We start from the raw sequence: 72,089 nt of genomic DNA, 5'->3' as shown, positions 1-72,089 counted from the left end.
GTCAAGGGGATGAATTATATGAAAACTATATCCGCATGGGTTCTAAGGATGTTGTTCTACACATTCGACCTATCCGGTCGTCGGGTACCATTGCTAGATGGTCACTTCGATTGGTATAGAATTTGTTCCTATACTACCGGCTTAGGTTCGGACCTATGAAGTCACACACATTAGAGTTCATGATCCGATCGGATGGTTGATCAACGATTAAGAATCGTTCTAGGGTTAAATGATCAATACGATTGACATTTAACCCAATGCAAGTGTTGCAGGAGGATCTATTAGCAATTCGATTGCTGATTGGCTTAATTTGATTAAGCCAATGGGCTGAGATTAAGTTTAATTAAATATGATTTAATTAGATTTGGTTTGGACTTGATTGGATCAAGTCCAATTGGTTTATTGGATAAGCCAAGTGCAAGAAAAACTAGTCCTAGTTCAACTAGGACTTGGGTCAATCTAATTTCTAATTTGATTAGAAAATTAAATCAGATTTAAATTTAATTTAATCTGATTAAATTAGGTTCTTAATTGGGTTAAGACCTATTTTAATTGGGTTGATCTAATTTTGATTTGATTTGGTTTGGAAAACCAAATTAAAACAAGTCATAAGATAGAATCCTAGTAAGACTAGGATTCCACCTTGCGCCACATAAGCCTTCTCCACGCCCTCTCTCTTATTCAACGCCAATCTCCACTTATTTTGTGTGATAAAAGCCTCTTCCAAATCTCTCCCATGTTCACAAAAGGTCTCCTCTCTTCTTTCTTACATGAAAGGTGGTTTGGATCAAATCAAAAAGGAATAAGTTTGGATTTCGAATTCTATGAGATAGAGTTTTAGAAATCCAAAACTCTTTCAATTTTGCACCGAATTTATCCAAATTTTTTTTAAATTTTTATGACTTTTAGGTATACATTGTGCACCCTTTTCTGATGATCCATGCATGAAAATATGAAGGAGGTGCTCAAGAGTTGGGCGTCCCTTAACTTGCCATGTTTGGATAAGCCTTGACTAGGTGTTTGACCTAGACAAAGACTATCATATCTCTCTATATAAGATGAGTTTCTTCATGAAATTTTAGATAAGTTAGAATTTGAGAGATATTTGTGCCATCCAAAAATCAGAGAGAAATACCTTTGGGTCATGAGATATAAAAGATGCAAGTTTGGATGTCTAGAGAGAAAAACGTGAAGAAGAAGAGGATCTTTTCTAGGATTTTTTTTTCATATCTTTCCTCCCTCCATCTTGAGTTTCCTGAGAGTTCTCAGATCTGAAACTCCTCCTTCTACTTTCATCTTTGAAGAGTCCAAATCAAGAAGAAGAGGCACCTGATCAACCATCAAAGAAGGATCAGCGCAGTACTAGCATACTGTGTTGATTTCCTGAAGCAGGACTTCTGATCGAGATTCGTGGGCTCGTGTGGATGACTCCTAGAGGTCGGACGCATGTGCAGCTTGCAATATCATCCTCAAGCCCAGATCAACAAGGTTAGAACATCTAACTTGCAAGGTAATAGATCTGATCTATTGTTTAATACATACATTAGATGTAGTATAGAAACATGTTGATATGATCAACATGTAGTTCATACTATATTTATATATTTTAATTTTTAATTTAATGCTATGTAATAATCATATAATAAGATCTTAGATCTAGGGATTTTTTGATTTTAGAAAATAAATTTTGATTTATTTTAGTCTTCCGCTGTATGATCTTGAAAAAGTTTCAAGATCTAACCCTGAAACCCTAGATAATGTTCCTACACATATAAATCTCTCGACTCATCTCGAACAAAAGTACCATCCTGATGAGTATGAGTCATCCGATAAAACTCCACTTATCCGGGTTCCTCCCATGCTCATCCACCTACACAAATAATTTAATTTTAAGCAAACAGTTATAATAATTTAAAAAAATATATGATATCATGATACAGAATGGTCCACGATACATAATGATATTAGTTATATAAATATTTCAACATAAAAATTAAAAGTTAATTATGAAAGTTTAAGGAACATACAAACTCCTGTCGGAGTCGTGCATAACTCTTCGACCCCGATGTATGAGGAACAGGCTGAGCTGCTCGTGCAGCTCTACCAATAGCAGAATAAGTCTGTAAAATAAAGTAAAGAACTTGTTATATATATAATATATAATAAAAATCAATATTTTTATAAAATATTTAAAAAAAAGATAATAAGCAGATAATATACCTGTGCCCTCTCGGAGAACAATAATGAACCAACTCCATCCACTGATGAGGGGGTACATCAGGAGGACAATTCCTAGCAACCTCCTCCTCTGTCATACCCTGTCTCATATAGTCCTTCTTCAATTTGCTCTATATTCTTTTCATTTGAGTTGAGAGACTTCATTACAAAATCATGAGTGGATGGAGGGAGAACAAACTTGCTCTATAAAAAAAAAAGTTAAATGAAATAAATTATATAAATGATTAACAATTAATATACAGTATGAACATCAATTCATTACCTCTATAACTGGAGGAGCTCAACTTTATACGTTGGAAGCATGTCATTCCATTTTGCATAGCCAACGGACATAGCTGAGGCCTCCGAGCAACAGTCCCCAAAAATGAAGTCAATAAGCAGGCAGCTTTCTTAATTGGCTGACCTAGCTGATTGCACTCCACAACAATCCTCTCGCCCTCATGCATCTGCCACACATCTCGTACTACTGTGGTCGCATCTGGGGCGTACTCTCCCGGATCCTCTGCAAAAAATATATAAAAGTAACTATATCATAAATATACATAAAATGAAATAAAAATAAAATTACATGAAAGACAATATATATCCTGCACGTGTATCTCATCATCTGGCTGATGAACAGGAGGATCGTGCTGTGCTGATGATGAAGGACAGGGCTCAGAATGCTGTGCAGCTGAACTGGCCTCAGGCTGCTGTGCTGAAGAAAACGTACCGACTTCTGTCTGTGAAAACTGGAACTGCACACCAGCATATCGTCCCCTGCGACGCATGATGTCACCTAGCATTTATATAAATAAAAGGTAGAATCAGTTAATATATGGAGTAAAATAACACAATAATTAATGTAAAATATATACATCATAAATAATTATTACCAGTAACAATCAAGCAGTAGTGTTTCCTTCAAATTTGTTCTAACCAACGTCGTCGTAGCATTTAAATCATCAGCTGGCACAAAATTGTAGGGCATACATTGTGTATAAGTGTCATCATCATTATCCTCCACTTGGTTTCCCATATCATATAAGTCTCCAGGTTTTGTTTTGATGACAGTAAACCAATCTTTATCTTTTGCGTCTTGTACATAAAATACTTGACGAGCTTGAGATGAAAAAATGAATGGGTCATCCTTCAATAACACACCAGTGTGTATCAACCTTGAAAAATTTATAAGTGTAAATCCATTTGTATCTTGTTTCAAACTCCTTGGTGAGTTTATGTCTATCCAATCACATCTAAACAGTACTACTTTAAATTTTCATAATAATCCAACTCATAGATATCTTTAAGTGCACCATAATAGGATTTTCCATCCGCTTCCACCATAACACCGCTATTCTGTTTTTTTCTAAATTTCTCCCGTTCTCTAGTATGAAATTTAAAGCCATTAATTATGAAACCGTTATATCTATTCACAATCTTGTTAGGTCCTCGAGCAAGAGCTATTAGTTCATCTGAATTATTTATCTCCATCATCTTTGATACCTAAAAAAAAATGATATGACAAAGTACTGTTGAGTTATCTGATATTAAATATGTATCAAAAATTAATATATCTCATAATTAAATATAAATCACACCTGATTCGAAAGCCACATAGGGAATAACTCGACCAACCATCGCTGTTCAATCCTTGCATTAGGACGAATGTTATGATTGGCTCGTCTCTGATAAATTAAAAATTCACTGCATAAAATATAAATATATCATTTAGAACATTATATCTAATATAAAATTTAAATTTTGATGTCATTCCTTAAATATACTAACCTGCGATGGTCAGATATTATGTCACTATGAAGTAACACATAATGATGTGCTTGTGCTAAGGATTTTTGATCAAGTACAATACTTTCAGCTCTTCCAAGAATTTTTCAGCAGTTAAGAACTTATACAGTTCTACATTCTCCACAAAGTCATTATACCGTTGAGGTCGACTAAAAATAGTCTCTACACCTTGAAGATATCTTGAACAAAATGTCAAACATTCATTCGCAATATATGCTTCAGCAATCGAGCCTTCGGGATAGGCTCTATTTCGCACATAATCTTTAAGACGCATAAGATACCTTCAAGAATTAAATATTTATTAAAATATCAGTATGCTATTATTTCTAAAAAATTATCAAAAGATTTAAGGTTTGCAATAATACCTCTCAATAGGATACATCCATCTATAATGTACCGGTCCACTAACTTTAACTTCTGAAGCTAGGTGAATGAGCAGATGTACCATAATAGTGAAAAATCCAGGAGAAAAAATCTTTTCCATCTGGTAAAGTGTAATTGCAATATCGGATTCTAACTGATCAAGTTCCGAGGATCAATAACTTTGGAACATAATGCCTTAAAGAATGACGATAATCGAAGTACAATTGTAACAACTTGTTTCGACAATGACGATCTTAAAGCTATTGAAAAAATATCTTGCATCAATATGTGACCATCATGACTTTTAAGATTTGAAAGTTTTCGATCTTTAGATGTACACATCGTGAAATATTTGATGCATATCCATCGGGTACCTTGATACTTTTCAAAACTCCCAAAAAATTATCCTTTTCTCGAGCAGACATTGTGTAACATGCATGAGGCACATAAATTCTATCATTAGCAAGCATTTTAGGATGAAGTTCCTGTCAGATACCCATTTCTTTTAAATCAAGACGTGCCTTCATGTTATCTTTGCTCTTTCCATCAAGGTTTAAAAATGTTCCAAGTAAATTATCGCAAATATTCTTCTCTATATGCATGACATCAAGATTGTGCCGAATAAGATTATGTTTCCAATAAGGTAAGTCAAAAAAGATACTTCATTTTTTTCATAAATGTTTACTAGGCTGTTGTGTAGATGCTATCTGTGTGTCTTCCTCATTTTCATCCTCGAAATAATTGTCTGGATCTTGAAACACCTCTGCATCTATAGTACTGATACTGACTTCCTCTGGTAACCCTTCGTGCACTGAGCTTTCAACATCATCCCTTCCTCTTTTTTTAGAGAACTTTGAGTGCTTACCATAGCTGTAATTGATGCCATCCATTTGTTTATGAACATCAGTTCCAGAAGGTGGAATAGGGGCACATCCCAATTTTATAGTACCATCAAATAAATTTTTTTGAAATCGAAACGGATGATTTGCTTCCAACCATCGACGATGTCCCATGTAACAAAATTTACCTCCATGTTTTAACTAAATTGAATGTGTTGAATCTCCATAACAAGGACATGCGACCCGTCCCTTTGTACTCCAGCCAGATAAATTGGCATATGCTGGAAAATCATTAATAGTCCATAACAAAGCTGCCCGTAGTTTAAATGTTTGGTCGTTGGAAGCATCAAATGCATCAACACCCTTCCACAACTGTTTCAATTCCTCTATTAAAGGCTGTAGAAAAATATCAATATCATTGTCTGGACCCTTATCTCCTGGAATAACCATTGACAAGATAAGTGATGATTGTTTCATGCACATCCACGGTGGCAAATTGTAAGGTATCAAAACGACTGGCCAAGTGCTGTAGGTAGAACTCAGGGTCCGAAATGGATTGAAGCCATCAGAAGCTAAGCCAAACCTAACACTGCGAACATCAGAGGCAAAATCAGGATGCCTATCATCAAATACTTTCCATTGAAGACTATCTGCTGGATGTCTCAACATTCCATCCTTTGTACGTCCTTCATCATGCCATCTCATTGATGATGCTGTTTTTGATGATGCATAAATCCTTTTCAATCTAGGTATAAGAGGAAAGTAACGCAATACCTTGGCCGATTTCTTTTTACTCCGCGTTGCATCCAATTCATTCAGTACATCATCTCGATCTTCTTTTTGTGTTATCCATCTTGAAGATCCACATACATTGCATTACTCTTGATTAGCATTTTCACCCCGATATAACATACAATCTTTCGGACAACTATGAATCTTTTCGTATCCAAGATCCAATTCCTTTACTACTTTCTTGGCTTCATAATACGATGGTGGTAAACGAGTGCTTTTTGAAAATGCATCCTTTAATAACTTGAGCAGCATGGTAAAACTCTTTTCAGACCATCCATTCAAATATTTTATATGAAATAAATGTACAAGAAAAGAAATCTTAGAAAATTTCGTACAACCCGGATATAATTCTTTGTCTGCATCTTTCATTAAGGTGTGATAACGAGCTGTCTCATCATTAGATGTATGTATAGGCTCCTCAACATGCATACGTTCCGTATGCGTACATCCATCAAACATCCCAAATGTTTCTTGTATACTACTGGATTCTCCTAAATTTTGAACATCAAATCTAAAAGCATCTGTGATCAAACCCCTTATATCATCATCTCTTGCAGAATTGTCTTGTAGGCTAGTGGATCCAAAATGAGTCAGGGGTTGGTTACATGATGATGGCAACATAGATTCTCCATGAAAAATCCAGTCGGTATAACCTCTTAAAAAACCATTCCATACCAAATGTTCTTCAACATTTTGTGGATCTAAAGAAGAACTATTTACACATTTCCGACATGAACATAAAATCTTTCCATTCAAACTACTTTTCTCCATACCAAATTTAATGAAGTCATGAACTCCATCTAAATATTCTTTACTATTCTTTGATTTATTTATCCAACTTTTGTCCATTGTAGGATAAAAATGATCGAACTTGCAATTTATCTAAAAATAAAAAAAAATTATACAATCTATATTAATGCAATGAGTAAAAAATATCAGTCATTTCATAATATCCAAAAAAATAACAGCTAGATAAAGTTTACATAGTAAATGCTTGCTATCATCAATTAATAGGTAAAGAAGGTCCTATCCCATTCAGAAAATGCATTAATTCTATAGGTCAATTACAGAAATCAAATGATATGCAACAAGAGCCGAAAAAAATTTCGGCAGTATTTCCCTTAGTTCTTTCGTATAGGAAGAACAAAAGAAAAATACCATCCGAAATTTTTTTCGAACCCTCAACATACCATTTGATTATGGTAATGACCTATAGAATTACTCACATTTTCTAAACTGTCCATACTGGACAATCAATTGATCAATGTACATAATTCTTTTACTCGTACAAAAATAAATAAATATACGGATACAATAGAATATGTACATTAATCAAAAGATGGGTCTATGTTTCTATGCAATGTAATTTTTTTTAAAATTAATTCATAATTAACTTGATTTAATACCTGATATTAACTTGGAGAGTAGTGGACAAAGAAACTTGGCCCAGCTTAATCTAGATGCTTAGTCTTCATCAGTCATGAAGATAAGGATAACGTAGGCCACACGATATCAGGGTCCAGCCACATAACGAGCGCCACATGTCAGATAAGCAATCAATCAGGATTCATGAAACTATGAAATTATCCATTCATCAACCATGTATCACAACCTTAATTAATTGTACTATATATTTTTGGGTGAACCTCATAGAGAGATACTAAGAGGGTGTGGTTGTAAATTGATCTAGCTCTATATCATTTATTTTATGCTATACATGTTTACCATATTTGATAATTTAGGAGAGGTGTGGATGAAGATGATCATGACTTATACGTTCGCTCCACAAGTACATATGAACCAACCATCATTCGATATTAGATTTTTTATTTGTTTGTCATTATCTTTAAAAAATCTCAATATTATTCTGGTTATGTGCTATCATGTGCTGGTTTTCTGTTCTTTTTCACCCCTCTTTTTAGATCATGAAAAACTTATTACACCAACCAAATAGTGACCTACTCAGTGTTTTATGTAGTTAAGCCAATTTTTATAATTAATTTTCCAAATCATGTCATTTTATCCTCTATCTAGGCCAAATAAAATTGAAATCTAATTAGCATATATTTAATTGGTGCTAGTTTTCTATATGTATATGATTAATTCTATCATCAAGAGCTATAATATATTAGCTTTGCTGGTTGGCACCACTCCTGTGTGTAATATTTTTTTTATTTTTATATTTTTGGTAAGAGCTAGGTTGAAGTTCAAGTCCTGATGGTGGTGGCATATCTTCAAAAACTGATTCCTCCTTTGAACAATCTACTATTTTCACTAAATTATAAATATTTTATCACTGCACAAAAATGATCATTACCACCGTCAACATGATCAGAAATAACAAATAATGGCGACATCATATACAGCTAATTTATCAAAAACAAAATGCAGTTAATTACATATAACACTATTTCTAAAAGTCAGAATAATAACTCAAAATAATATTGAATTTGATAGAGAATGATGATGTATCTAGAATTCTAATCAAACATATGAAACCGAATATTTTATACCGTCAACATACAGGAGACACCATAAAGCATGAAGAAAGTTGTTTTCTTTTTGCCCAAAAAGAAGGCCTTTCTACTTGAGGTTAAAGGCCTTGGGGAAAGACTTTGGGAAAAACCATTTGAGATTAAATCTAAGCTGGAAATCATTTCCTATGGATAACACCTAGTCAGCTGCAACAAAGTCCACGTTGGGAACTTTTAAAACCCACAAGAAAAGATGGAAAACTGACACCCCAAAAAATGAAAAAATAATTCATAACACGTAGAAATTATTAGATGGATATCCCCAGTGGACCGATTCAAAGCCTGGGGCAAATGTATGGTGGATAACAGGATGAATTGTCATCCTTGTTTTAATCTTAAAGAGTATACACACAAGAAGTAATATTATGGTGAGTGACAATTAGATTGGTCCACCGGACCTGATCATTCTAATAATTCCTCCAAATACGTATAATATCGAAATCAAAATCAGCCATTTACATTTCCAAACCTAGGAAGTTCATGTTCCAAACCCTCTACACCAGCTGATCTCCAGCAAGTATATAATAACCCAAGAATCGAGAATATGGAAAGATCAGAAGCATTCCATGAATTCAACCCAAATCATCAGTCCAATAGGGGCAGTTGAAGTAAGCAAGCTCATGCGCATACAAGTCGACAATAACATTAGGTCTCTATCCCTGTAGCTTATAGGCTCCAGGGTGATCCATGCTAAATCTACCGGCTCTACGACAATCAAAGCTGCTAACAATTTCAAGCTTGCATCCCAAAAATCCAACAAAAACCCGTTATTATATAATTAAGCTATTGTGCTGAGCTACTCACACAGAATGCATCAATTGCTCGTCCATTCTCTCTTGCATGGCCTAGTGCACATATGCAGAGGAAAGAAAGTGTGCAAGCAAATTTAATATGAAGATGGCCTGTGTGAGCAACTGAAACTATTCGAACTTCACCGACATGTTGGGCAAGTTAGACAAGGGAAAGCCAAATGCATATGTAGGAAAGAGCTGCCCTTATCATCTATAGTATCAATACTCTTTCAGTTAAAATATAGAGAAAACAAAAGTTTGCCCATACCTCGAAAATGTGTGAAAAAAATCAATAGGAAGCACCAAACCAATGTATTACAGTCTGATCTAGATGAGAAACAGAGTGCAATCTCTGCAATAAGGACCTTCATTGGTGGTCAGTCAAAGGCACATAGATGACAGGCAGAGAAGGCCTTCTCAGTCGAAGGGCAAATTTTAAAAGAAAATGCATTATTGATAATACAACAATTTTTTTCAACTGCCAGTCAACCAGAACAAGAAAATTTCTTCATAGGATCAGCGTGTCGCAAGGTGCCATCGCTATCAAGCTTAATTAGCTTGCAAACAATGCGCGGAAAAACCAGCCACCACATTTTGAATAATTCAAGGACCGGACAGAACATAAACTATTATGATGCATGTCAGCTGGCAATGAGCTGAAGGATCAAACAGATAAACACTTCAAGCTAAAGCCTGCAAATTTCTACCAAAATCCAGTGAAATTAACCTCTTCAATGCTTCATTTCAGAAGTAAGATAACTATACTTGATGATCACAAAAATAAACTCTTCTATAAGCTTGATCCTTTGAAATAATAGAAAGCTAAACAAATGCCAGTTACTCACAAAAATTATTAAAAAAACAAAAGAACGATCTCAAAACTAGATAGACAAATGCGCTGCTCGCTCCGAAACCTTTGCAAGCCAGAAAGAGATCCGATGCAATTACCGGTCATGACACCCTTCACTTTGTAAGAGGAGGATTCGGCTCATATGATCCAAAATCCAACCAAAATAACCCTCGGAGAGGGGGGAAACATGAGAGAAAAGATAAAAAGTGAGGGAAGGAGGAGGGAGAGAGAGAGAGAGATCGAACCTTTGGGCCAAATTTAATCGGTGGAACACGAATCAATCCGCGCCAAACAAAATCCAAGAAAAAGTGCACGGCAATCGAAGGGAATCGTGATGGGAAGATGGCCGTCGGGAGGGGGGAGGGGAGGAGGGCCGGTCGGGTGGCTGCTTCCAGGAGGGTGGACGGCGTATGGCTTGGACGCCGGGAGCGGCGTCGACGGATGCGGCAGCAGTGGGGAGCGACGGACGGAGGTGAGGCTGGATGGCGGGTGCGCGTGGACAGCGGGTGCGGTGCCGCGGCGGAGATGGGCGGGGTCGTGGAGGAATGGGTGGAAATTAAAGGGCGGCGGTAGATAGATTAGGGCACGGGAGGAGGGGGTATTAAATAAACCTAACGATGCTTTTTAGCATCGTTAAATAATGACGTAACAAAGCATCGGTATTTTTTTATTTAACGACGCTTTTGCTAAAAGCGTCGGCGTTGACAGTGCTCAAATGTTACGATGCTTTTAAGCGTCGTTAACAAACGACGCTTTTTAAAAGCGTCGGCAGGTCAGCGCAACCTGCCGACGCTTTCCAAAAGTGTCGGCAAAAAAAAATCGATAATTTATATTTTCTTGTAGTGAAAATAGTAATTTTGAAAAAGTTTTAAAATTATCATTTTGCCCCTGCACTGAATTTTCACTTCAAATAGTATCAGAGCATGGTTCTAGAATATGATATACATATGCATGTGTAGATTAAGGCGTAATCTATAAGTTCAAATTTGAAATTTGAAATTTAAATTTTAAAATTTGAAATTTAAAATTTGAAATTTAAAATTTAAATTTGAAATTTGTTTGAAATTTCAAATTTGAAATTTAAATTTAAAATTCAAAATTCAAAATTTAAAATTCAAAGATTGAAAATTCGAAATTTGAAATTTGGTTGAAATCTCAAATTTAAAATTTGAAATTTAAAATTCAAAATTTAAAATTTAAAATTTAAAATTTAAAATTCAAAGATTGGAAATTCAAAATTTAAAATTTGATTGAAATCTCAAATTTAAAATTTGAAATTTAAAATTTGAAATTCAAAATTTAAATTTTAAAATTGTATATTTAGATATACTTGATCCAAGTAGCAAGTAATCTAATTGGGTTGGTTGCCATGGTCGTCCGTCATAGGAGAAAAGTAGGGTTTAAAGGCCCTCTCTTCCCATTCGATGGGGTCTCCTATGGCGGTAGGGGTGCCGATGCAATTATATCCCATGCCGATGAAGCAGCGAAAAGACTTAATTATAAAATTTATCATGAATGTGTTAGATTAGATCTAAAAAAAAATTCATAATTTATTTTGAGTTATTTTCTGTTATAAAATGAGCAATAGGATTGCTGTTTATGAATTGTGCTGACCCGTTTGTGAAATAAGTCAACACATTTGGTGAACAGAAAATAAAATCTTTTAAAATTTAAAATTATTTTTGAAATACCAAACCTGACTCATCAGCCAAGTACTTAATTAAAAGAATTAAGTGTTGTCTAGTAGGTCTAGAATTATGAATTAAGACCTAAGATAATTGCATAAACTTGTGGGTCAATGGGTTAGAAGAATTCGGTCCATAATTGGGTTAGACCTAAGTTAGCTTAAAAATGGACTAAATAGAGTAATTGGTCAAATCTAATCAAAAGTTGAATTAGATTAGGTCAAGGATACTCTAGACTCAACTTCAATAGTTGTAGTTGAATAGGTCCATGTCGTTAACTAGACCAAGATGGACTTAATTTATGGCTACGCGATGGAGCCCTATTACTAAGTTGATCAAAATTAAAACTAATGAACCGGTTAGTGTCTAAGGTAAGTTCGGCAGTTTTGACCAGTGGTTCTTAAGCAGGAGCTACTCGCATTGATTCGATCATTGACGAGTTAATGGCAAATCCCCACCACTGATCTCACTTACCTGGCCAATCTGGTAAGTTAGATTTTGATTAGATCACTTGGTGATTAGAGCTCACCCATGTCATTAGGTAAATCAGTGTGACTGATTTAGGTGCTCCTAATGCCAGCTTTAATTAAATCTTTTTTAATCTGACTTGGTGAAGTCAGTAGGAGGATTGAAATTGGCTGGATGATTTCTTCTCTACTATCCTTTAATAAAATCCTCAAAAATTATTAGGTCCTAAAATGATTAAGTTATAATGATAACTAAGTCAATGCCTCTCATTAAGTGAGTGATAATGAGTCCATTAGTTCAATGATCATTGGAGGCCCAAAGGCCTGGTGCTCATTGGCTAATGGAATTATCATTCATAATATGATAATTTGGTTGAGTCTTTCTGATGGTGGTTAGGTTGGCCGACCAAAGTCGGGTCTGATCATTTATTGATCTGATTCACCAAATTAAGTCATGTTAATGGTTGGACCGAACCAGATCTTTTCAGTGGAGGCCAAAGCCTACTGATTAGGTTCTAGGGCAAAATCAATTACTAGAAGTTGTTTAGAGAAACAACTGGTTAAGAACTACCCATAGACGCACATGGATTGACCAACCAAAGTTGGCTCATGTGTAGTCTGTGTGGATTCTAGTACCCATTAAGGAATTAAAGTAATTCCTCGAATTAGAGGTTGAGGCTACCAGTTCGTAAAAATATTGAGAAAAACTTTAGACTAAAGTCCAAGTCTTTAGTATTAATTTATGTACTAATAGAGGTCTGATTTTTTTTATATAGCTATGGCCACTATCCTGTTGCTCCGGTCATTATTAGATAATGACAAGCTCATGAGATCTAATTTTGATAGTTAGTATCAAAAATTGAAAATCATCCTTGAGCATGAGCGGATCCTTTATGTAGTAACGGATCCAGCACCTGAGGAGCCAGCTCCGAATGCTAGTAAGGCGATTGAGACACTTATCAGAAGTGGCTCAATGACCGCACCACCGTCCGATGTATTATGCTGGCAGCAATGAATAACGAGTTCAGCCGCAGGTTTGAGAACGCCCAGCCACAAGAGATGCTTCAAATGTTGAACGACTCCTTTGGCACGCCTGACGATGTTGAAAGGCACAAAACTAGTTGTGCCATTCTCAATGCTCGGATGAGGGATGGGGCCTCAGTCACTGATATGTACTGTACATGATCGAGATGATTGAGCGCCTAAGCAAATTGGGTTTTCCTCTGCACGAGCAGCTCGGTAAGGATGCGATCCTTAATTCCTTGTCAAGTCCTTCCTCCCATTCCTTACTCATTTTCGAATGACAAAGCCTGCAGTAAACTACCACGGGTTGTTGGGGTTGCTAATGGAACACAACCGTCAACAAGCTGACGATTGCTTAGGGACACTTTCCCAACAGGTTGTGCTCCTTTTGTATTAGTACATGAATTATAAATAAATAAAATTATTTTGATATTTTTTCATCATAAATATTTCATGTTCTAATGAACTCCTGTGTTGTGGTGAAGTCCTTAGGACTATTTAGACTCAACAAAGGAGGATTTGTCGCTTAGTCCTTAACCTGTTCGCGACCAAATGATACGTTGTTACTAAGGATGACAACGTTTATCAAGCATAGGTCGTTGTGTGCCATATGGTTGGTTGTCCTCCTAACCAAAGAGTGTGGAGACACTGGTATGGCATACAGGTGAGATGTAATGATACATCTGCACTGAACGTGACCGACTCCGGAGCTATTTCTGCTGTCAAGATTTGCTCCGATGGGATATGGGTATAAATGTCCCTCCGACCTGAGACCGCCACGGTGACTTACAAGAACTCACTGCACTTAGGTACTGGACTACCTGAATTTTAATTCAGTGATGGAAGGCTGCTGGGTGTAGTCAAGTACTTGACTTGTCGGTGCGTGTGTCAAGATGGGATTGACCACTCCAGTTTAGGAGTTGTGTACAGTCGTGTTTCAATTTAGTAAAATCTTGGCCAGGGTAGTCCTAGTGAGGAGTCACAGGACTAATTGAGTTGAGCACGATTCGGATGATCTCATCAGGGTTGACAGTTTAACCCTGAGTCGTCCTAAACACAGGAGTCAAAAGGGATGAATTATACGGTAACCATATTCACGTAGGTTCTGAATGTTGCGATTACGAGTATTCGATATATCCGATCATTGGGTACCATTGCTAGATGGTCACTTCGATTAGTACAGGAATTGGTTCCTGTGCTACCGGCTTAGGTTCGAACCTGCGGGGTCACACACATTAGAGGTTCCTTTCTGATCTGATGGCTGATTATGAGTCTTATGTGTTTGGGACTCTATGATTGAGAATTAGGATTCTTTGATCATGAGTTCCACACATTTTGGGTACCGGGGTTAAAATTTTGAATTTCAAATTTTGAATTTAAAGTTTGAACTCTTCGATCAAGGTTTCATATTGATGGACTTTGATACCCGATTGCCCATCGGATTTAGACTCAATAATTATGAGAGATTTTATTAGTGATTTGATCATTAATTAACTCAATTTGATTGAGTAATTATTTTTGGATCGAGTCCAATTGAATTGGATTCAGTTGGGTTTGACCCGATTAGGTTAAGAGTTGACCTAATCGTCGAGATGTTTGGTCCTTGATTTGATCAGGGGTTGGGCTTAGTCAATTTCTGATTTGATTAGATTTTATTGAGCTAATTAAGCCTAATTAAGTTGATTTAATTTAGTCTAATTGTGCTTAACCTATTTTGATTAGGTTGGTTCAATTAAGATCAAACCACCATTTGAATTTGAATCCCTGCACCACCTTAAATCTCTATGCCCATTTGAATTCACGAGAAGAAACTTCTCGTGAATTTTTTCTCACGCAAAGTCCTTCTCATGCCCACTCTTGTGCGTCAATATTTGGATAAAGATGATTAGTTAGCCATTCAAATTCAAAGCATGTTTGAATTTGAATAGATAACTTATCTCTTGCACATACATGACATTATCCACTTTAGCGCCCCACATCTCACACGAGAAAGAATTTCTCATGAAACCTTTCCACGGACAAAGCAAACTCGCACCTTCTCTTCTCACGCCTAAGTGGATAGGGATGAGTTGGTTTTAGTTTGAATTCAAATTTGATTTGAATTCAAATGTGTAACCACTTGTCTTTATCCTCTCACGCGGATAAGACACGTTTTGAACTGTTTTAAAAGAGATAGGGAGCTGGGCGTGCGTAAAAAAAATTCTGAGAAAGAAAGTGGGGCGTGAGGAAGCCTTGTGCGTGAGGTGAAGGTCCAAAACCTTCCGAGAGAAAAAGAAAGAAAAGAAAGAAAATTGGGTGCAGGTTTTTGGTGTGTACCCTAGGGTTTCTTCCTAGGGTTCGGGAAGTGAGATTGGTGTGCCACGAGTGTCGTGAGTCCATCAAATTTCAGGAGAGATCCATCAACCTCTCAACCAATCGTGCAGATGATCCGAAGCATCCAAGGAGTCGGCACACATCGATTGAAGGAGTTCGATCAACATCAGCCATCAAAAGGGTAAATCACGAACTAGCATTCGTGAGGAGTCGATCAGACGGGAGCTTCGTGTGGACGATCCACAGAGGTCAGACACTAGTGTGGCTACGATGTGACGATTAGAGCTCTCCGACGGTGATCGACTACCCGCAAAAGGTGATGTGTTCTGAACACAGTGGAGTAAAAAGTTTACTGTTTCAAATTTGAATTTCAAATTTAAATGTATGCTGTTGTATCATATTTAGATCTATTGTAGGGTTAATTATATTAATTAATGAGATTAATTAATAATTTTACTGTAAAATAATAATTTCAAAAAAATTTTAAAATTATCATTTTACCCCTGCACTGAATTTTCGCTTAAAAGTGACATGATCCCAAAATTTCTAGGAGATGTATCCAGGAACCATGCTTGGCTAAGATGCAGTTTGAGGGGAGTACTGAGATTCTTACATAATTTTTTTGTATTTATTTTCTATTCTCTGCAATTAATAAAATGCTTTCAAGTTCTATTTAATTTCTTTTATGCTTGATTCCTGAATAAGTTAGCTATAGGTGGGATGGATTATGATCGTGACAGGATATAGTCCATGCTCGGCAATGATAATTGATATTTACATAACCAATTAGGATCTATACAAATCTATTTGTTTGATAGCCTATATTTGTGGGACGGGCCATGATCTTGACAGGATATGGTTCGTACTCGGCAAGATAGTCTATGCTTGGGATTTATTTGCGAGACTCCTAATCGATTATGAATTTAATTACTTTGAAAAAAGATAAATATTAAAATTTATATTTGTGATTATCTAAAAACTTGAAGATACATTTTTCGTTATCTATCTCTCAATTTTATCTTTGATTTAAATTAATTAATTTTAATTAAAATATCATCAATTTTTAAGAATCAAATTTTTTCTTTTGCTTGGTTAATTGCATCTCAGCCTTCTGATCTCTGTGACATGATTCCGATTCATCTTAGTGAGTTAGATTTATTTTTGACTGCTTATGACAGTAATCAATTTACTTAAAATTTAACAACTTCTTTAGTTTGCTCTTTGGGAGATTTTTGTTGGAGATGTTTAACTTTTATCCAATTTATGCTATAATAAATTTTAATTAGGATTGAAATTTGAGAAAAAATCCTATCCAAGACTTAAATTTACTATACTATTGTATAAGTTTAGGAGTGATTTGGAAGAGTAATTTTGATTGATTTCTATTGACAAAATCATCTGGATGCGATTGTAAATCCAGATAAAATAATCATGCTATAATTTTGAAGAGATTATAATAAAATTTTTAAAAAAATCTTAAAAAATGGATATAGATGCTGGGTTTGGTTTTGAATCACTATAAAATATTATATTTATATATGTTTTTATTAATTTTTTTTATAAATTTTTTTGTTTCTGCATGCTTATAGTTTTAATTCATTATTTTCACTATATATTTATTTTATATATTTTAAATTAAATATATATTTATTTTAATTTTTAAAAAAATTAATTCACCTTCTCGTTGCCCCCGCAACAGCAATAGAAGCTCATATTTTTTTATCTTATTGCTAATATTTTTGTTAGTGAGTGTTGACCATAAAATTTCAATAATTTTAAATATTTTAAATATTAAATATTAAATATTTAATTTTTTATTATCATCAATTATATTATATTTTATTTTTTTATGCATGAGTATCATTTTTGTTTCTTGATTATAAAAGCTTTGCTATCAAAATTGCCGAGCAAATGAACGTAAAATTACCCCTAGGTACACCTAACCTTTGATTGACATTTCTTTTCAAAACCAGTGATAGAATAACAATAAGAAATATGTACGTTTTCCACCCCACACCACGACCAAAAAAAAAAAAAAAAAAACTGCAGGAGACAACGATGAAGTTGCCCTCTCCCCTCTTGCTCAATTCCCTTCAGATATTATTTTAAACATTTTCAAATAAGAAATATGTAGGAAAAGAAATAAATACTCGCCGCTCACGAGACCGGCGCGAGGAGCTCTGCCACGTAAGGAGTTTGGCTTTGTCCGACAGCCGCGGTGGGAAGACAAAGATCGCCTGCCAAAAAATTAACCAATCTTCGAAGGAATCCTCTCTCTCCTTTCTCGTCGGTGGCCGGTCTTTGTTGGTGCTCGGAAGCCGAAGAGTTCTGCTGTTAGGGTTTGTATCGTTTTTATACTTTTTTCTTGGGTTTGATTTGTTCTGTTGTTCGCTATCATCCCTTGTTAGTTTAATTTTCTTTGAATATTTTGGTAGTTTTCGTAGGATTTTGTTCTTGGTTTAGGAATTTTGTCAGATTTCCTCTTTGATTTTTTTTTTTAATGGCGGTGGAGCAGTGAAATAGTTCGGTGGATCAGAACCCTAGGAACAGCAAGCCTATTTGTTAACAATCCAACTGAAAAGAACAATCGGAATTCCCCAAACCATGATATTTGAACTAAAACATTTCACTGATTGTGATCCTCTTTCTTCCCTTTCTGGCTAAAATCGAAAGAAATAACTCGAGAGAGTATGTTGTGATGGTTTTCGACGAATTTAGGTACGGAGAAATGAAGTATTTCGAACATTTCTGGGTAGTTTTCGATGAAGGCATCATTTTTATTGCTTTGTTCTTTCTCCTGTTCTAGTTCTTTTCCTTCTTATTTTATTTTTATGGCTCTGAGAAGTGGTCCACTGTGATAGCTAGTCTTTTCTGCCCAACTATGGAATTAACTCGACCAAGATATTTTTGCCGTGGTCCTGGTGCAGGTATAGCATGTCGATGAACAGAGCTGATGAGGTTGACTACATGACTGATGAGAGTGAGATGGGAAATGCCATGGATGATGAGATGGAAGGGGACTTCTTTGATGCAGATAGAGGTCGAGGTGAAGCTGATGATGAGTATGATCTGGTTGGTTTCCTTTTCAGTGTATTCTTGCCATTTGGATGTGACAATTTCAATGAATAATTTGTAGCTTGTTTGAATGGTGTAGTAATATATACTACTTTATGTCTTCAACTTAAAGTTCCTTATATTCTAGCATAAAATATACCCATTTCTAGTATATGGTATTTAAATAGAAAGTGCTTATCCTGACAAACCTCCATGAATTGAGGGCAGCTCACCAGAGTGACTGACACATCTTCGGCTCAAGCCAGGAGTGGGAGGGACATCCAAGGCATCCCATGGGACAGGCTACAAATAACAAGGCAGAATTACAGACAGACTCGTATACAGCAGTACAAGAATTATGAGAATATTCCTTCATCTGGCGACCGTATGAACAAGGTTTCTGCTAATCACCATTTTGTATTGGGTGTAACTACAGGTAGATTGTGCCACTGTGTTTACAGTTTGCTTACTCAAGATTTTCCATTTTGTCTAGAAATGCAAGCAAGTGGAGAAAGGTGGCAATTATTATGAGTTTCAGTATAATACGAGATTGGTCAAGCCCACAATTCTTCATTTTCAGGTCTGTGAATGTTTTCTTTTGTCTGTGGTAGCTAAGAATTTAAATACTTTATCCCATTCGTCTGTGTTTCTTGTTTTCTTTGAACCTGTCCTATTTATGTGTATATCTTTCCTTTTGCTTTTTATGCATTCATCCTGATAGATGAATCAATGCATGGGGCATTGACTTTAGGTATTAGAGTTGGTTGATGGACAATTTACGAGACTTATCAAGACATTTGTGACTTCTATCTTGCAATTTATTCTATCTCGGGAACATATCATGAAGAGATTGTGTGGTCCTTTTCTTCATCTCTTTCCATGTGTCCATTTCGGCCTTGTTGGACCTCCATAATTGCAGAATTTGGACCCCAATCTAAGCCAGTTTTCTTATTGAGTTGGCTTCAGAGTTCTACATTGCAATGGCCAAATACTAAATCACATGCTCCAGATATCAAATCCCTATTGGATGAGTTAGCATGTGACATGAAAGTCACACATGTGAAACTATTGTATCGTTCTAGATCCATGTGTAGTTTGAGAGTTTCTTTAACACTTGATGATTCCTTTACTACCAGATTTAGGTATTAAAAGGAAGATTAGATCCATTTGTTTTGGAGGTAAATCAATCAAGATGTGTTCTTAGATTTTACATGATTAGGTTCATACTGGTTTTGGAAGTAATCGCCATGATGTTGCATTGGGTTCTTGTCTAAGATCATGGCATATTTGGTTATAAATGAGTTATTTAGCTTTGATGTTTTGAAGATTTTGTATTTTGTGTTCTTTACATTTGGAAGATAGTGTAGAAATAATGGCATAGGAACCGAAGTTTTTTTTTTTTTAAATTTTTGCAATGTAGAAAGTAGTGATAGAGGGTGGGCCTTGGTGCAATTGTAAGGTTGTTCCATTGTGACCTATGTGTCATAGGTTTGAAACAGGAAAACAGCCTCTGCATGTGGGGGTAAGGCTCCCCATTGGACCCTTCCTAGATCCCGTAGTGGTGGGAGCCTTTTTCACTGGGATGGCTTTTTTAGGAATCAATGATAGTTCAGATGGTGCAATATTAGAATGCAAATTCTTGAAATTCACATTCCTTTTCATCTGATACATTATAATTGAAACTTTTGGGATTTCAGCTTTTTCCCTAGTTCTATTCTCCACTTTTTTCTTGGGGCTTACCGGCGATCTGTCAACAACATCCCTTCTCTTGTCAAAAAAATTCTCTTAGGGATTGGAACTTTCTATGTATCCTTATGTTATCTTGGTCACATCCATAGCATGTGAAGTATTCTAGTTTGGTATATTGTTGAGCTATTAAAGGATCATGGCCTTGGGTGATGGTGTCAGAATTTTGCTTACCGGCTTACTTTGTTCTATAGAAATTAAATAAATGTGGATTTGCTTAGAGATTTGCTTATGGCTAGACACTTTCTAAGTATATAGGGACTTTTGTAGGTTGTTCCTTGATATCATGAGCTTAAACTACATAAGCATAAAACTGTGAAAGTTGACTTGCCAACAGGCCCTCTAGGTTTAATTATATACCTTAACAAGTGAATGAGGATGATGTTTGTAGACCTATGTGGGGAAGTGGATCTCTCTCTCTCCTACTGGCTACCTTTCAGCCAGGCAATCTTTCTCCAGTTCAGTCTTTTAAGCATTGAGTTGAAGGCCTTGTTCTGGGAATGGAATGATTATAAAGGTTTCTGTTTGTGATGGCTCCAAAGCAACTTCTCAAATCAATTAGTGTTTTTCTAAAGCTTAACAAAACAAACAAGGCGCAACATGGCCTATATGTGACCTATATATGAAGATCTGTTTTTCTTGCGTGCTTGATTTGATACAAATATCTGGCGATTGCTGGTTGTGAGACTTTTATTATATCTTATTCTTCAACTTTTACTGTTCTATAATTCCCTTTAAAAACTTATTCAGAGAATGCTTGTTAACATTTATTTAAGATGTTTATTGCATCTCTTCATTGTTTGATGTCTTTAAAATTTTGCAACTGTTTCATGTCTTTCTACCCTGGATGACAACTGAATGAGCTTTTTGTCTGCAGCTGAGGAACTTGGTCTGGGCGACTTCCAAACATGATGTCTACTTTATGTCAAATTCTTCAGTCATGCATTGGTCATCAATATGTAGCAGTTTGTCAGAGGTCCTGGATTTCTCCGGACATGTGGCTCCTGGGGAGGTTTTCCCTATAGTTCTTTGCTTATCACTCATTAGCGTAACACTATCTTGCAAATTATGAAAGATTTATGGATTGTTTCATTCATTTCTTTTGGATCTTACTTTTTTTTTTGCTGATTAATTTACCTTAATGGACACCTTATTAGATATGTCTCTTGAACAGTTGAAGAATATCCTGCTTGTTGGTTTTCAGAAATACCCTGGAAGTTTGCTAGATGGATTCACACGAACTCAAATCAGTACACTTGCAGTAAAAGATGGTTTGATGGTTGCAGGAGGTTTCCAAGGAGAACTAACTTGTAAGGTAAGTTTATAACTGCTTCCAATAAATTGCAGAACTCCTTGGGTTTTCTTTTTAATAAATTCTTGCCCATATAAGCATGAATCTAATTTTATATGCTGCACTTTGCATAACATCAAACTATACTATATAATTTACTTATTTTCAGAACATTTAATCTAGACCATGTCAGAAGTCTGCAATTAAACTCCCTATTGAACTTTAGTCACATAAGTGTTTATTATTGTGAACATATACATCACAATGTGAAAAAGGTATGAAAATGTAGCTATATTGAGAGCTATACATTGTATGTGCAGGATAAATCTTTTAGGTTTCCATCTGCATTTTCTACTTCTTAAATTCTCTCATATTATTGGAAATATGATTCTGGGTTTTGTAGAGTGATGATGCTTCTTATGTTAAGAAATTTGTATCTCCAAATCACTGAATGCTTGATTCAGAAGGTAATATTTTCGCTTCCTGAAATGTGGTTCAAAGTGGTTCTCTTTGAACATATATACCAGCCTTTTTCATTGATTGGTATTATCATGGCAGATTTCATTGATGAATGATTATTAGTCACACTGTTGGTACAATGTATGCTGCTGATTCATAAGTGTATTAATTTTATTTTGTTTCGACAATTATAAAAAACCCATATGTAAAAATACTTGCATAGTCGCTTTGAGCTCAGGACTCTATTTTTTCTCTATGTTTTACTGCATATGAGAATGTTGCTTGTGAATAATGAAAGATGGTGTTACTCAGACAGGGCACTTTTCAAACTTTTTGCTGTGCCTTGACATGGACAGGACATGACGTGACTGTATTACATATGGGATATGCAGTAGACATGACTGGGTCACAATTACTATGTTCTGCCCTAGCCATGATGGGGAAAAAGGAACAGAAGACTGATCAAATGTCAAAAAGATAAGAAGAAAAACCACAATTTGGATTCCTTGATTTAGTATCTTGCCCTAGCCAAGAAGGAAAAAAGAAATCAAAAGGAATGAAAAAAAGGGGATGGGTTCTATTTGACCTAGCCAAGGAAGGAAATGTAGAGAAGGAAAAAGAAGGAAATGTTAGGGCTTACCAAACCTCTAACCTGCCCAAGATCCAAGGAGAAAAGTGGGGAAAAAGAAGAAGAAAGAAAGTAGAAGAAAGAGATGTGGCTTGACTACCTCCTTCCCATCGACTATGAAGCCTTCCTTCTTGATGTCTTTCCTCTTCTTTCCCACTATTTTTCATTCTCCTCCATTCCTTGCTGAACTTCTCAAGGTTCTTTAAGGAGAACAACCCTTCCCTCTCTAACTCTCTCTCATAAGAGACATATAACACCCACAAATAAATCTGTGTTTATACACACTTGTACATATTAACACAAAAAATCTATGAGACCTGTCTGCATGTCTTAGTTTTCTGTGATTGCCTATGTGTCATTTTTTTGGCGATTGCTGCATTGGGTTCTTCAAGACACTTGAACACTCGAAACCTACATCCAGTGTTTGAGTGACATTGATAGACAATAAGATGTGAAATCGATAAGGATTATGACATTTTAGACTTCAGGATGATGGAATAGAAGATTTATTTTAATACTTAAGGTACTTGATGAGAATGGGATAACTATTATGAAGACCTACCTTTGTGGTTTGCTATAAGAAAAGCCATTTGAAAGGAGTGGAAAGGAATTAAAGTGTAAAAGATGAAGATCTTAATATAAGCGATGCTACAAAGAGTCATGAATGGTGGCCATCTTGGAAAGCAATGTTGAACTATGTATTGTTGTGTGCAAGGTTCACTGTGTTGATGCTAGAGCCCAAATTGGTTGGCCGATGGTATGGTTTGGTATACCTTCGTGTCGTTTCATACTGGGCATGAACCAACATAGAGAGAGGTGGAGGGAGAATTGGAGAGGAAGAGAGAGAGGGGGGAGAGAGAGAGTCTCTTGAAGGCAGCTGTGCTTCCTGCACCGCCGTCGAGCTTGTTGGAAGCCAGATAGGGTGGAGAGAGGGAAGGAGAGGGAGAGGAGGCTGTCGGAGGCCTTCGGAGGGCCGGCGAGGTTGCCGCATTGTCGTCGAGGCTAGTGAAGGTCGGAGGAGGGGCTCCACCTTCTTCTTGATTGAAACAAGGGCTTTGACCTGATTGAAACAGGGGCTTCAATCCTTGTGTCCTATTTTTTTTTTAGATTTATTAGATGAAGTCGGCAACTGTGTTCCTCACTTCAATGTTTTTTTCTTGTTTTGGGATTTTCAATGGAAGTGGGCAACTGATTGCTGACTTCAACTAAAAATCCTAAAAAAAGAAAAAATATTGCCGACTTCACTTGATAAATCACAAAAAAATGAAACATTGGGAGGAGGGTGGACCCCTTTGATCTTCATCAGCCTCGGTGGTGGTGTGGCAGCCTTGCATGCCTTTCCGATGGCCTTGGGCAGTCTTTGATGGTCTTCTCTGCCCTCCTTTCCCTCTTCTTCCCTCCCTCTACCCTCCTTCGACTTCCACTGTGTGCAGCGAGCTCGGTTGCCCTCTCTCAGCCTTCGGAGGCCCTCTTTCCCTCTCCCTCTCTCTCTCTCCCCCCTCTCTTCCTCTCTTTCCTTTTCCCTCTCCACCTCCTTTTCGGTATCTTGTTTCAAATGCCAGAACCATCTTGATCGGCTGTCGGTATAGTTTGGTATGTCCTGAATTTTGCGGTTCGATAAACCATAGTTATATGTATAACTATTAAAAAGAAATGATTGGCATTATCTAATAAGATTCTAGGAAATCAGGGAAAATGGATGACCATGGAACATGATGCAATTTGTGAAGGCCCTTTGGTGAGCACCTGAAAGGATTTTGAGCACAAGATCGACAAAGGCAAATGCAATCAAAAAGAGCTTTGATGCGTAACTCGAAGAGTTTGGGTTAGGTCCGATGTTCATGAGACCACTTGATGGTCTGAGGAAGTTAGGTTGTTGAATCAAACGTTGAAACTTTAAGATGCACAAAATGCATTTGATGAAATTAGCTTGCTCTTACTCAAGCCCGTTGTCGGGTAAACACATCAAAGAAACTTTGATGCCCACCACGTCATCTTCCACTGGTGCAATGTTGTTGCATTGTGGTGCATCGTTGTTGTTGCCTAGTCCACCTCCACTGTTTGCTAGCTGATCCTAGTTGTTGATTGCTGCTAACACCTCTTGCCCGTCCCTTCCCCACACTTGCAAGCATGTGTATTAAGGTTTGCCACACAGGTTGGTATCGTATCGTGTTGAACTGATTTTGAATTGCTTTGTAATCTGGTATCATATCGACACTCGGTACGTCTTGCCGTCTTGTACCATACTGCATACCAACGCTATAATATGATGGTATTTGTACCGGCTTCGGTACTATGTGAATCTTGATGTGTATCGCATCTTTGTCCTCCCTTTTGCCACTATCCCTGTCAGCCGCAACACCACTTGCCTCTTACGCGCAAATTGCCTCTAGGAGCAGCATGAGAAGCACCTTTATTGCCTTCTAACAACCAGTTTGTGGAGGAAGTTCACTGCCTTAGCCTTCACGGCTAGAGGACAAGACCTGCCCCCCATGGGGAGAATCCATAACAAGGGAATGTTCTAGTAATTGAAGGGTGGGAAGATGGATGCCTCATCCAAAGCCAAACTCCACCATGGGAAGTTGATTGAGGGACCAGTGACTTCTGGTGGTTAGATTTCTTGCTTGGAGTCAGATCAGAGGTCAATGGCAGATGGTGGAGGAAGTGGTGGTGGAGAAGCAGTCATCATAGCGGGTAGGGGGCAGCACTCTTGTTCGACTACGAGAACTTAGTAGAAATATTTGTTAGTGATTTATTTTGGAAGTGGATTTGGTTAAGGATATTTTTCTGTCAATCTAGTATTGCACTAATCATAAAGCTTTGAGCCCGATTTGGCAGTTGATGACATTGGACCATCATGTGGTTCAGTGGTTATTGGGCCTAAGCTGAACCTCAACTCTAATAGACAAGGCTCCATGCATGGTTATGTTTGCCTGCTTGACTTATGTTATAAGGTGTTCTTATTTGGTTGTTCGGTTGGGTTGGTTTCTTTTTTTTTTTTTTTGGTTGTTTGTTGGGGGGGGGGGGATATAAACATACATACATATGCGAACATGTACACTCACACAACATACAGAGAGGTATGAATAGACCAATGAAAACTAAATTGTATGCAGACCTGATGGTAGTAGCTTGTCTTTCTATCTTGTGAAACACCAACTCCTATACTGGAAGCGAGGGTGGCAGCCGGTTAGGGTCAGGTTGGTCTTGTGTCAAGCTGGGAAAACATATGAAACCTGTCCCAGCTCTCTCTTCAAGCCATTCTGAACCATGAGTCCACCTAATGGCCTAACTTGACTACTTTGACCATACCTTTATTCTACATGATGCAGCCTAGATTCACCTAACCTGGGTTGTAATCAAACCCTTACAATTCCCAGTGATTGAATTCTAAGATGAATTGAACAATTAATACTAAGAAGGTAGTGCCACTCTTGAAATCCTTGTTCAAGGTTATGACCCTTGATGCATCCTAACTTAAACCAAAATAGAACTCTATCCTCATGGCATGAATTGACTCAAATCGTTGACTCAGCCGACTTGTTTAAAAGTCTAGGTGGAAAAATTGGAATTGCACATGATTGAAACTTGAAAATTGTTGACCCAAAGGTTAGATTGAGTTCTTTGGTCAGGTTAGCTTTTTTCCTCCTCTTCTCGAATGAAACTAAACATAGATGGGTTCAGCACCAAAGGTTATGATGAGTTCTTGATTTGACCCAAAAAACATTGAAGCCACAATCTTAATGGGAGGATACCAGCTCATTTCTCTTCTTGAACAAATTGAATGAAGGTAGTAAGGGTCCTAGAATAATGCAAGTATGCAGTGAGTTAAAAACGAAGGGCTGATTATCTTAGATGGAAATAAATGAATTTTTTAGTTTAGGAGTAGACGAGTACCAAAGCACTTCAATATAATCAGGATAGTTACCAAGATTAATTAGTTTTTGGTGGTAAATAAATGTTTTCCCAATCCAAAAAAATGATTTTGCTATGATAAGTATTAACAATTACTTGTTTCGGTGCCCTATTAGTAATATGTGAGAGCTAGTGTTGTCAAAATTGATGCCTTGGAATGGAGATAGTCTGCTTAGATGCTTAAGGGCCTTTTTGGATTATTAGACTGAAAATCCTAAGAATTCATGGATTGGGCCAGTGTAACTGAGGTCTTTTTTTCTCTATATAGGATTCGGGTTGGCCCACTCCAAAGCTATTCCTAAGTGGTTATTAATGTTGGCCTAGCCCAGCTTGTAATCCTGTGATCTTGCTTGTTGTAGTGGCTTAATTTATGAATCCTATAGGATGTTCAGCCAAATCATTCAAACATATCCTAAGGGCCTGTTTGAATGGTTGGGACCAAAATTCTATGGGATTCGTGGCCCAACCATCAAAAATACAGAATTATGGACTGGGCTTGGCCTATTTGACAATTGGCTAGAACCGCCTTTTGGGGCTGGCTTGAATCTCATGGGGAGAAAAAAATGATCCATTGTACGAGTGGACCAAAGCGGTGGATTGCTAATCCGTTGTACGAGTTATTCGTACCGAGGATTTGAATCCCTCTCTCTCTGCTTCTTATTATTACTTGAGACTTTTAACTTCAAAGGAATTTTGATCCCTTGATTTTATCGTAGGTAAATGCATGGATTGCAATAGATAAAATTACAAGAAAAAAATTTAGAAAAAGTAGGAAAAACTAAAAATATGTTTTTTTTATTCTTCACGTCTAGGATTATGCCTTGGATCATTAGATAAAAATTCGAAGATGAAGAGAGAAATAAGGAATATCACTACTATGTAAACGAATAGTTTGAGAGCAAGCATTATACAATCTTTAAGATCTTTTTTTTTTGGTGAAAGGGAATAGGTCACTTATTTTTTACCACACACTATTTTGTTTCGACATGACAGCCCCAAAAAATGAAGTGTTTTTTTTTTTTGAAAAGAAAGTCATTTTCATGAATTTCTTTGGAATAAGATTTTGATTCCTTCGTTACCAAAAATTTCTTATCATATGAATAATTAGGTATTGTAGGCAACCTAATAGAGTCTTTGCTCGCTGGAGGTTAGAACGAGGAAATAAGTTGATTAAAATTCATCATCGCAGTTATTCCATATACAAGAATTTCAATTTTTGAATCGAGGATTCATAATGCAAGATGTATATAGTCTTATCAATTTTTCAAAATTATGAATTTAGCAGAGTATTAAATCATCAAAAACTTATAGCGGCTTGCCAAATAAAAGAAAAGAGAAAAAAAAGTACCGGTATGATAGGCATAACATCTATGATTGGATTTAAAAAGGCATAAGCTTTGGGCAATTTGGTGAAGAAAAAAGTATTCGAATCAAATATAGAATTAAGACAAATGTAAATTGAGCTAAAGATGTTAAGCATAACAAAATTTCGTTCTTGTAGATTAGATAAATTTATTCTGATTGACCTTTTTTTTCTATAAGAGAAATAATTCAAGTCATTTTTTCTTCCTGTGGGATTAGGCCAGCCCACTCAAAAGGTGGTCCTATATAGTTGTAAAATAGGCCAAACCCAGCCTATAATTCTGTATTTTTGGTGGTTGGACCATGAATCCCATAGGATTTTAGGGCCAACCATTCAAACAGGCCCTAAGGAGGCCAGACTTCCTAGGAATTGGTTGCATATATACACATGTATGTTATCCCTCTCGCCCCCAAATTTTTGTTATTTTCTACTTCCTTTGTGATGTTCATTCTAGTGACTAAACTTATTTTAAATGAATGGGGATTGAAAGTAACAAAATATGTGATCACTAAAGGTAGAAAATGTGATCATAATCAATTTGGTTTATTTGCCCCTCTTTTTTGCCATATTATCTTGGGCAGGCCATTGCGCAATGGTAAGGTTGCTCGATTGTGATTGGGTTTCAAGGGTTCAAAATACGAAAAGTCTCTCTGCATGCAGGGGTAAAGATACATATATTTGACCCTCCTCAAACGTCATAGTGGTGGGAGCCTTATGCATTGGGACACCTTTTTTTTTTGGTTTGCCATATTATCCCCTAAATCACATCTGAATGATCCACTCAAAAGAGGCAAGAGATCAAGAGACTGGAGGTAGATTTGTTCTAACAGAAATGGCATATTTTTGTATCCCATATGATGGAAATGCCTTATTTTCTTCCTATTATAGCCAAATGAGAATCTAGTAGCATTTTAGCCATGGAAAAATGGTAGATTTTTGGTATGCTTTACAAAAGATACCGCTATATGACTATTCAACTATTACCATGTAACTTGTGTGTTGCATTGGGTGTTCTAGGCATTCTTCTTGAGTTGCGCCAAGCTTTGGGTTTTGATTATGGCTTCATATGATGTGTCTTAGCGCTTGCATTATCATGTCTCTCATCTCACTATCCTTTTGCTTGACCTTAGAAATTCCTTCTCAGAAGCTTGAGCAAAAAGCAACCCACATGGCCAGTCACTTACCATTCCACTCATGCATCTCCAATCTGAGACCCTTTGGTAGTTGTCCACCCATTGTAGCCCTCTGATAGCTTGTTGGCAACCATCCAATTGGTCAAAGGTCTCAAAAGTCTATTTTATTTCATTTGGATTTATTTTGATTTTCTTGTACTTCCACTTCTACCCTTTCTTCTCCCATTTTTCTTCCTCTTTTCTTCTCTTCCTCCTTTTCTCCCCTTCTCTTTTGAAATATCTTTCTTTTGCTTCCTCTTAGTTCATATTATCTGCTTTCTTTTGTCATATGGAAAATCCATGACTTCTCCTTTTCTTCCTATTCTTCTTCCCATTTTCTCCTTTTTGTCATCTTCTTTAATGTATTTTCTCTTTTAACTTCTGTTATTTCTCTTCTTTTCCTTCATTTTTTCTGGTCTCTATTTTCCTATATTCACTTTGATGCATCTTTTGGATGAGAATATGGAATTTTCGTTAAGCTTATGATTATAAATCTTGTAGACCTGTGAAAGATTGTACTGCATAAGTTTAGTTTCTAATTTCTCTTTTGTCATCAGTTTTCAATTTGTATTTTAGTAAAGGGCATTGGTGTAATTAGATCATACCTTGGTATCAACTAGGGGTGTAATCGAGCCTAGCCGAGTCGAGTAGCTGGAAGCTCGAGCTTGACTCGATTCTAAATACTCAGGCTCGAGATCGATCATGCCTTTATATCTTAAGCTTGATTTTAGTTTGATGAAAAATAGACCAAACTCGAGATCGACTCAACTTGACTCGAATACCAGTCGAGTCATACTCGAGCTCGAAATCGAGCCTTAGCCTATTAATAATATATATATATATTAATATATATATTATAAAAAATATAATATTATTAAAGATATATATATAAACTTGAATAGATTCGTGAGCTTTCGAGCCGAGTATCTTGTTCGAGCTCAATAATATCAAGTCGAGTCAAGCTTTGACTCGAGTCAAGCTCGAGTAGCTCGTGAGCGGCTCGACTTGTTTGCACCCTTAGTATCAACAAATTTGTGGTCCTATTATGTTGTAACAGTTTGTTTTGTAATTTAGATGTATTGCTTGGAAAAATAATGAGGTCAGTTATGTACGTTGCTTTTGACATTTTATGTATTTTTGTGCCTTTACTAGAAATAGATTGCTATGTCCTTAGGCAGTCTGCATGGCTTTACCTACTGACCAGGATCATCTAGAAAACTGTGACAACCTTGGTGAGCGCAAAGGGCTTCAAAAGGCCAAGAAGAAGAATTTATTTATGTTTGTGGACAACTCGGAAGAAAGTTCATCCCATGTTGATGGGTGAAAATAAGTAACTTTGAATTTATATAATGGACAACACAGTCCAACAATGTGGCCCTTTGAAGAAGCTGATAAGTCAACTGAACATTTGAAGCTGCCCTTTTGTAGATTAGGTTTGATTTTAAGGTTTTTTTACTTCTGATGTAATATAAGCTATTTTCTACTAAAATTATTTTTTTGTTGGTGAATTACAGCAATATTTGTCAAAATGAGTGAAAGGAGACAGAAAGATGAGTAAATTAGAGGGCTTTTTTTTTCGTTTGTTGTTGTGTTGGGGGGTTGGCGGTGGGCGTGAAGACAGAACACCAAGGGCTCCAAGAAGAAAGAAAGAACTGCTATTTTTAGATGTTAACTAAAATTCTCGTACAAAATAAAAAGAGAGCCCTTTTAAATAGCAACCCATAGTCAAAACGTAATCATCCCTAAATGCCCCACCTGCGGTGGTTGGTGCCTAGGCTAGGAGATTTTGTGACGAAATGAGGTAGTTCAAGGTGGCCAGTGAGCATATTGACGCCTGACTTGACGAGAAGAGGCATTTGTCCCGTCCCACTTCCTTTCTACGGGCTGGTCCAGCAAAAGGTGCAGCAACTTAAAAGAAACGAGAAAAAGAAGGGTTGATGTGGCATTTCTGGCTCAAGTTGCCACATGGTGGCTAAAATGTCTCCAATATAGAGATTCAGTAATCTGATTCAACTGTACAAGCAAAACAACCATAAATTTGAGAACAAATGCAAGTAATTGAATATTAAGAATAGCAATCACCAACCAAAAGCTCCAAAATTCTGCCTGCTTTAAGATTACATAGTGTAAATCTGGAATCTAATATTTGGAAAATCAAAGGACAAGGTTAATGTAAAGTAACAGTCATGTCATTGTTGATGGAAGAGAGACGAAACAGCAAGCTCTTGTTAAAACAATCAAATGAATACCCTCTAACCCGTTGCACCTGTGTCAACATGGGGAACTATAATATCATAACTTTTTCAAGTAAACTAGAGACATATAACTTTGTAAGAAATGTAGATGGCTCAGAATTCACAAGGCAATCTCAATGGTTTAAGAGATTTGAACATAGATATAGGCAAACAAAAAATGCACGTTAAATTGTTTAGAATTTGCAGAGGAAAGAAGAGAAGAGAATGGGAGACCTCCATATCTTTGAAGCAAATGAAGATGACTTAGAATTCAAAAGGTCAAACTATAATTGCCGAAACAGTATTGGGACCCTTACAGGTCAACCATTGGTATGGTATGGCACCAATTTGGTATCAATACGACTAGCTTGCTAGTCATTTGACTGATACACCATTTTCTTTTTTTTTTTTTTTCATTTTTTTTATTTTCTCAATTTTTTGTTTTTAGTTATAATTTTGATAATTATTGTTGTCTAATTTGTAATTTTAACCTTGTTTTGATATTTTTATCATGAAATGGAATTGAGGTAGACCAGTTACTGTATTCATAAGTATACATATAATATGAGAAACAGAGTTGATATGATATATTTAAAGTACAAAATATGCACGACATATAAAATCTTTTGAAGTGTCAATATCTTTCATGGACGTTGGGATCTTAATCATAGTTTGGGCCTAGCACAATGAAACAAGGACTCCAAGAGCATTGTAGCATAGTCTTGCATCTATATTGTCTTATAACCATGCTTCGTTGGATAGCTACCCTAAGAGGAGTCCTCTATCTGATATTAGGTTGGCCATTCGAATATCCTGGCAATGAAATCCTACTCGTAAGATGCTTGAGATTGTGAAAGATAGTACCCACTTGAATATAATGCCTCAGATGAACCATAGCCATATGGGTCATAGTTTGCTTGTATAGAATAAGATCTAGTATATATTTGGGATCTAGATATGTCTAGGATCTAGAAACGTCAAGGTAAGCTACTCCATGTATGAGGTCATCTACAATAGCAGTGTCATATCCTGAATGACTTCGAGGAGCTCTTCTATATGCAAATGATATCCTCACAGGTTTTACCAGGTCATGCACTGTGGTCCTTATTTTGTGTGGCATCAGTGAACATAGACTCACCAGTGAATCAAAGACCATCTTGAGATTGAGTCAAACTAGCATGTCATGTCCACCACTACCTCCCTATTTACGAGATGCATCATGGCTCGAGCTATTGTCCTCACTGTTATTCGAGGATGATATGGTCTTGAAATTTAAGTGAACAAACTTCTCGACTTTATGTAGTTGCCTTTCATTTTCGTTTCTTGTTAGCTCAAGCAGCTGCCTTATTTTTTTCCCTGGATGCCCCTCTCTACCTAGTTCTGCTAGGAGGATTGATTGTGCCCTCCACCTTGGCTAGACCGAGTATTGTGTGTTCCTGTTTCAGCATCTCTTGATTAAATTGTTGGGAGGATGTCTCGGAAAAGGAGAGTGTTGCCCAGATATGGAGCCCAAGAGGGGGGGTGAATTGGATCTTTTTAAAATTTGTGTAGTTAGTGAACTCAAGTAATGTACTATACTTGTTGAGTGGAGTGAATAGATTAGCTAAGAAAATGAAATCAACCTTAAATAACAAGTAAGCAAGTATAAAGCACAAAGAATAAATGAAGAGATGCAAGCACAATAAACATAAGAGATTTATAGTGGTTCGGTGCCAACCTAGCACCTACATCCACTCCTCAAATTTCTACTTGGGAATTCAATCCACTAAAAAGATTACAAGATACAATTCGTCGGATAACACCGATCCTTGCTATCCAAGCAAGAACATTTGTTTTTCGAATACAAGCCAACCCACAACACTCCAATTTCAGATTCGGATCAACCTATCCGAGTTTTGGAACCTTCCAAAACTCAAAATCCAAAATACAACAGCAAGTTAACAGTGTACAAGAATTTCAGCACAACAGTCCCTTAAATGAGAACAATAAATGCAATAAAAATGCAATATTTAAGGAGAAGAAGCTTTTGTTGAACATCCTCAAATGATTGGCATACTTGAATGCAGCTGGAGAGTGGTTGGTGAGCTGATTGATTGCTTCTTTCCTTTTTTTAGAGGGATTTTTTCACTTTCACGAATGTGAGCTTGAATATATAAATCTTGATTGATTTTCCACCTCTAGAGAGCATTTATAGCCTCCATTTGGACTTGAGAGAATCTTAGTGTCAGTTAAGAGTCGTTGGAGAGTGTTTAATGTGCATTAAATGTACCAAAAATGGACTGAAAACTAGCCGTTATGAGGTTCGCCCAGAATGGGACGTCCTATGGGTCGTCCCACTGCGACTGGGAAGTCTCATGGGTCGCCTCATTTGGTCAGTCTGAAAAACAGACTCTCTGTTTTGGTCTCAGGGTCTCAGGGGTCGTCCCACTCGTGCCACAAGCCAAAAACAGAGCGTGCCGGCTATCCAATGAAAGGGGATGATCCAGTTGGGTTGCCTCATTTTGTTCCAATCCAGTTTTCATCCATTTAAGGTTCGAAACTTACCGGAACACTGTCAAATGCTCTTAAATGAATTTAAATGTGTTTGACACTTTCAAAAGGTTTCAAAAATTCTCCAACTTGCAGAAACTTCAATTTTGGCACACTTGATGGAGTTTTCAAACTCAATATTTTGGACTACTTAAAATATCACTAAAATATTTTTCAAAGACAAAAAACTCATTATAGTTCCCTCAAATGGTTTGTGATCATCAAAATCAATTCTTGAAGCAATAATCTCTCCTTTTTGATGATGACGAAATATTTGAGTGTTCATAAAAAAGATCCATAAAGTTTAAGGGATTGAGTTTGCGAAGCACTTGTAGGAAGATGCCAAAGATTAAGCATAGAATATTATGAGATATATATTTTCAGCAAGTTGTAATGTTTTAAATCATTTTGTTGAAAATTGTTTGTGAAGGTATCAGGATTTTTTAGAAATTATTTCTAATCAGCAAAATTCACTCCATTCGTATATGAAAAAGGTGAAAGTAATCATTTCGACCATTTTGAAAAAATTCTTCCACTTTCTTATATAAAAAGTGGTCAAGTTGTAAAAACTTTTCTTATATTTGTTATCAGAGCAAAAATGCTTGATAATTTTTTTTTCTCTTATTTTTAGTATCAGAGCAATATATGCATAAAAAGAATCTTTCATTCTCTTTTTCTTATTTTGGTATCAAGGCAAGGATGAAAACATCAGAGCAAGAATCAAAAGAGGATGCATTAGAGCATTTTGTAAAATCAAAAATAGATGTATCAGAGCATTTTGGTATCAAGGCAAAAATGAAAGTATTAGAGCACAAAAAAATAGATGTATCAGAGCATTTTGGTATCAAGACAAAAATGAAAGTATCAGAGCAAGAATCAAAAGAGGATGCATTAGAGCATTTTATAAAGTCAAAAATAGATGTATCAGAGCATTTTGGTATCAAGGCAAAAATGAAAGTATCAGAGCATAAAAAAAATAGATGTATTAGAGTATTTTTCAAAAAGTGTCAAAATAGAAGTAAAGATAGATGTATTAGAGCAAAAAATGGACGTATCAGAGCAAAATTCTGTATCAGAACAAAATTCAAGAAAATTCGTAAAAAAAAATTCAAGATAGACTACCTTCTTCCTCTTTTTGACATCATCAAAAATGGATTAGAGAATAAGATTTTAAATGAGTTATGGTGGTACATCAGGTATCAGAGTAATTGTACATTCATTCAAATGTAATAGTCATTCATTCATTCACATATAAACAGAAGTCGGTCATACAAAGTGATGATAATGGATAACCTCATACATTAATTACAACAAAAAGAGAGATTATAAGAGTCAAGTACATTTATTTATTGTATATATCTATGATACCAACATAGTGTTCTCATATATTTAACAAAACAACAAAATATGACAACTAAGTAGTATGAGACCTAAAAGGACTAGTACAAATGATCAGTTCAGTGAGAATGGGCATGGAGCTCAAGATCAAGACAACTGAAACATAATCAGTCTCGGCCTCGACTGAAAGGTCTGGTCCGAGTGGAAGATGTCGGGGGACGGAATGCAATAGGCTGGACAAAAGCAAGCTCACTAGATGCGGAGGGCCTAGACTAGAGTTGAGTCCTAATGGCATCTAGCTGGGACAAGACCCCCCTCACTGAAACTCGAAGCCCATCAAGATTAGAAGAGACGAAGTCCCTTGAGTCTCTGATATCTACTCGGATCAGCTCAAGTGTGGAACGAAGCAGACTGTGAAGTCTCTTTATCTCTTGAGCCAAATCAGCCAACTGAGGTGAAGAGGTGCTCGAAGTGCTCGCTCTTGCTGATAGTGAATCCAGTATCAGTCTGATCTCCCTCTCAATGTCAAAGATCCTACCACTGAATTTGAGTAGGGAACTTTCTACACTCCAGTCTACCGTTCAGGTCAGACAAAAGCTGTACCAATGAAGAAATATGGGGCACGACTGAAAGATCTGAGGAAGAGGCAGAAAAAGAACTCGGCTGAGGTTGATGATACTGCTGCTATTGCTGCTGCACCTGCTGGAGCATCTGCTGTTGATACTGCTGAAACTGGTGGAGCTGCTGAAGAACCTGCTCCTGAAACTGCTGCTGCTGAACAGATAGAATGCCTGTAACTCTCTCAACCAATAGTCCCATCTCATTCATCCCCAAACTAAAAGATAGTATGGTACGGCTCGAAGATGGAGGTACACTGACTGAGGGTGCTGCCTTAGGCTCCGATACTAAGTGATCATCAGAGTTCTGTCTGGGCACAGGTGGTGAAGAGGGACCCTCCCCCTCAACACGCTCCTTATCCTCGGCTGAGCTCGACCTTTGGTCCAACGATCATCCACTTTGATAAATCTCATGCGTCAAAGGGAGTGGTCGTTGTAGGTGTAGTGTTCGATATTCTGCAAACAACCTCCTCCCCTTCAAAGCTCACTCCAGACTCTCTAAATATCACTGTAAGAGCCATACCATAGGGCAAGGGAACCTTGGATCTGTTCAAGGCCTCCCTCATGGCATCGATCATAAAAAATGGCAGATTTAGGAGAGATTCGGAGACTATATGGTGCATCAAGCAGATATCTCGACCAGTCATCAAATCATATCTTCTCCCTCTGGGAAGAAAATTCTGGATACCATGTGGTGGAGCAATCTCATCTCTACACTCAAATCTTTGGCCTCAATTTTCATAAATTCCTCTACATCCTCTCTTCCTAAAATGGTTCTGAGTCTGATTTCTTTTCTTGGAAGCTCATCTAGGCAGTTACCTTCACAGGGCATTTGAAGGAGTCTACTAGCCTAGAAGCATTAAGTATAATTTGGACATCCTTGACAATTGACCTTAGAACTCCATCAATGAAAACTAGATTAGAATAAAATTCCTTAACAAGATCAATGTATACGGGCTCGGATAAATTACAGAAAAATCTCCATCCTTGTTTAATCAATTTTTCACCAATAGAAAAACCATCATTTCTCAAGAAACGAAAATCAACATTCCTTTCCAGGACTACCTTCCTTTCAGACAAAGGGATCTTACTTGGGGTGATTGGAGGAGAGGCTTGAACTGGTGCTTGAGCAGTCTTCTTCTTTCGTTCCTCAGCCTCCAAGGACCTTACTTCCTTCTCTATGGCAACCTCATTTTGGGGGCCATTGTCCCAAAAAGAGTAGGAGAACCGATCAAGAGAATGGAGAAGGATGAAGGATGGATGGAAATGAGGAGAAGAAAAGGATTTTGGGGTGATTGTCTCGAATTTTGGAGATTAGGGCTTGAGATTTTGATGGAGAGCAAGAGGGAGACGGTTTTGATCAAGGATATGCTGAGAGAATATGTTTGCCCTAGAATTTGAGATAGAAATCCAAGATTTTTGGATGGATTTGTGGTCGGTGGAGAGCTAGAAGAAGTGTTTTCGGTTTGGGACGAGAAGAAGAGGAAGAAGCATAGTGATTGAGTCTCCCCACTTAGGTTTTAAGAGAGGGATTAAACGGGTCGGCTCACACAAAACTCATTTATCCGATCAATTGGGATGCCCCATCCAGGAAAACATCAGGCGATGTGAAAATAATTTAAAAAAAGAAAAAAATCAAGAGAAAAAAATTGAAAAGGCTTATATCGATTTGAGATGATCATGAAGAGTCTAGATAAATTTTGGTATGATTTTTGATGGAGTATTTCCACAGAAAAAAAATTTGAGATTATATCTAAATGACACTGATGATTTTTTTATTGATTTGAAATAATTTCAAAAAAAAGATAGATGCCTCCCAAAATTAAGATGATGTCAAGAGATTTTGGATAGATTTTGAGAGTAAAATTATGATTAGAGATCAAGCAGAAAGATCTAAGATGTTCAATTCTCTTCTAATTTCATAAAATTTATTTTCATTTAGTGCTTTGGTGAAAATGTCAGCTAATTGCTTTTCAGTATTTATGTTTTAAGAGCTACATTATTTTGAACATATTTTCTTATAAAATGATGTCTAATTTCAATGTGTTTTGATCTATAGTGTTGAATTGGATTTTTGATCAAATTAATGACACTAGTGTTATCACATCTTATGGGAATATTTTTAAGTTCAATACCAAAATCTATGAGCTGTTGCTTAATCTACAGGATTTGAGTACAGCAACTTCCGGCTGCAATGTACTCGGCTTCGATCATGGACAATGCTACCGAATTTTGCTTCTTGCTAAATTAAGAGATTAAGTTCACTCTAAGAATTGACAAATTCTACTAGTACTCTTTTTATCTAATCTACATCCAGCAAAGTCTGCATCTGAGTAACTTATTAAGTTCAGAGAAGATTGCTTTGAAAACCAAAGTTTTAAGTTTTGTGTTCTTTTTAAGTATTTGAAAATTCTTTTAACAGTATTTAAGTGAGATTCATTAAGATTTGAATGATATCTAGCACACATACATACACTGAACATTATATTAGGTCTATTAGTAGTAAGATATAACAAAGAGCCTATCATGCCTTTATAAAGCTTTGAATCAACATTCTTGTCATGTTCATCTTTATCTAATTTACAGGAAGGGGTCATAGGTGTACTTACATTTTTGGAGCTTTTCATTCCAAATTTCTTTAATAGTTCTCTTGTGTACTTACTTTGGGTGATGGAGATTCCTTCGTTTGCTTGATCTGGAGTCCGAGGAAGAAAGTGAGTTCTCCCATCATGCTCATCTCGAACTCTCTCTTCATGAGCTTGGCAAATTTTTGACACAACTTCATTAGTAGAGCCAAATATAATATCATCAACATATATTTGTATAATTAGAATCTCTTCATTTTTTTTTTTTATAAAGAGAGTTGTATCTACTTTTTCTCTTAAAAATTTATTTTCTAGTAAGAACTTAATCTTTCATATCAAGCTCTAGGAGTTTGTTTTAAACCATACAATGCTTTGTTTAACTTAAATACATGATCTGGATATTTATGATTTTCAAAGCTTGAGGGTTGCTCTACATATACTTTTTCAGCGATATAATCATTTAGAAAATCACTTTTAACATCCATTTGAAATAATTTAAAATTCATGAAACATGTAAAAGCAAGTAGCATTTTTATGGCTTCTAGTCTAGCAACAGGTGCAAAAGTTTCAGCAAAATCAATTTCTTCTTGTTGATTATAACCTTTAGCAACTAATCTTGTTTATTTCTGATTACATTATCATCTTCATCTAATTTATTCCTATATACCCATTTTGTTCCGATTATTGGATGATTTTTATGTCTAGCAACAAGAGTCCATACATTGTTTCTTTCAAATTGATTTAGCTCTTCTTGCATAGCAATTATCCAGTTATGGTCCTGTTCAGCTTCTATTGTTTTAGGTTCTAGTTTGAAACAGAAGCTACATAATTACATATATCTCTAAGAGATGATCGAGTTCTTACCTCTTGTGCGGATCATAATTATTAATTCTTTGGGGTGATTATGGACATACCTCCATTCTCTTGAAGATTATTTGTATCTTGAGGTTGTTCTTGAATGTTTTGATCATTGATGCTCTCATCCTCATATTTTTTTTTCAACTGTCCTTTGTTTTGTCGTTTGAGTCATTGATGGTGAGCTCTTTCATTCATTCTTCTATGATACCTGCATCATCAGCATCCTTTCTCTTCTTTGTTGGAAGATCATTAGCTTCATAAAAAACTACATGAATTGACTCTTTCATTACTAGTGCTCTTTTATTAAATATTCTAAAAGCTTTGCTAGAAGTGGAATAGCCGAGAAAGATAGCTTCATCAGATTTAGCATCAAATTTATCTAAGCTATCTTTGCCATTATTTAAAACAAAATAGCGGAACTAAAAATATGAAAATATCCTATGTTAGGTTTTCTACCTTTTCATAATTCATAAGTGTTTTCTTTAGAATTGATCTTATTAAAGCATGGTTTAAGATGTAACATGTTGTGTTGATTGCTTCTGCTCAAAAGTACTTGGGGAGCTTGCTCTCACATAGCATGGTACGGGTCATTTCTTCAAGGGTCTTATTTTTCTTCTCTACTACATTTTGTTGTGGTGTTCTGCTGAAAAATTATGATCTATGCCTTTTTCATCATAAAATTTTTCAAAATTTTTGTTTTCAAATTCAGTGTCATGGTTATTACGAATTGAAATAATTGATAAACTTTTTTTATTTGAAATCTTTCGACAAAACTTAGAAAATACTGAAAATGCTTCATTTTTAGATGCTAAAAATAAAATTCAAGTGAAACGTGAAAAATCATCAATAATTACAAATCATATCTTTTACCTCCTAGACTAGTTATCTTTGTAGGACCGAATAATCCATATGTAAAAGTTCTAAAGGTTTAGAAGTTGAAATAATGTTCTTAGATTTAAAAGAAACTCTTGTTTGTTTACCTAATTGACATGCATCACAAATTTTATCTTTGTTAAAACTTATTTTTGGCAAATCAAAAATCAATTTTTTTTAATGATTTTAGAAAGTGTGTACATACTAATATGTGCAAGCCTATGGTGCCAAAGCCAATTAGTCTCATTGATTTTAGCATTCATAGCTACAAGACATTGCATGTTTTGCATGGAAAGATTATCCAAATCAACTATGTAAATATTGCCATGTCTATGCCCAATGAATCTAGTGCTATCATCAAAAGGACTAGTTACAATACACATAGATGATTCAAAAACTACTTTATAATCTTTATCACATAATTGAGTAATACTTAAAGATTATGTTTGAGACCATCTACAAGTAACACATTTTCAATACAAGTGGAAGGAGTGATACCAAAGTTACTAATGTCGATGATCTTTCCTTTATCATTATCTTCAATGATGACCATCCCTCTATTTTTAGCTTCCAATGTGATGAATTGAGATTTATTACCGGTATGTGTCTTGAGTATCCACTATCAAGATATCATTTTCATTTTGTTGCTTGGGATGCAAAACACACTTACACAAAATCAAATTTTAACTTTAGGTACCCAAACTAACTTGAATCTTTTGGGGTTAGTCACAATGGTTCCTTTTGGAACTCATGTTTTTTTAATATTTATATCAACAAATTTATTTGATAAGCATATATAAGCTTTATGTCCTACTTTGCCATATTTAAAACAAGTAATATTTGACAATTTGCTCATGGATGCATTAATAAAAATATTTTTCAAAAATTTTTATTTTTTAAGAGTATTATAGTCAAGTCCGGCTTTATCATATACAGCTCTTTGGCTATCAATAATCATTTGAAGTTTATTTGAACTTAGAGTAAATCTATTAACTATTGATTTCAATTTGGTTACCTCTTCCTTTATATCCTGATTTTCTTTTACAAGAGTTTTGTTTAAGTTTGAAATTTCATCTTATTCTTTCAATAGAGTTTGATTTTTGATTTTTAATTTTTTATTTTTGCTGTCAACTTCTTTTTCTTGAGCTAATGCTTGATTTCTTAATTTCAGATTTTTATTTTTCAATCCTAATTTTCTTAGATCATTCAAAATTCATGAAAAACTTCTTGCAGTTCATTATAAGAAAATTCATTTTGAGTTTCAGGGGTTACCTCATTTTCATATGCTACAAGGCACAGGTTGGTTTCTTCATGGGATTCTTCATCTGAGGTGGAGTCATCACTGTCGCTCCACGTGGCCATCATTGTCTTTTTCTTTTTGAACTTCTTCTGACCTTTCTTGAGCTGGGGACAGTCCGATCTGAAGTGGCCTGGCTTCTTGCACTCATAAGAGTTGACGGGCTGCTCTTTTTTCTTTTCTTTACTTGGCTCCCTCTTAGTTGGTGGTCTTCTCTTGGTCCCTTATTTTTTTTTCTTCATAAAACGTCTGAATTTCCTGATAATTAAGACTAAGTCCTCATCTTCTTCACTGTTCTTGATTTTTCTGAATCTTCTTCTTGAGCTGTTGATTTGAGAGCTATTGTCTTCTTTTTTCTGATCTCTTCTTTAGAATATTGCTTCATGGTTAGCTCGTGGGTCATGAGGGATCCAAGTAGCTCCTCCAAACGTAGAGTGTTTAAGTTTTTGACTTTTTGAATCGCAGTGACCTCTGCCTCCTACGATCTTGGTTGAGACCTAAGCATTTTTCTACAAGATCACTGTTAGAATAACACTTACCAAGATTTTTTAGATTGTTTATGATATTAGTGAAACGAGTAAACATTTGAGTTATTGACTCTTCAGATTTATTTTAAATAATTCATAGTTGTGCACAAGCATATTAATTTTAGACTCTTTTACTTGGTTTGTGCCTTTATGTGTGACTTCTAATCTATCTCAAATTTTTTTAGCTGAATTACAAGTAGAAATACGGTTAAATTTATTTGCATCTAAGACACAATATAAGACATTCATGGCTTTAGCATTAAGCTGAGCTATTTTTTTATCAAATTCATCCCATTCACTTTTCGACTTAGGGAGAGACACACCATCAATCAATTTAGTGGGTGTGTGGGATTCATTTACTATGATACTCCACATATCATAGTCAAGTGCTTGAATGAAAATTCTCATCCGAGCTTTTCAATAGGTATAGTTTGACCCATTGAAAAGTGGAGGTCGGTTTGTGGATTGCCCCTCGGTTAGAGATGTGTCAAATTGGGCTGCCATGGATCTTTGGCTCTTGTTTGTAAAATCAAGTTAGGGTTAGAGCACCGGGCTCTGATACCACTTATTGCCCAGATATGGAGCCCAAGAAGAGGGGGTGAATTGGATTTTTTTAAAATTTGTGTGATTAGTGAGCTCAAGTAACGTGCTATACTTGTTGAGTGGAGTGAATAGATTAGCTAAGAGAATAAAATCAACCTCAAATAACAAGCAAGTATAAAGCACAAAGAATAAATGAAGAGATACAAGCACAACAAACATAAGAGATTTATAGTGGTTTGGTGTCAACATTGCACCTACATCCACTCCCCAAGTCTCTACTTGGAATTCAATCCACTAAAAGGATTACAAGATATAATTCGTCGGATAACACCGATCCTTGCTATCCAAGCAAGAACACTTATTTTTCGGGTACAAGCCAACCCACAACACTTCGATTTCAGGTTCGGATCAATCTATCTGAGTTTTAAAATCCTTCAAAACTCAAAATCCAAAATACAACAGCAAGTTAACAGTGTAGAGGAATTTCAGCACAACAGTCTCTTAAATGAGCACAATAAATGCAATAAAAATATAATACTTAAGGAGAAGAAGTTTTGCTGAACATTCTCAAATGATTGGCACACTTGAATGCAGTTGGAGAGTAGTTGGTGAGTTGATTGATTGCTTCTTTCCTCTCTTTTTAGGAATTTTTTTCACTTTCACGAATGTGAGCTTGAATGCATAAATATTGGTTGATTTTCCACCTCTAGAGAGCATTTATAGCCTCCATTTGGACTTGAGAGTCTTAGTGTCGGTTAAGAGCCGTTGGAGAGTGTTTAATACGCATTAAATGCATCAAAAACGGATTGAAAGCTAGCCGTTACGAGGTTCGTCCAGAATGGGACGTCCCATGGGTCGTCCCACTGCAACTGGGAAGTCCCATGGGTCGCCTCATTTGGCCAGTCTGAAAAGCAGACTCTTTGTTTTGGTCTGAGGATCTCAGGGTCATCCCATGGATCGTTCCACTGCGTGCCACAAGTCAAAAACAGAGTGTGTCCGTTACTCAATAAAAGGGGATGACCCAGTTGGGTCGTCCCATTTTATTCCAATTCAATTTTTCATACATTTAAGGTCCAAAACTTACTAGAACACTGTTAAATGCTCTTAAATGAATTTAAATATGTTTGACACTTTCAAAAGGTTTCAAAAACTTCTCCAATTTACAGAAACTTCAACTTTGGCACACTTGATGGAGCTTTTCAAATTCAATATTGTGGACTACCTAAAACATTACTAAAATATTCTCCAAAGACAAGAAACTTATTAGTAGTCCCCTCAAATGGTTTGTGATCATCAAAATCAATTCTTGGAGCAACAAGGAGTCCATCAGCTCCCTCTTGATCCTTACGATTGGTTTGTTGGATGTGAGTTGGTATGTGTCATTCTGCCCATTATTCTGCATCTATCCTAGTCATCTTGGCTATGAAACTGGTCAGTCGAGAAGGTGATCATGGCTTATCTAGCTTTGGCTGTTGTTGCTAGTTTTCAAGCCAACCAATCATCAAATCCTTATCATGATACACAAAGTTATTGTTAAGTGGATCATTGTACTTTAGCACCACTTCCTTTTCAATGTACTTCTATCTAGATGCGGATTGTAACGGGCATATACAAGATCATTCAGGAGCTTTGGTGTGAGACAATTCTTCTATTTACTGGGGATAAGAGTGAAAGTAGACAAGTTGCACTCAATCACTAAGGCTCCATTTCTCTAACTACTCATTATCGTCTGGCAGCTTATAATATATATTCTTCAGCCTTGAAGGATCTACACCCTGACTGGTTCCTTCGATGGAGGTGATAGTGACTGATAGTATGTGTTGTTGCCTCATCTGCCTGGATGTGACTGAAGTAGAACTAGGATGCAATAACTTTTCACACGTCCATTAATGGTGGCCCTTGTTGGTATCTCTCTGGACTTCTCTTTCTTGCTGCCAAAGGCTCCAAGCATAGAGGCTATATGATTGCCATCTATGCTAACAACCTCCCTGACCAAGGAGGTCCTCTTGAAGCTTGGATCTGCCTTGGTGGCCTTTGAAACCATAGCCTGACTTGTATTGTGAGGTCCTAGAACAAGCTCTATGGCTCACAATATCATTCGTTTGCCATTGGTCATTCGGGCTTGTTTGGATGGCAACCTAAATCTACACCTTCTCATCATTCAGAATGGATGCCTCGTAGCCCTCCAAATCCCTGGAGTGGTATGATGGAGGTTCTGCTGCTTGGCATTCGATCTCTACTTTCTTCTTAACTATTCTTTTCTTGACTTTTCTTGAAATCAGCGAAGTATTTTTTCATAAGTTGGTAGACTTTCTATGGGCATTTTCAACAAACAAATACACTGAGATAGCCACCGATAAGATGTTGCTTCAACCTGGCTACCCTCTTTGTATTTTGAACTCTGTTACAGCACTTGCACCTCTAGTGGTGTCGGCCTAAAAGAATGATCTTATGATCCCAATCAGTGTTATGCTTTAGCTCTTTCTTCTTTACATGATCCATTCATGCAAGTTTATCGAACATGTGGAATATTTTTACATAAATTGATAATTAATTAATTAAGTATAAAAAAATTAGTGAAATTATATTAGAATTATAATAAGATCAGGTTGGTCTAGAAAATACTTCTACATTATCTATGGATAATACAGATTTTTATTAATTTATAGACTTCATTAAATTTTTTAAATTTATCTTTACATAATAAATTGATATTTAGTTAGAAAATATCTAGAAAATTTATGCTGATTCAGAATAATGCATAAGCCTTACAAGGATGCCGGATATATTTTTTATCTTAGACTATCTTTATTTAATTAGTTATTTAAAAATATTGAAATTTCATTGTAATGTAAAAAAATCAATTTTCTACTTCAGAAATACTTTTGAGCTATCCATATATGATAATAAGATTTCATAATTTTTTGTATTATTTATATATTTATAATATTTTTAAATTTAAAAATCATATTTAACTATAAAATATTCATAAAATTAATTTGAATTCAATGTAACATGCTATCAGGGATGCTACATGTATTTTTTTCTTGGGTCATAGGTACGTATAGAAGGCTACTTATTCTTCAAATTTATTCAAATTTGGACTTGTCTCTACATGCATGATCATGCACAAACTTAAATAAATTGGTACCAAATTTGAAAGAGAGTAGCATGCAGATCCGTAAAACTGCTACTAATTTTACAGATTTTTTTGATCATTATTTTATTTTTAATTAATTTTAAATTTAAATATATTTTTATTTAAAAAATTATAGAGAACAAAAATTTTGATTTCGGTGGAATTGCATGGATCTACAATATATCTTGAAATCATGTCAAAAATCCAAAATTTTGGCACAATCTTCCCTTTGTCAATTTTTGCCGATTTTCAGCATCACAAAATAAAAAAGGTGAGGAAGGATAGCGAGAGGGCCTATACCTCTTTCTAGCTTCAATCTGGGCTGAGAGTCGCAAAAAATTGACCTTTTAATATTTTTCTGCAAGTTAAAAAAATAGGAAGGAAGATGCTGAGAAGCCATAGGAGGCTTTTCAGCCTTCCACTTTTATTATTAAAGGGGGGGATAGGAGGAATTGGGCTCAAAATGCCTGAACTGAGATGAATTGCTCGATTTGCCTTGTTTAGGGAAGAAATCACTCGGTTCAGGCCTAAACTGGGTGGTTCAACCTTTTTTTTTTTTGAGCTGATAGGGCAAACCATCTTGGTTTGCCCGACGGTTCAGTTCAGTGCTCCCCGAGCCGGGCCGTTTGGGGCAATATGACCAAACTTGGGTCAGAGTCTTTAATAGAGTTTCCACAAGTATACAGATTTTAATTGCTGGAATTTGCGGAGCAGGAAAGAGTGGGAACATATTTATAAAGAAGGAAGATGACTCATAATTCACAAGGTTGTCTTAGTGGTTTAAGAGACTTTACATAGATCTAGGCATATAAACACAGCCCTTAGCTGTTATTAATTTGCAAAGAGAGAGCAAAAGAAAGAAACTGCCAAATTTTGTGCAGAAAAGAAAATACAACTTAAAAGATTGGAAGAAGCATTAAGCAACCTTAGGACTTGAGTAGTGGTAGGATTAAGCATAACCGGGTACTTTTGGTTTGTACCAAATAAAAGAATTACGTACTTTTTGCAACACCAACTATTAAGCAAAAAATTGGCAATCCAAACAATTCGTAAAAGTAAGATAATGTCAGCCCAATTGGATCCTTGCTTACATAACATTTGTTGATTGTGAATGCTGCATTGTTTAGATGCATTTGATTTGGGATAGATCATTCCTTACAATGGTTCACGTTTCAAATTTATGTCATTAAGCATGTAACTTTGTGGTTCTGTCTTCCCCCCTAACCAAGAGGATGGGGTTTCAAATCTTGAGTGTCGTTATCTGTCTAGAGTTTCAGCCCTGTTTGGGGATTTTCCCGGAGTAAAGATCTCGGTCGTTGAAGCAATAAATTCGGACTGCCAAGATTGTGATACATTAGAGGTTGACTGAACTATTGAATACCTGACACAGATCATTATAGAAAAATCATAGATTGTTGCAGTCTCCTAGAAAATCTTACTTATACAAATGCTCTTTCTTTATCAGCGAAGATATGCCACTCATAACACGACATGTTATATTTTGAGAAGTGATTCGTGACAACTTGTGAAATTTTAATTAGTTTAGTGAAGCTATTATTGGTAGGTTATGTTGTCAAAGTAAATGGAAAAGAAATGATGAATGAGGTCACTCAAGGTTTGCTGTCTTGATATTGGAGTTTGTATTGGTATCGTGTTGGTATAGTGTCGGTATGCCCATTATGAGGGTCGGCATACCTAGACTTGATGTGCTCCCGGAACCAAGTCTTGGTTTGATGTTAGTACAGTATGGTATGGATGGCATGGGGCGGTATGCATCAGCATGGTGAACCTTTATGTCAGTTGTATTTCCTTGGGGAGGCTGCTGTTCATGGTTCAAAATGATTTGTCATGATTTGGTCTATTTGACATCTAATGATTCTGCCAATTGCAATACATATTTATCAGAATAAACTGTCTTATGATTTTGGTACCAAAAAAAGAAAAAAAAAAACGTCTTATGATTTTCATTGTCTCTAAATATAGTAAGTGCAATGCTACTGTGTTCCATGTTGCATTTTGATTGATTGCATTTTGCCGATATTTATTAGGAAAAAAATATTTTGCAAAATATTTTGCGAATTACTGCATGGAAATGGAGTATGCATGTATTTTTATAGATTTCTGTGTTGTTAAATCCCAAAAGAATGTTGATAATTTTGCTTTCCTTGACTGTATTATACAGCTGTTGGAGCGGCAAGGAGTTAGCTTCTGTACAAGGACAACATTTGATGATAATGCAATAACAAATGCTATAGACATATATAAAGATTCAAGGTATCATAATCTTTAATTGACTCCTGACAGGGTGGTATTTGGGAAACTTTACTTGATATATGATAATCTTCTTGTAGTGGTGGCATCCGTTTCATGGCATCCAATAATGATTGTGGTGTACGGGATTATGATGTGGAGACATTTCAGCTCTTGAATCACTTCCAGTTTCCTTGGTCAGTCAATGTGAGTATTCTTTTAGCACTGGCTTGAGATCCTAGTTCCTTGCTACAATTAAAACAAATATACGCAGATCAATAACTTAAAGGACTTTGCTATGCGTATAATTTTGTTCTGGCAGGCACATCTAACATTTTTGCCTTTGGTTATTGTTAATGATAGCACACATCAATAAGCCCAGATGGGAAGCTTGTTGTGGTCGTGGGAGATGATCGTGATGGATCGCTTGTTGATTCACGAAATGGAAAGGTATTTAAGCATTGTCAATACTTATATCTGGCAATCTAGTCCTGCGTTGTGTCAAAATTTTCAACTATGTAGTGTTGCATAGTGGAAATAATGTTATAAATAACCAAACAAAGCCGAACTATCACATGCAGGTCTTGTTCTCATTAGTAGGCCATTTAGATTATTCATTTGCTTCAGCATGGCATCCAGATGGCCAGACATTTGCCACTGGGAATCAGGATAAGACTTGCCGTGTTTGGGACATTAGGAACCTTTCATCCTCGGTAACAGTCTTAAAGGGCAATTTGGGTGCAGTTCGGTCCATCCGTTACTCCTCCGATGGGCAGTTCCTGTTGTTCGCCGAGCCTGCTGACTTCGTACACATCTATAGCACCAGGGCTCACTACAAGAAGCGGCAAGAGCTGGACTTTTTTGGGGAGATATCAGGTGTTTCGTTGAGCCCGGACGACGAGTCCCTCTACATCGGAGTATGGGACCGGGTCTATGCCAGCCTGCTTCACTATAGCAAGAGGCATATGTACATTTATCTCGACTCATATGCGTGACAGCGTCATTAACTCGAAGGTAAATTCAACAGCGATAGAGCTCGAGATAATTTTGCTGGTGGCAACTTGTGTTCATCTTCGATAACATGGCCGTCGTTGGTTACCATTAGTGCTGTTCCAGTCGAATAATGCCCAAAAGTGTGAATCTCCTCTAGATGTGTACAGGGCAGGACTCATAGAGCTTTGTATTCAGTGGAATCTGTTTCTGGGGAACGATTTTGTTGCATGGCAAGAAGTTTGTTACCTGTGTTTTCATCTCTTGCTCATTGTGTTGTGATTGATTACATGATAATTTGATTATCTCTCATGCTTCCTTGCCAAGAAAAGCTACTAACTTGAATACGTATGACCAAGATGAATCCTTTCATTCGGGAACAAATCATGCTATCGTGTTTTGAGTAGCAAATCAGATCGTCATGCGTGCCTCTTTGTTTCTTCTTCTTCTTTTTTTTTTTTTTTTTTTATCTTTCTACAATTTTTAACGAAGCTGAAAGCATATTGTATAAGATAGTACTATATTTTATTTGGTAGGTACAAGTATTGCCATGAATATGTGGGAGATGCTAACATTTTTTACCGTGTCTGTTTTAAATAGACGTGACTTAGAATTAGATATAAAACCATTGATGTAAATTACGTAGTAAAGTTTTGTTCACGTTAGTCCACTTTCTGTTTCATTAATTCAGAAGTATACAAGCCCTAAAACTTTAAGTCCATTATTTCTTTGAAGCATTGATCGTACAAATAGCAATAAAGAGTTAACTATGTTCTGCCCGGCTAAATGATTCTTTGGTGTTTTAACAATTTCGCTCACCAATTTTGAGGTATAAGGCTGAATGGTAAGGACACCATTTTACTAACTTAAAGATTTCATCTCTTAGAAAATCAAATCTAAAATTTGTTGGTATTTGTTGTTGCCAAAATCCGATCAAATGATGGTGAAACGTTTGGAGAGCGTTGGTTAACTTGCATATAGAGGAAGAAGAGCAAAGGAGGTTGTCGGAGTGGATTCGATGCTCAAGTCAAATAGGATCCAGAAGCAACAAAAAGATGAAAAGAAAATATTATGGGATGATTTGAGATAGTCCTAGTTTTATTAGGGTGAGATTAGAATTATGAATCAAGTGGAAAGTTATCTCTTTGTTTTTATTTTTCATTTTTTTTATTGTTTACAACCTAGGATATGAGTCCAGCTGAAAATAGTCCATTACGTTACATATCAGCTTGTGATAGGCAGAGTTGATTCGAGCCATATCATTTACTTCGCACTTCTGTGTCCAAGCTATTCTTCTAGTTTGAGCTAAGGAAGTAGACAGGTGGGCCGATGTTAGGTCACGTATGATTAACTCCATTTTACTCATTTTTTAGGTCATAGCTCACCATTTTAGCTCATGATGACCTTAGGTAGGAACTGTGAATTTTTGGTGGGCTATTTTTTAGACGGATTTATTTGGAATATAAAAAGGCTAACACTTTGTAGGACGCGATATGTGGTATCCTTTCATGTCAGGAATGTAATTAGGCACGTAGGTCTTCGATTGATCTAAACTATTAAGATTTTTTTTGTTCTAAGAGCTATTTTGGTCAACTTTTTGGATTAAGAGCCATGGAGGTTGGCCCCCTGACCTAAGAGCTATTAAGGTCAGCTCTTTGACTTGAGAGTTGTTGATGTTGGTTTTTTGATCTTTATCCCCTGTATGACTTTTGGAGGTCTAAAGTTTGGTGTTGATCCAAGGATTAAATTTGATGATGCCAAAATATTTGATTATAATTGATATTAATGCAAGCTTGAGAGTATAATTAAAAAGAATTTTTTTTGATACTAAAGGTTGCACATAAAATTAAGAAGAAGTCCGCTCCAAAATATTGAAAAATTTTTTTCAAAGCTCTTGACAAAAGATGGAAGAAAAGAGTCAATCCCAAGATATCATGAGTTGACTCTGGCACATCTAAAGAAGACTGATACCTTTCACGAGTTGACCTCAGCAAACCTCGAGTCCATCCTAAAATAGTCTCAAGGTGCAAGATAGAGAGCTGTAAAATTAGGACTTTCCAAAAGTCGACCCCAGCACATCTTGAATCAACACTAGCAGAGCAAAAGCCAACCCAGCAGGATATAATTCGATCCCAGATTTGTCTCAGGATAAAGATAGAGAGTAGTAAAAAAATAGTATATTCTCTAGTTGGCCTCAGTAGGACGTGAATCCATCCCAAATTGGTCTTGGGGTGAAGGTAGAGAGTAGAAAAAATTATCTATTCTAGAGTCAACCCTACCATTACACGTGCTCTGGAAGAGTCGACCTAGCTATCGAATCGATCCTAAATAGTCGTGATCAAAAGATAGAGAGCCATCCTGAGACAATGCTTCATGAGTCAATCCATGAAAAAGTCGAGTTGACCTCTGATCAAGATGAGTTGATCCCTAATCGAGACGAGTCGACTCCTGAAGAATATGAGTCGACCCCTCTATATATAACAGTTCGATGGTTAGTTTTTCATAATATCTCTGATGGGTAGAAAGGTCCCAATGGCTAGTTTGAGCTCTTCAATGGTCATTTCACCTCTTCCAGCTATTTTTGAACATATTAAATAAGAAATTTAATGGGAGAACACATTTAAGCAAAAAGAAAAGCTAAGAAAGAAGGAGAGCTCAAGAGAGATCAATTCCCATCTTCTAACGTCCAATTCAATTAAGGAGAGAGCTTTAGTACATTCATCATGTAAGCTACTAGCTGTGTAAACATTCAAAGCAATTCTTCAAGCATCTCTCTTAAGTAATTAAGAAGGAAGTCAAAACTTTCAAGATGCTTCATCAGTGATTTCCTTATGCTTCAAAGAGATTTTATTTTTGAACTTTAAATTATTCATTTATTGTACTTTTTGTGTCATAACAAGTTTCTTAGGGATTAAGGCTGGTCTAAGCCCATAATTGGATGATTATAATTGACTATATCTTGAGGGACTTAGTTGAGAAGGTTGTGGTTGGTGAGCTTGAGAAAAAATAACTGGATTTAATTATGAGCCTGGCTAAAACAATCGGACTATAATCAATAAATGATTATAACTGAAATTTCCAAGCGATGTTGAATTTAACACTAAACCGCTATAAATTTGCTATGTTTGTGATTATGTGATTGGTTTCCATTTATTTTTTTTGCTACTTTTATTTTTCTATTCACACCTCACAAGTACACTTATAACTTGTAATTAGGATGTATATTCGGTTTAATTTTTTTAAAGAACCAATTCACCTCCATCTTGGGTTACTATCTCTAGGCAATAAGTGATACTAGTGAGAGGTATTCAACCTATTTGATGTAACAATCAAGAATTAAAGATCATGACAATCTTGATTAGATCTTCTCTCACTGAAGGCCAATCTACCAATAACCATCTCTTTTCAACAATATGAATTATATATCGGAAAGCATGAACGAAGATATTTATTTAATATTTGATTATGATTTATAGAGTTTCATAATTAATGGCCTTCACACCCCCGCCATTCTCATTGATTTTGTGCCCTTTTCCAAGTCAGAAAATGATCGAGATGGGCTTGATAAAAGAATGGCTCAACTAAATATTAAGGCCATGAATATTTAGTATTATTTTCTTCATATAAATAAATTCAATAAAATATCTACATGTAATTCTACTAAAGAGATTTAGAATAGATTAGAGATTATCCATGAGGGCATTAATAAGTAAAAAAAATCTAAAATTAATATACTTATACATAGATATGAATCATTTAAAATGGAATCCCATGAATCAATAACTAAAATATTTACTAAATCTATTGATATTATTAATGATTTAAAAAAGTATGGCCAGTCCCATACAATAGTAAACTTGTGTGAAAAATTTTTAGATCTTTACTAAGGAATTGGGAAGCCAAGATGATAGCTATTCAAGAAGCTAAAGACTTAAACAAGGTGCCCTTGAAAGAGCTTATTAGCTAACTTATGGATTATGAGTTGAGTATGTACCAAAATATAGAGGAAAAATCAAAGAAGAAGAAAATCATAGCTCTGAAATCAATGACCAAGGAGGATAATACAGATGATGAGTCAGATGAATCCAACAATAAGGATAAATAGCCATGATTATAGGAAAATTGGAAGGTTTATGAGGAGAAAGAGGCAAGGATTCAAGAAGAAGGGTATGATCAAGGGGAAAGCAAGAAAAAGAAGAAAAAAAGAGTAATCAGTCCTTTGCTGTAACTTTAAGAATCTCAGGCATTTCAAGGCCAATTTTTCCCTTACTTAAAAAAGGCTTGAAAAAGTATAAAATGATAGCCAGTTGGAGTGATAGTGATGATATGAGCTTCGAGGAAGAAGAAGAAAAAGAAGAAGTGGCCAACTTATATGTCATGGTACATGAAGATGAGGTATATCTTGAAAACTCATTCAAATTTACTTTTGATGTGTAACAACCAAGTACCTTATCCAAAAAGACCAACCGAAAGATATTATTTAGATTCTTTGATCCTAATAAAATATCCAAGATCTTCCTAATAATAACTAATATGAGACTAAATACATGCCTACATGGATCCTCACATACTCCTTCTATTTAAGTCTTGATGTCCTTACCTAGCTAAAGGTCCACATCCATGCATCTATTTATAAATACCACGATCAGCCTGTGATTGGCCCCAATGAATCTTGCTATAATATCTCCTAGTCCATATAGATTATGAGCTGGGTTGGCTCTGATATCATTTATAACAACTCAAGACCTCACCGAAAAAAAGACTAGTCAGAAGGTGTTATTTGAGTTTCTTAGTCCTATATAAGTATTAAGATTTTTCTGATGAATAACTGATATAGGACTAAATACATGTCGCATGAGTCCTCACATAAAGAATCTAAGATGATTTTATAAATTGATAAATGATTTGAAAAGCTAAAGCATAAAAATAAAAATTTAAGAGAGAGAATTAATTTCTTGTTAAAGAAAAGAAAAAGTTTCAAAATGAAAATAATACTTTGGTTGAAGAAAATATTAAACTAAAAGAAGAATTTGAAAAGTTGAGACCAATAGTTAATATATTTACCTTGAGTTTTGAAAAATTATAAATAATTTTGAAAAATCAAAAAGTAATTTACGGAAAGGCTGGATTAGGATATAATTCTTTGAGAAAACAAAAACTATTTGAAAATTATGTTTGTAAAATCTATGTTTGAAAATTATCCGGTTACTTGTTTTAAATGTAATAAAATAGGACATAAAGCATTTGATTCTTATTTTAAAAAATTAAAAGTATTTTTGTAAGTTTGGTCTCAAAAAGGAATAAAAGTTATTAACCTTAAAGATCCAAGAAAGTTAGGTACCTAATTAAGAAAATAATTCTTATTTTATAGGAGTGCTTGGTATCTTGTGTTGTAAAGAGAAATAAATATTTGATAGCATATGCTTAAGGCATATGGTGAGAGATAAATCACAATTTATCATCCTAGAAAGCTAAATATGTAGGGGTGGTAAATAATGGAAATGAAAAAATTATTGATCTCTATGATATTTAAATCACACCATCCACCTATATTGAGAATGTTTTATTTGTTAATGAATTAAAATATAATTTACTTAGTATTAATTAATTATGTGATAAAAGTTTTAGAGTTTTTTTAAAATCATTTTATTGTATTATACTAGCTCTATTGATAATGGTATCAAATTCATAGGACATAGATATAGAAATATATACTTGGTAGATGTTGATGATTTATCCACGGATAACATGTAATGTTTCATTGTTATAAATACAAAAGTTGATGAAACTAGTTGAGTTTAGCATCATAGACTAGATCATGCAAGCATTGATTTAATTATAAAATTAATTAAAAAAAATTGATCAATTATTTGCTGAAAATTAATTTTGAAAAGAATAAAATTTATGATACATGTCAATTAGAAAAATGAACTAGATTATCCTTTAAATCTAAAAATATTGTTTCAACTACTAGCACATTATAATTATTGCATATGAATTTATTTAGGCCAGCTAAAATTACAAGCCTAGGTGGCAAGAAGTATGATTTTATAATTTATTGATAATTTTTTGAGATTTACTTGAGTTTTGTTTCTTATTTATAAAGATAAAGTTTTTGAAGTATTTTCAAAACTCTTAAAAAAAATTACTAATGAAAAGGGTTTAAATATTTTTAAAATTAAAAGTGATCATGGTATTGAATTTGAAAATAAAAAATTTAGCTCAGTTTGTTTTGAAAACAGAGTTGACTATAATTTTTCTTTCTTAGGACACCTAACTAAAATGGGGTAATAGAAATAAAGCATAGGATTTTAGAGGAAATGGCATGAATCATATTTTGTAAAGCAATTTTCTAAAATATTTTTTGATGAAAATAATTAATATAGCATGTTATGTGCTAAATCATGCATTAGTTAGATCTATTTTGAAGAAAAATCCATATGAGATTTGGATAGAAAAAAATTAAATATTATATATTTAAAATTAAATATTATATATTTAAAATTTTTTAGATGCTGTTGTTTCATTTTAAATAATATTAAAGATAAATCAGATAATTTTGATGCAAAATCTAATGAAAAAATATTTCTAAGACAATCTTCTTCTAGTAGTACTCATAGAGTTTGCAATAAAAAACTCTAATAGTGAAAGAATCAATTTATGTTATTTTTAAAGAAATGAATAATCTTCTATCAAAGAAAGTAGATTTAGTTGATGATGTAGGTTATCTTGACAAGGAAATGAAGAATACAATATTGAAAGACACTTCCACTCAAAAGCAGAGAGAAAAAGAACAAGAGCAAAAAAAAAAGGATGATGAACCTTAAGACCATCAAAAGTGCCTCAACAAGGTGTACATGAATTATCAAGAGAATAGAGGTATACTCATGACCATCCTAAGAAATTAATTATTGATGATCCATCTCGAAGAATTAGGATACATTATCTCTAAATTTTATCTGCTCTGATATAATTTTTCAACTACATGTCCTAATACTATTGCCCAAATTCAATTCACCTATGTATGCCTTGATGTAAAATGCTTATAAGCCTTAAGTGGCATGCTATAGACATTACTTTACTCCGATGCTTTACTTACTTTATTTTATTTACACTTAATATTTTGTTATTATTAAAAAGAAAGAAATTATGGATTCAAAAATTAATTTTGATGATTATAAAATATTCGGGAGGGATATTAATGGCTACATATCTTTGGAGTAGTTTAAAAAGATTATTCCAGGCAAGCCCAAGATGTTTGAGTGGATATAGATAAAATGGAGAAGGCCAAAAATTCAGTTATTCTTATTTAGAGACAAGGGGGGTGGTTTTCAGAAGCTTAAAAAGTGTACAAAGATGGCTTTAGATGGATAGGAGGCAATGTAGTGATGTTAGGAGGACAAAAATATGAAAAATCAACAATCGGGGCATCAAGGGTTGACCTCTAGTTCATCCCTTTCCATTTTCAGATATTGACACCCTTGGCACCATAAGGGGCGACATATAGGGTTGACCCCTACTTTGCCATAGGTGGAAATAAAGAGTTATTTCTTTGTTTTTCTACAAAGGTTGACACCTGTGCTGAGGCGACACTAGTGTCGGCTTCTAGATCTTGACAGACCATAATGGCTAGTTTTTCAGTCTGAAAAAGATGTATGTAGTACCATTCAACCACTCTCCAATGATCTTTAATGGCTAGTATTGATTTTTCAAGATTTATTGGACTTATAAGGACTTCCAAAAGGAAAAAAAACACATTAAGAATCCAAAAAACTTCTTCTAAAGAAATTAAAGCATTCATAGCAAGAAGCATCCACTCCAACTCTAATCACCCCTTCAAAGTGCTTTTGTTGCTTTTTTCCAACTAAAGAGTGTATTCAAGAGGCTTGTTCATTGTCTTGTAAAGTGCTTTTATTGTTCATATTATGCTCATTAAGGAGCTTTGATTGTTTTCATTATTTTACTCTTGTACTTATAGGGACAAATTTTGGATGTGCTAAAACTTGGGGATAGGTTGATCCATACCTTAAAATAGAGAGTATTAGATTTGCTCATGCTCGAAAAAATGAGTATATAGCTTGAAAAAATTTAGAGTGTTTGGTCAGTGGGATTCGATGTTGTAATCATTTGAGAATGACTGGTGAATTGAAAATTCTCAAATAAGAGCTTGGAGAGTGGATGTAACTGCTGAATTTAGTATCAAACTACTATAAACTCTTTGTATTTGTGATGCTTTGATATCTTGGCTTGTCCACTTGTTTCTGTATCTTCCACATTTTTTATACTTACTACTATTTATCACTTGCACTTTGAAAAATATATTTATTGTTGTACATAGCACTTAAAATTTTGAAAAAACCAAACTCGTCCCCTCTCTTGGGTTGCTTCGTTGGGCAATACTTAGTTAAGTGTTAATACAGTGGAAGCAATGAGTAAATATGAGATACATAGAAACCAAGAAAGCAAAAGGAAAAGCAATAATCACACACATGTAAATACAAGATTTTATTATGGTTCAATTCGTTGTCAAACTCAACACCGATATCCACTCTCTATGATATTCTTCTTGAGAATTCTACTATAATCTCTCCATGATTATAGTACATTTATTTTATTTGGACTCACAATGAATTCACTTGATTTACCAATAGAAATAATTTAAAATCGCTCTCCCAAACTACTCTTAGGCTTGTACAATATATACAGTCGAACCAAAGCTCAGGTTGGTCATTCTCTTAAATTTCAATCCCAATTGAAATTTGTTACAAGGGAAAATAAGTAAGTGTTATAGAGCACAAACAAAAGCTCCCAAAGAACAAATAAAAAAAAATCATTGAAACTCGAGTGGATGTCGTTGAAGAGACTTAGCAATTAGCGCTCTTCTCTTCTTTTTTGAACCCTCGTAAGGCTTAAGAATATGGTGGTTGATAAGTAAATGTACTCTTTTGAATGAACTCTTAGTTTTTATCAATTTTTTCTTTATTTTACTTCTGAAGAAACCAGATCTAGGGTTTCAAGATTAGATCTTGAAACTTTTTCAAGATCAGGCAGTGGAAGACTAAAATAAATCATAATTTATCTTATAAAATCAGAGAATCCCTAGATCTAAGATCCTATTACATGATTATTACATGGCATTAAATCAAAAGTTAAAATATAAAGAGTAAGAACTATATGTTGATCATATCAACATGTTTCTATACTACATCTAATGTATATAAAATATAATAGATCAGATTTATTATCTTACAAGTTAGATATTCTAACTTTGCTGATCTGGACTTGAGGATGATGTTGCGAGTTGCACACGCATCCGACCTCTAGGAGTCGTTCACACGAGCTCATGAATCACGATCAGAAGTCTTGGTCCAGAAAATCAGCACAGTATGCTAGTACTACGCTGATCCTTCTTCAATGATCGAATAGATACCTCCTTCTTGATTAGGACTCTTACAAAGATGAGAAGTAAGAGAAGGAGTTTTAGATCTGAGACACTCTCAGAAAACTCAAGATGAAGAAAGGGAAGAGGTGAACATAGAAATCCTAGAAGAAGATCCTCTTCTTCTTCTTTTTGCTCTCACCTAGACACCTAGTCTTGTGTCTATTGTATCTCCACGTCCCAACCTTCTTTCTTTCTGATTTTTGCATGCTCTAAAGATCTCTCTTTTTTTATTTTTTCATAAAAATTCTATGAAAAAATTTATTTTAAATAGAGAGATATGATAGAGTCCTTGTCTAGATCAAATACCTAGTCAAAGATTATCCAAACATGGCAAGACAAGGGGTACCCAACTCTTGGGCGCTCCCTCTTTCTTTTTGTGCATGGACCACCAGCAAAGGGCACATATTATGTGTCATAAAAGCTACAAAAATCTTAAAAAAAATTTGGATAAAATCAGCACTATAAGGAAAGAGTTTTGGTTTCCTAAAATTCTATTTCATAGAATTTGAAATCCAAACTAATTTCTACTTTGACTTGATCCACAATCACTTTCCATGTAAGAGAGAAAGAGAAAAAAATTTTGGGCGTGTGTGAAGATCTGGGAGAGAAATTTTGTCATCCAAAATAAGAGAGAGTGGGCATGGGATAAGAGAGAGTGGGCGTGGGGGCTAAATTGGCGCAAGGTGGAATCCTAGTCTTACTAGGATTCAATCTATGTCTTGTTCCAATCTGGTTTCTCAAACCAAATCAAATCAAAATCAAATCAACCCAATTAAAATAGGTCTTAACCCAATTAAGAATCTAATTTAATCAGATTAAATTATATTTAAATTTGATTTAATTTTTTAATCGAATTAGAAATTAGGTTGACCCAAGTCCTATTTGAACTAGGACTAGTTTTTTCTTGCACTTGGCTTATCGAATAAACCAATTAGACTTGATCCAATCAAGTCCAAACTAAATATAATTAAATTATATTTAATTAGACTTAATCTTATCTCATTAGTTTGATCAAATTAAGTCAATTAGCAATCGAATTGCTAACTGATCTTCTTGCAACACTTGCACTAGGTTAAATGTCAATCGTATTGATCGTTTAACTCTAGAATGATTCTTAATCATTGATCAACCATCCGATCAGATCGTGAACTCTAATGTGTGTGACCTCATAGGTTCAAATCTAAGTTGGTAGCATAAGAATAAATTTTTATACCAATCGAAGTGACCATCTAGCAATGGTACCCGACGGCCGGACAGGTCGAATGTGTAGAACAACATCCTTAGAACCCATGTGGATATTGTTTCCATATAATTCATCTCCTTGATCAAAATGTTCATAGGACACCTCAGAGTTCAACTGTCAACTCTGATTAGGTTGTCCACATTGTATTTCAAAATATCAAATTCATCTGATGCATTACCCTGGCCAAGGTTTTGCTAAATTGAAATACAGTGACTCATTCTTCTTCAACTCTTGGAGTGGTCAATCCCATCTTGATCACACTCCGACTTTGCAAGTACTTGACTGTGCCCAGAAGCCTTCCGTCACTGAATTAAAAATTTAGTTAGTCCAGTACCAAAGCACAGTGAGTTGCTTGCAAGTCACTGAGGCCATCTCAGTTCTAAGGGATACTTATACCTATATCCCATCAGAGACATTCTTGACAGTAGAATGCTCTGGAGTTGGTCACGTTCAATGATAATGTACCCTTACATCTCATCTATATATCATATCAGTGTCTCACACTTCTTGGTTAAGAGGACAACCAACCCATATGGCCTACAGCGACCTATGCTCGATAGAAGCTGTCGTCCTTATTAACAGCCTATCATTTGGTTGTAAACAGTTTTAAGGACTAATTGATAAATCCTCTTTTTATCGAACCTAAATAGTCCTAAGGACTTCATCACAACAATGGAGTTCATTAGAAGATGAAAACTTGTGATGAAAATATCAAAAATATATTTTATTTATTAATAAATCAATTACAATACGAGGTTGCTCAACCATCAACAGCTTGACGATTGACTTTTGGGACATATTTTTCAACAACTCTCACTTGTCCTAAAGCCACTCGGCACAGTATCTAATACCTATTTTTGACTTGTGGTTGTCAAACTCCTTTATTGTCAGGGCTTTAGTGAAGGGGTCGGCCAGGTTCTCCTTTCCGTCGATCTTCTGAAGGTCGACATCACCTCGATCCACAATCTCCCAGACCAAGTGGAAGCGATGCAAAATGTGCTTCATCTGCTGGTGTGCTTTGGGTTCCTTCGCCTAAGCTATGGCACCAGTGCTGTCGTAGTAGAGCAGGATCGGACCATCGAGGGAGGGTGCTACTCTGAGCTCGATGATGAATTTTCTCAGCCACATAGCTTTCTTTACGGCATCCGATGCTGCGATATACTCCACCTCATAAATAGAGTCTACCACAGTATGCTGCTTGAAACTCTTCCAGCAGATGGTTCGATTATTCAGAGTAAAGATATAATCCGACACGCTTCTACTATCATCATGGTTAGATTGAAAGCTGGAGTCTATGAACCTCATAAGTTTCAGATCTGACTCACCATAAACCAACCATTGGTTCTTAGTGTTTCTCAAATACTTAAGGATGGCTTTAACCACTTTTTGATGATTTTTTTCAGGATCAGATTGGTATCTACTCACTACTCCTAGTGAGTATGTCACATATGGTCTTGTACATGTCATGACGTATATGATAAATCCCACGGTCGAAGCATATGGGACTCTACTCATATGCTTTCTCTCTTCAGGAGTTGTCGGACAATCCTTCTTAGAGAAAAAAATTTCATAGCCTATCGGTTGATAGCCCTTGAAATTCTCTATGCTGAACTTCTTCAGCACAGTGTCTATGTACGTAGATTGGGATAACCCAAGCATCCTTTTAGATCTATCCCTATAGATCTTCATCCCTAGGATGCAGGATGCTTCATCCAAGTCCTTCATGGAGAATTGCGATGACAACTAAACTTTTATTCTCGATTGTGCGGGGATGTCATTCCGATTAAGAGAATGTCATCCACGTACAAGATAAGAAATACCACAACTGGATCATTTGCCCATTTATAGATGCAGAGCTCTTCTCCGAAGCCATACATTTTGATCACCTTATCAAAACGCATGTTCCAACTTCGAGAAGCTTGCTTCAATCCATAAATGAATTTCTAAAGCTTGCACACCTTGGACTCATCTGTGGATGTAAACCCCTCAGGTTGTATCATATACACCTCTTCGGTTAGCTCTCCATTCAGGAAAGCTATCTTTACATCCATCTGCCAGATCTCATAATCCAGATGGGCAGCTATTGTAAACATTATCTGAATGGATTTGAGCATTGCCACAGGAGAGAACGTCTCATCATAGTCAATACCATAACATTGACGATACCCTTTGGCAATCAGACGGACTTTATAGGTCTCCACCTTTTCGTCTGCGCCCCTTTTCCTTTTGAAGATCTATTTACACCCAATGGGTTTAATCCCTTCAGGTGGGTCAACCAATGTCCATATATCATTGACCTTCATAGACTCCATTTCGAATTTCATGGTTTCAAGCCATTTCTCAGAATCAGATCTCTGCATTGCATCCATATAGGTGATCGGATCCTCATTGTTCTCATCGAGCTCGATGGAATCACCATCTCGGATCAACAAATCATAGTATCTGTCCGACTGATGTGTTACTCTATCGGATCGCCTTAATGGTGCAGGTATATTGGACTCTAAATCTAATCTAATAAATTCTGACTCAGGTTTAGCTATTGGTGTCGGTCATTCTATCTGTTGAACTTCATCAAGTTCAACCTTAGAGGCAATGGTTCTTTTACCAAGGAACTCCTTTTCTAAAAAGGTTGCCTTAAGGCTGACGAACATCTTTTGTTCATCAGCTTGGTAGAAAAATATCTTTTGGTCTCTTTGGGGTTACCTATGAATGTGCATTTGTCAGACCTAGGTCCAAGTTTATCTGTAACTAATCGTTTGACATAGGCTGGGCACCCCCAGACCTTAAGGTGTGAAAGTGCTGGCTTACGTCCTGTCCATATCTCATATGGAGTCTTAATTACAGACTTACTTGAAACCCTATTTAACAGATAACAGGTCGATTTGAGTGCATATCCCTAGAAGGATATCGACAAGCTGGCAAAATCCATCATAGATCGGATCATGTCTAACAGTGTCTGATTTCTCCTTTCAGACACATCATTATACTGTGGTGTTCCTGGAGGAGTCCATTGAGAGAGAATCTCATTCTCTTCTAGATATGTGAGAAACTCATCAGAAAGGTATTCCCCTCCTCGGTCAGATCAAAGAGTTTTAATACTCTTCTCAATTTGTTTTTCTACTTTACTTCAGAATCGTTTGAACATTTCAAATGAATCCGACTTATATTTCATCAGATAGACATATCCATATCTAAATAGATCATCTGTGAAAGTGATGAAGTAGAAATATCCACCTCTAGCACTTGTGCTCATGGGCCCGCATACATCAGTATGTACTAGGCCCAAGAGCTTAGTAGCTCTCTCATCTTTTTCAGTAAAAGGTGACTTGATCATTTTACCAAGAAGACAGAACTCACAGATTGGAAGTGATTCATAATCACTGACTTCGAGAATTTCCTCTTGAGTCAACCTGTTTATCTTGTTCTTATTTATATGACCTAGCCTACGGTGCCATAAGTAGATATCTAATACACTATCTAATCTAGGGTGCTTGCCAATAGAATAGACTACATTAACAGGTTGTGATAACATATATACACCATTATTCAAATGTCCATAAAAAATAGTAACACCATTCATAATGATATTACAAACTTGTTTCTTTATTGAAATTTCATAATCATTTTTAGCTAGAAAGCCTACAGAAATAATATTTAAAAAGAAACTGAGACAGAAATGACAATCATTAAGAACAACGGTATAGAACTCAAATACAAGTTTCAAGATTTCTAATGCTAGAACTGAAACTGGTCTTCCATCTCCAATATTCAGGAACCTCTCGTCTTGCTCGAATCTCCTACTGACCTGCAACCTCTGCAACAAATTGCAAATATGGTAAAGGCTACCGGTATCCAATACCTAGTCAGTTATATCACAAATAGAGAAATTATAAGGAGTTATCATATAAATACCTTGCCCAGCAACAGCTTGCTTCTTTCTCTGTCTGTTCGGGTCCAGGGAGGCAATGTACTGAGGATAGTTTCACTTCCAGTGCCCCCGCTTCTTGCAAAAAAAGCATTCAGCTTAACTCTTATCGAGCTTGATCTTTCTTGTCTGGCCCTGCACAGATGTCCCAGTCTGAACTTGTGCCTTCTTCACTTTCTTCTTCTTGTTTTTTTTCCTTTCTCAAAGGGTCGAGAACCAAAAGATGAACCTCCTACTAAGTTCACCGACTCCTTGTGGAGTTGGTGATCCTTCTCAAAGTTCTGAAGCAACCCAAGTAACCCGTGGTAGTTTACTTCAGGCTTTGACATTCTATAATGAGTGAGGAATGGGAGATAAGACTTGGGCAGCGAGTTCAGTATTGCATCTTTTCCAAGCTGTTCATGCAAGGAAAAGCCGAGCTTACTCAAACGCTCCATTAGCTCAATCATGTATAATACATGATCAGTGACAGAGGCATCATCCCGCATTTTGGCATTGAAGATGGCACTAGTCTTGTGCCTCTCTGCATCATCGGGTGTGCCAAAGGCATCCTCCAACACTTGAAGCATGTCCTTTGGCTGAGCCGTCTCAAATCTGTGATTGAACTCATTGCTCATAGCAGCCAGCATGATGCAGCGCACCATGGTCCGATCACTGAGCCACTTCTGGTAAGTGTCTCTGACTGTTCTACATGCATTGATAGCTGGCTCCTCAGGTGCAGAATCCATTATCACATATAGGATCCGTTCATGCTCCAGGACTATCTTCAACTTTTGGTACTAGCTACCAAAGTTGAGTCCCACCAAATTTTTATTGTCCAACAATGATTGGAGCGATAGGGAAGTGGCCATATCTGCACAAAAGAAAATCATAACCTAATTAGTAATTGATTCATTAAACGTAAAGATTTAGATTTTAATCAAAAGGTTTCTCCCACTATTTTATTCGAATTGGTAGCCTCTACCTCTAATTCGAAGAATTACCCTAATTTCTTAGTGGGTACTAGAATCCACTTATACTGCACACAAGTCCAACTTTGGTTGGCCAACCTATGTACATCTAAGGGTAGGTTCATAACCAATTATTTCTCTAAATAATTTTTAATAATTTTAATTTTGCCCCAATCCCTAATCAGTAGGCTTTGGCCTCCACCGAAAAGATCTGGTTAGGTCCAACCATTAATATGACCATACTTGGCCCATCTAGCCAATAAATAATTAGGCCCAACTTTGGTTGGATAACCTAACCACCATTTAGAAAGATGCAGTCAAGAAATCATATTATGAATGACAATTCTATCAGCCGATAAGCACCAGACCTTTGGGCCTCCAATGATTATCCAACTGATGGACCCATTATCATCCACTTAATGGGAGGCTATGATCTAGTTATCACCATAACTATTTCATTTTAAAGATCTAATAATTTTAGAAGATTTAATTGATTTAGAGAGGAGGTCAGATGAACCAGCTTATCATGATCCTCCCACTGGCTTCATCAAGTCAGCTTAAGGGAGACCATTAAAAGGGCTGGTCTAGGAGCATCTAAATCAGTCACACTGATTTACCTAGTTGACATGGGTCAGCTTGAATAGTCAAGTGATCCGATCAAAACATAATTTCACTAAGAGGTCAGATAAGTTCGATCGGTGGGAGGGTCTGTCAAAGCTTGCCTTAGACACCATCAGAATTGGCCAAGTAAGCGGGCTACTATTAAAAACCACCGATCTGGTTTACCTTAGACACCAACTGGTTTAATTAGTTTTGATTAGATCAACCTAACAGTTCGTGCTAGACCGCTTAGCCAAGAATCAAGTCCATTTGGTTCTCGTTAAAGACATGGACTTGACCAACTACAACTATTGTAATTGATCTAGAGAATCCCTGACCTAATCTAAGACAACAATTGATTAGATTTAGTCAATTCTCTAATTAAGTCCATCTTTAATCTAACCTTAGGTCTAACCCAATTAATGAATCCAATTCGCACTAACCCATTAACCCAATGTGTTATGGTTTGTGTCTTAGGTTCTTCAATTCACAATCCTAGAACCTAATCAAACAACTTCTTAATTCTCAATTAAGTTTTGGGCTGAGGGTTGGGGTTTGACTTTTCGAAAATAATTTTCATATTTGTAAAATATTTTTACAACATGGTTCTACCAACCAAGTTGCATGTTTGATTCATAATCAAAATGCAAGTGAAATAAGCATGAAACTATTTTAGATCTAATCTAAACAGGTTCATGTAATTGAAACAATTTCAACTTTAAACTGTGCAAATTTTTCAGACAAATATATAATGGTTCTTTGTGCAGAAATTATTAACAAAGAGGTTTCATTTTAGATTTAAATACCTTTTAAATCTAATAAATCATAAATTTAATCTAGATCACATCTAACAAATTATGATTAAAGATAGATCTACACGAACTAGGACAACCTTTGCATTGTAAGGGGTAAACCTTGTAGTAGGACAACCTATAGTTTGTGATTGATCTAAAAATTTTAATTTTAGATTTAACAATCAGATTATAAATCTGATCTAATCTAAGAAATAATCTAAGCATGTATAAATAATTATGTAATAAATAACCTAGGCTCTAATACCAATTGAAGGAACCACATCTAGGGTTTCAGGGTTAGATCTTGAAATTTTTCAAGATCAGACAGTGGAAGATTAAAATAAATCATAATTTATCTTATAAATCAGATAATCTCTAGATCTAAGATCCTATTACATGATTATTACATGATATTAAATCAAAAGTTAAAATATAAAGAGCAAGAACTACATGTTGATCATATCAATATATTTCTATACTACATCTAATGTATGTAAAATATAATAGATCAGATCTATTACCTTACAAGTTAGATGTTCTAACTTTATTGATCCGGACTTGAGGATGATGTTGTGAGCCGCACACATATTCGACCTCTAGGAGTCATCCACATGAGCCCACGAATCATGATCAGAATCCTGATCCAAGAAATCAGCACAGTATGCTAGTACTGCACTGATCCTTCTTCAATGGTTGATCAGATGCCTCCTTCTTCTTGATTAGGACTCTTCCAAAGATGAGAAGTAGGAGAAGGAGTTTTAGATCTGAGACACTCTCAGAAAACTCAAGATGGAGGAAGAGAAGAGGTGAACACAGCAACCCTAGAAGAAGACCCTTTTTTCTTCTTTTTGCTCTCACCTAGACACAGTCTTGTGTCTAACCCTTTTCTTCTTCTCTTTGCTCTCACCTAGATACTTAGTCCTGTGTCTATTGTATCTCCACGCCCCAATTTTTTTTCTTCCTGATTTTTTCATGCCACAAAGGTCTCTTTTTTCTCTATTTTTTACGAAAATTTTATGAAAAAATTTATTTTAAATAGAAAGATATGATAGAGTCATTGTCTAGGTCAAATACCTAATCAAGGATTATCCAAACATGGCAAGATAAGGGCCGCCCAACTTTTGGGTGCCCCCTCTTTCTTTTTATGCATGGACCACCAGAAAAGGGTGTATATTATGTGCCATAAAAGTCATAAAAATCTCAAAAACAATCTGGATAAAATCAGTGCCATAAGGAAAGAGTTTTGATTTCCTAAAACTCTATCTCATAGAATTTGAAATCCAAACTAATTCCTACTTTGATTTGATCCACAACCACTTTCCATATAAGAGAGAAAGAGAGAAAAGTTTTGGGCATGTGTGAAGACCTGGGAGAGAAGTTTTGTCGCACAAAATAAGAGAGAGTGGGCATGGGATAAGAGAGAGTGGGCGTGGGGGCTAAATTGGCGCAAGGTGGAATCCTAGTCTTACTAGGATTCAATCTATGTCTTGTTCCAATCTGGTTTCTTAAACCAAATCAAATCAAAATCAAATCAACCCAATTAAAATAGGTCTTAATCCAATTAAGAACTTAATTTAATCAGATTAAATTAGATTCAAATCTGATTTAATTTTCTAATCGAATTAGAAATTAGGTTGACCCAAGTCCTAATTGAACTAGGACTAGTTTTTTCTTGCACTTGACTTATCCAATAAACCAATTGGACTTGATCCAATCAAGTTCAAACTAAATCTAATTAAATCATATTTAATTAGACTTAATCTCAGCCCATTGGCTTGATCAAATTAAGCCAATTAGCAATCGAATTGCTAATCGATCCTCCTGCAACACTTGCACTAGGTTAAATGTCAATCGTATTGATCGTTTTACTCTAGAACGATTCTTAATTGTTGATCAACCATCTGATCGGATCATGAACTCTAATGTGTGTGACCTCATAGGTTCGAACCTAAGCCGGTAGCACAGAAATAAATTTTGTACCAATCGAAGTAACCATCTAGCAATAGTACCCGATGGCTGGATAGGTCGAATGTGTAGAACAACATCCTTAGAACCCATGCGGATATAGTTTCCATATAATTCATCTTCTTGACCAAAATGTTCATAGGACACCTCAGAGTTCAACTGTCAACTTTGATTAGGTTGTCCACATTGTATTTCAAAATATCAAATCCATCTGATGCATTATCCTGGCCAATGTTTTGCTAAATTGAAATACAGTGACTCATTCTTCTTCAACTCTTGGAGTGGTCAATCCCATCTTGATCACACTCCAATTTCGCAAGTACTTGACTGTGCCCAGAAGCCTTCCGTCACTGAATTAGAAATTCAGTTAGTCCAGTACCAAAGCACAGTGAGTTGCTTGCAAGTCACTGAGGCGATCTCAGGTCTAAGGGATACTTATATCTATATCCCATCAGAGATATTCTCGACAGCAGAATGCTCTGGAATTGGTCACGTTCAATGACGATGTACCCTTACATCTCACCTATATGCCATACCAGTGTCTCCACACTCCTTGGTCAAGAGGACAACCAATCCATATGGCCTACAGCGATCTATGCTCGATAAAAACTGTCATCCTTATAAACAGCCTATCATTTGGTCGTGAACAGTTTTAAGGACTAATCGATAAATCCTCTCTTTATCGAATCTAAATAGTCCTAAGGACTTCATCACAACAACGGAATTCATTAGAAGATGAAAACTTGTGATGAAAATATCAAAAATATATTTTATTTATTAACAAATTAATTACAATATAAGGTTGCTTAACCGTCAACAGCTTGACGATTGGCTTTTGGGACATATTTCTCAATAACTTCTTTATTTTTTTCAATATGTCTGACATACATTTAAAGCTCCGGAAAGGTCTGAAAGTGGGTTGTTGGCCATTGGGAGGCTAGAATTAGCTAACCGTTAGAGTTGTTCCATATATTTTTACATCTTTTGTAGAACTAGTCATGAGAGTTGTTAGATATAGTTGGGTCAACTCATAGGAATTTGGAATCGACTTGAAGTTAACTTAGTGTCAACTCGGACCAACTTAGGGATTAACTCAGGAGTAGGTCAATTTTGATAGTTCTTTGTCTTTCACTTGAGACTATTCAAGGGTTGACTCAGCTGAACTTGGGGTAGACTTAAAATATGCTTAAGCGGCTCTTGATCTGAGAGAGTTGGCTCGAAAATACTTGAAAAATGATGCTCTTTGTCTTAGACCTAAGAGAGTCGACTCATAATAGCTTGCAGTCGACTCACAGTTTTATTCCACTTAAGATTTTATGTATCAGAGTTGTCTAATCGAAATTTGGGGTCAATTTTTGACTTTCAACTTGATTTTCTCACTGTGTAGCTTCCCAAACTTGCATCTTTTGGCCCCAAATTCTTGTAATTTCTTTAATCAAATTAGCCTCCTAAAAATCTTCTCAACTCACCAACAAACCATTAGTTTCATTATATACTTAAATATTTTATATTTAGTAAAATCATTCATTGGGTCAATACTTTCTAATTGCCCAAGTGGGACTTGATTATCCCATGAACTAGTAGCATGGGTATGTAGGGTTAAGACTAGGCATGAAGGGCACATTACCCATGATGCCTGTCCCGTTTATGCAGAGGCCGAGAATTTGAACACAAACCAATTACAATTGGATTGGCCCCGGGCAATGTCAAGCCAACCCTGTTAAAGAAAGCTCTTGCCCAGTTGCAGATAGCTTTAGTGGGGTTGGCTAGTTTGCATTAGAAATTGCCACTTTAATCCCTTATAACTACTCGAACTTCCTATACCATCAATGATTTTCTATCTTGGTTGATGTGAATAGATTGGAGAATTACATTACATAACGAAGATCAGAAAAGGGTGAGTATTAGAGCAATACAACAAGTTTTAAGGCCTGTTTAACATTTCTTTTATTTTCTTTTTTTCGTTTTGAAAAACCAAAGAACAAAAACGAACTAGCTCGGACTAATTGTATAGATGTATGATAGAACCTCCAGTTTTTTCTTTTATTTTACTCCAAATTGTTTAAGTGGAAATCTGCCAAAGCTTGGGAAGCCAAGATTTATTGCTTTCAAAAATGAATGGAAATGGCTGGAAGGCACAGTGGAAGTTTTGGGCGAATGCTCTCCCCCAGATCAATCTCATGTAAAAATTTCAACAATCTGTAGAGACAAAAACACAAAACAAGCCACCGAGCCAAGCCCTTAAGGATTGAATCGCAACAAAACCAGTTGAGGCTCATGGTAAGCCTGATCTACACTTATGTCACAAGATCAGGCAATCCTCGTGAAAAGAAATCAATGAGAAGTTGCATTGATTGAAGCAGCAAATTGAGAACTACATCCATCCTACACAACACAAACAGACATCATGTTTTAGCTCTCCACCGTAAACACAAGTGAAGGGAATAAGAAATCATTCATACGCTAGAAGAAAAGAAAGAGCAGTATCTACGAGAAGGCCTCCATTCTCTCTATAACTGGTGTCTTGATGACCTGCAGTATCTGCACCACCTCGGCCATGGATGGCCTACTTGAAGGTATTTGCGACGTGCAAACCAAACCTAGCTTCAGTACAGGCAGCACCTCCTCCTCTGGGAACTCCCCCATGCTCGAATCCATGCAGTCCAACACATTCCCCTGCTCTAAAAGAACTCTCACTTGATCGATGAGTATCACGACATCGTCGTCTCCATACTCCACGGGCTTCCTCCCTGTCACGAGCTCCAGAATTAGTACCCCGAAGCCATATACATCACACTTCTCGTTAATTCTCAAGCTTTGGCATGCCAGCTCTGGTGCCATGTAGCCCATCGCACTCTGAAACCGGCTACTTATGATGTGCTTGTCAAGCTTTGGCAGCAGCCTTGCAAGCCCAAAGTCTGATATCTTTGGATTGCAATTCTCATCCAAGAGGATGTTGCTTGGCTTTATGTTGTAGTGTATGATCGGAGGGCGGAATGACTGGTGCAAGTAAGCAAGTCCCTTCGCCGCCCCCAGAGCAATATTGAAGCGATCAGCCCATGACAGAGGGGGCATTGATCCAGAATTCTCATGAAGTCTTGAGTGCAGACTTCCATGGGGGGCATAGTCTGATATCAGTAGCTGCAATTGAGGAGTCCAGTAGTAGCCTTTCAGTGGCATCACATTTGGGTGCCTCGCCTTCCCCAGTATCCGGACCTCGCGATCAAAGTCGTCATGATACTGAATTATGTTGGAGGTCAGTAGCTTCTTGATGGCCATGATTCTCCCTTCCCCTACTGATGCCTTGTACACGGTCCCGAACACCCCCCTCCCTATCTCAGTAGCTTTGCTCAGTAGAGATTCAGCTCCACCAAACAAATCCTCTGATCTCAGATTGCTTCGAGTACCAAATAGCACCATCTTTCCCACAGCAGGACTCCCCGACCTCGTCGAGCTTGAACAAATGCTCTCCAAGGCATTCTCCAAGAGCCCGATCCTCCTTCGAGCTGATATGTTGAGCAGGGTGACTACTAGAACCCCAAGAACTATAACAAGAGCAGCAGATATTGCAACGATTGCTGAAACACTAAGGAACTTCTTGTGCCTAGGTATCACCGGGGTCGCCACCGTGACCAAAGTGCCTCCATTGCCGTGGGTGTAAGCATTCGGGTCAAGGACTAATGGCTTCGGAACATTCATCTTACACGGCTCCATCACAAGGGGGGTGCAGAGGCCAAGGTTCCCTTGCAGTGCGCTCTGGTCTAGGCTCTGGAATACCCCTCCAGTTGGAAGCCGGCCGATGAGCTGGTTGTGAGATATGTTCACTGCCAGCAGGTTGTCCAGGCCGCCAAGCTGCTGCGGTATCTCGCCGCTCAAGTTGTTGAACTCCAAATTGAGGATCTCAAGCTTCTTGAGCCGCGCCATGGATGCCGGAATCGAACCATTCAAGTTATTGTGGGACAAGCTCCTGCATTCATCCCAGAAGTCCAAACATAATTCGATTTCACCTTCTCATCTATAAACACATGTTTTAAGACCGACAAAAAGAAAAAAATGGAGTCAAGTATCAAGCATTGGAG

General features: G+C 36.1%; 2 protein-coding genes across 4 annotated transcripts in view; one reads left to right on the top strand and one right to left on the bottom strand.

The window, feature by feature from the left end:
- Window positions 1–17,703: 17,703 nt before the first annotated feature.
- LOC105051221 (uncharacterized WD repeat-containing protein C2A9.03) lies at window positions 17,704–49,356 on the top strand. Of its 3 annotated transcripts, none has more exons than XM_073243241.1 (10): window positions 17,704–18,022; window positions 18,611–18,755; window positions 18,966–19,133; window positions 19,231–19,317; window positions 21,361–21,495; window positions 21,658–21,798; window positions 48,034–48,125; window positions 48,203–48,308; window positions 48,465–48,551; window positions 48,846–49,356. In XM_073243241.1, the coding sequence occupies exons 2-10, from the start codon at window positions 18,618–18,620 to the stop codon at window positions 48,987–48,989; spliced, it is 1,098 nt and encodes a 365-aa protein (XP_073099342.1). In that variant the 5' UTR covers window positions 17,704–18,022; window positions 18,611–18,617; the 3' UTR covers window positions 48,990–49,356. The 3 variants fall into 3 exon arrangements, with proteins under 3 accessions (XP_073099342.1, XP_073099341.1, XP_010929847.1); XM_073243240.1 differs by having other exon boundaries at window positions 17,708–18,022; window positions 48,683–49,356; XM_010931545.4 differs by having other exon boundaries at window positions 17,710–18,022; window positions 21,688–21,798; window positions 48,683–49,356.
- Window positions 49,357–70,334: 20,978 nt separating this feature from the next.
- LOC105051222 (uncharacterized) overlaps window positions 70,335–72,089 on the bottom strand; it is a 3,640-nt gene continuing 1,885 nt past the window's right edge. Inside the window, exon 2 of the mRNA XM_073243357.1 lies at window positions 70,335–71,977. Coding sequence (XP_073099458.1) covers window positions 70,498–71,977 — 1,480 coding nt within the window. The 3' untranslated portion in view covers window positions 70,335–70,497. The remainder of the gene's footprint in view (window positions 71,978–72,089) is intronic.

This window comes from Elaeis guineensis, chromosome 9 (genome assembly GCF_000442705.2).
Source record: "Elaeis guineensis isolate ETL-2024a chromosome 9, EG11, whole genome shotgun sequence".
NCBI lineage: Eukaryota > Viridiplantae > Streptophyta > Magnoliopsida > Arecales > Arecaceae > Elaeis > Elaeis guineensis.
The sequence above is the reverse complement of the archived record's forward strand: the minus strand, read 5'-3'. Positions and strand labels throughout refer to the sequence as shown.

Coding starts and splice junctions, on each gene's coding strand:
- LOC105051221 (XM_073243240.1), top strand. CDS start 18,618: ATGTCGATGAACAGAGCTGATGAGGTTGACTACATGACTGATGAGAGT. Junction 21,496..21,657: donor GACATGTGGCTCCTGGGGAG/GTTTTCCCTATA, acceptor TCTCTTGAACAG/TTGAAGAATATCCTGCTTGT. Junction 48,552..48,682: donor TTGATTCACGAAATGGAAAG/GTATTTAAGCAT, acceptor TATCACATGCAG/GTCTTGTTCTCATTAGTAGG.